Source organism: Oncorhynchus nerka, linkage group LG14 (assembly GCF_034236695.1).
Source record: "Oncorhynchus nerka isolate Pitt River linkage group LG14, Oner_Uvic_2.0, whole genome shotgun sequence".
Lineage (NCBI taxonomy): Eukaryota > Metazoa > Chordata > Actinopteri > Salmoniformes > Salmonidae > Oncorhynchus > Oncorhynchus nerka.
In genome coordinates this window covers 57,415,448-57,487,536 of record NC_088409.1, presented here as the reverse complement: position 1 = coordinate 57,487,536, position 72,089 = coordinate 57,415,448, and the positions used below count along the sequence as shown (strand labels likewise).

General features: G+C 44.1%; 4 protein-coding genes across 5 annotated transcripts in view; 3 read left to right on the top strand and 1 right to left on the bottom strand.

Moving 5' to 3' along the window:
* il10ra (interleukin 10 receptor, alpha) overlaps positions 1–400 on the bottom strand; it is a 4,363-nt gene extending 3,963 nt beyond the window's left edge. The window contains exon 1 of the mRNA XM_029681603.2: positions 135–400. Within this exon, the coding sequence (XP_029537463.1) occupies positions 135–189 (55 nt within the window). The 5' untranslated portion in view covers positions 190–400. The remainder of the gene's footprint in view (positions 1–134) is intronic.
* Positions 401–12,162: 11,762 nt separating this feature from the next.
* LOC115141526 (transmembrane protease serine 13-like) lies at positions 12,163–26,917 on the top strand. The gene is made up of 13 exons (XM_029680471.2): positions 12,163–12,296; positions 17,366–17,540; positions 19,502–19,615; positions 19,957–20,133; positions 20,306–20,432; positions 20,816–20,911; positions 21,173–21,216; positions 21,347–21,509; positions 22,258–22,427; positions 23,207–23,305; positions 23,784–23,926; positions 26,367–26,522; positions 26,650–26,917. Exons 1-13 carry the CDS (start codon positions 12,279–12,281, stop codon positions 26,662–26,664), a joined length of 1,497 nt encoding a protein of 498 aa, XP_029536331.1. The 5' UTR covers positions 12,163–12,278; the 3' UTR covers positions 26,665–26,917.
* A 5,726-nt stretch (positions 26,918–32,643) lies between these two features.
* Positions 32,644–48,671, top strand: LOC115141525 (FXYD domain-containing ion transport regulator 6-like). Of its 2 annotated transcripts, none has more exons than XM_029680469.2 (7): positions 32,644–33,115; positions 42,057–42,110; positions 45,166–45,222; positions 45,341–45,415; positions 45,518–45,560; positions 45,679–45,728; positions 45,947–48,671. In XM_029680469.2, exons 2-7 carry the CDS (start codon positions 42,062–42,064, stop codon positions 45,988–45,990), a joined length of 318 nt encoding a protein of 105 aa, XP_029536329.1. In that variant the 5' UTR covers positions 32,644–33,115; positions 42,057–42,061; the 3' UTR covers positions 45,991–48,671. The 2 variants fall into 2 exon arrangements, with proteins under 2 accessions (XP_029536329.1, XP_029536328.1); XM_029680468.2 differs by having other exon boundaries at positions 45,341–45,433.
* A 466-nt stretch (positions 48,672–49,137) lies between these two features.
* On the top strand, positions 49,138–52,958 carry LOC115141524 (sodium/potassium-transporting ATPase subunit gamma-like; the record flags this gene model as incomplete). Its single annotated transcript, XM_029680467.1, has 6 exons — positions 49,138–49,220; positions 50,553–50,590; positions 51,472–51,507; positions 51,775–51,849; positions 52,120–52,151; positions 52,847–52,958. Coding segments are annotated over 6 exons (297 nt in total), but the record flags the coding sequence as incomplete, so codon positions are not given.
* Between the last annotated feature and the right edge of the window lie 19,131 nt (positions 52,959–72,089).

The following is a 72,089-nucleotide window of genomic DNA, read 5'->3' as shown; positions in this document are numbered from 1 at the left end:
TGCAATATTAAAGTGGAGACATGTTTTTAAATATATAAATGCTGCATGTGTAATGTTCTTACATTTAGAGAGTCTATTAAGAGAACGAGACAGCCTTAACCGGCCATAAAATACCTGGTAAAAGCTTTCATTACCTGACACACAGTCTGAGATGACCAGGAGAATGGAAATCCAAAAGGTCAAATCCATTTCCAAAGTATTTTTGGGTTCTCAGATAACCAGGGTCATAATACTGTAGATGATGTCAGCACACGTCTGGCGTCCCTCATCAGCTCAGCCTTCTCTCTGACTACAGGAGACGGGAAGGCTCAGTTGGACTCCTACGTTATGATCGGAGAGGCTTTACTCAAGCTACAGTTAATAGTTGACATGATCTGTGTGACGGTGTGAGGAGGACGTGTGTTTTATTTCCCCTTATGACCTCCCAGCTCTCTCTCTCGCTCTCGCTCAGCTGACAACGGGCTTCCTGTTCTGACTGTAGCACGGCACTTCCCTCCTCTCGCTCTTCGCCCCCCTTTCTGATTTGTCTCTCCCTTCCTCCTTTCTGACAGCCACCTCTTCTTGTTTAGTAGCATACTGATGCCACATGGCTTGGGGATAGAAGCTGTTCAGGGTCCTGTTGGTTTCACACTTGGTGCACTGGTACCGCTTGCCATGTGGTAGCAGAGAGAATCATCAATGGCTTTTGGGGCCTTCCTCTTACACTGCCTGGTAAAGAGATCCTGGACAGCAGGGAACTCAACCCCAATGATGAACTGCACCGTACACAGCACCTTGTGGTTAGATGCCGAGCAGTCTTAGATTCATTCTTTTAGATTAGTGTGTGTTGTTGTGAATTGTTAGATCCTACTGCACAGTTTTTAAAATAATTTTTATTTATTTAACCTTTATTTAACTAGGCAAGTCAGTTAAAGAACAAATTCTTATGTACAATGACGGCCTACCCCGGCCAAACCCTAACCCGGACGACGCTGGGCCAATTGTGCAGCGCCCTATGGGACTCCCAATCACAGCTAGTTGTGATACAGCCTGGAATCGAACCAGGGTCTGTAGTGACACCTCCAGCACTGAGATGCAGTGCCTTAGGCCACTGCATCACTCGGGAGCTAGGAACACAAGCATTTCACTACACCTGCAACAACATCTGCTAAATACGTGTATGGACCCATCACAAATCTTCTCCAGGATCCAGTTGCAGAAGGTGGTGTTCAGTCCCAGGGTCCGGAGGCTGGTGATGAACTTGGAGGGGACTATTGTATTGAATTCTGCGTTGTAGCCGATGAACAACCTTCTTACATTGTTTTTCTTTTGTTCAGGTGGGAGAGGGCAGTGTGGAGTGCAATAGAGATTGCATCATCTGTGGATCTGTTGCAGTGGTATGTAAATTGGAGTGGGCCACGGTGATTAGGATTATTGTGAGCCATGACTTGAGCCATGACCAGACTTGTAAATCATTTCATGGCTATAGATCTGAGTGCTTTGAGGCGATACTCATTTAGGCAGGTTACCTTGGCGTTCTTGGGCACGGGTACTACGGTGGTCTGCTTGAAACAAGTTTGTGTTACAGACCGGGTCAGGGATAGTTTGAAAATGTCAGTGAAGACACCCACCAGTTGGTCAGCGCATGCTCTGAGTATGCATCCTGGTATTCCGTCTGGACCCGCGGTCTTGCGAATGTTAACCTGTTTAAAGGACTTATTCGCATCTGCTACGGAGAGCGAGATCACACAGGCTATCGTCAGAGAGAGGATGTGAGGTCTGAGTTTTCTGACAATGTACAGAAGAGAGAAACTGCTTTCTCAGAATCAAAAGCATGACTAGAAAACAGAAGTGATAAGGGTGAGCATGTGGAAACTGAAATCCCCTGACGGGCCCAAAGAATTTCCTTGTTCGAAGAAGTAAAACCATAATGGTGTGAAACTAAACATTGTGAGCATTTTGGTGTATGACTCTGCATGCAGCCGTGTTGTTGGGGTGATGAGTGGGTAGGTCTAGGGACAGTTTGGGCCCCTTGAGGGGACACAGCTCCAAGAGCGGACAAATTGTCCAAAAAACCCACACTGATTTTAACATGTTCAAATGCATCAGGTACAGTTTTATTGCATAAGGTCCCCACCATGTGGGCTTAGGGAATACTACACCCCCTGAGAGAGTGTGTAATCAACCCAAGTAGCAACTCTCAAATCGCTTTCAATGGAAATGCACAGAACTGTGGTCCTCAGATAAAGGGCCGGAGAGGGCATGACTGCCCAAACAGGCTTGTTGAGACTCGACGAGACTCATTTGGTGCATAAAGAAACACACTGCTTTCCCAATACAGAAAATACAGAAAAACGTTGTTTTTTATTTAAACCTTTTCTGGTGATCATGTCTGTGGGACCCATTTTCAATGTTTACTACAAGAAAAAAGGATACAATTAACGATGAATTCAACCTGAAACTCATTGGCCTTGCCTAATGTTCTGTGATGAACATGTAAAAGAACACCATTTCGTTGAGTGCACACTGTGCACCCCCTACACATTTATATTACATATGTGGATGTTCGGGTCCACTGGTAACAAAAGTGTGGAAAAGAGTGTGTGTGAAAACAATTCAACATTTCACAAAAATATTTGCTGTGTGCCTTCACTCTGTCTTCCTCCTCCCTGGGCCTGCTGTTTCAACATAGCACCAAGAACCTGTCTGTCTCCCTGCCTGTCTGCCTGTCTCTCACTTTTCTCACACTCTTTACCAACAGCTGCACCATTGAGAGCATCTTGACTGGTTGCATAAAATCAAAATCAATGTATTGGTCACATACACATATTTAGCAGATGTTGTTGCAGGTGTAGTGAAATGCTTGTGCTCCTAGCTCCCGAGTGGCGCAGTGGTCTAAGGCACTGCATCCCAGTGCTCGAGGTGTCACTACAGACCCTGGTTCGATTCCAGGCTGTATCACAACCGGCTGTGATTGGGGGTCCCATGGGGCGCTGCACAATTGGCCCAGCGTCGTTAGGGTTTGGCGGGGCTAAGCTGTCGTTGTACATACAAATGTGTTCTTCATTGACTTGCATTGTTAAATAAAGGTAAAACACTTCTGTAAGCAGGCCATTCTAATCGACCTGGCCCGGGTATCCTGGAAGGACATTGACCTCATCCCGTCAGTTGAGGATGCCTGGTCATTCTTTAAGAGTAACTTCCTCACCATTTTAGATAAGCATGCTCCGTTCCAAAAATGCAGAACTAAGAACAGATACAACCCTTGGTTCACTCCAGACCTGACTGCCCTCGACCAGCACAAAAACATCCTGTGGCGGACTGCAATAGCATCGAACAGTCCCCGCGATATGCAACTGTTCAGGGAAGTCAGGAACCAATACACGCAGTCAGTCAGGAAAGCTAAGGCCAGCTTCTTCAGGCAGAAGTTTGCATCCTGTAGCTCCAACTCCAAAAAGTTCTGGGACACTGTGAAGTCCATGGAGAACAAGAGCACCTCCTCCCAGCTGCCCACTGCACTGAGGCTAGGGAACACGGTCACCACCGACAAATCCATGATTATCGAAAACTTCAACAAGCATTTCTCAACGGCTGGCCATGCCTTCCGCCTGGCTACTCCTACCTCGGCCAACAGCTCCGGCCCCCCGCAGCTCCTCGCCCAAGCCTCTCCAGGTTCTCCTTTACCCAAATCCAGATAGCAGATGTTCTGAAAGAGCTGCAAAACCTGGACCCGTATAAATCAGCTGGGCTTGACAATCTGGACCCTCTATTTCTGAAACTATCCGCCGCCATTGTCGCAACCCCTATTACCAGCCTGTTCAACCTCTCTCTCATATCGTCTGAGATCCCCAAGGATTGAAAGCTGCCGCAGTCATCCCCCTCTTCAAAGGGGGAGACACCCTGGACCCAAACTGTTACAGACCTATATCCATTCTGCCCTGCCTATCTAAGGTCTTCGAAAGCCAAGTCAACAAACAGGTCACTGACCATCTCGAATCCCACCGTACCTTCTCCGCTATGCAATCTGGTTTCGAGCCGGTCACGGGTGCACCTCAGCCACACTCAAGGTACTAAACGACATCATAACCGCCATCGATAAAAGACAGTACTGTGCAGCCGTCTTCATCGACCTTGCCAAGGCTTTCGACTCTGTCAATCACCATATTCTTATCGGCAGACTCAGTAGCCTCGGTTTTCGGATGACTGCCTTGCCTGGTTCACCAATTACTTTGCAGACAGAGTTCAGTGTGTCAAATCGGAGGGCATGTTGTCCGGTCCTCTGGCAGTCTCTATGGGGGTGCCACAGGGTTCAATTCTCGGGCCGACTCTTTTCTCTGTATATATCAATGATGTTGCTCTTGCTGCGGGCGATTCCCTGATCCACCTCTACGCAGACGACACCATTCTATACACTTTCGGCCCGTCATTGGACACTGTGCTATCTAACCTCCAATCGAGCTTCAATGCCATACAACACTCCTTCCGTGGCCTCCAACTGCTCTTAAACGCTAGTAAAACCAAATGCATGCTTTTCAACCGATCGCTGCCTGCACCCGCATGCCCGACTAGCATCATCACACTGGATGGTTCCGACCTTGAATATGTGGACACCTATAAGTACCTAGGTGTCTGGCTAGACTGCAAACTCTCCTTCCAGACCCATATCAAACATCTCCAATCGAAAATCAAATCAAGAGTCGGCTTTCTATTCCGCAACAAAGCCTCCTTCACTCACGCTGCCAAGCTTACCCTAGTAAAACTGACTATCCTACCGATCCTCGACTTCGGCGATGTCATCTACAAAATTGCTTCCAACACTCTTCTCAGCAAACTGGATGCAGTTTATCACAGTGCCATCCGTTTTGTCACTAAAGCACCTTATACTACCCACCACTGCGACTTGTATGCTCTAGTCGGCTGGCCCTCGCTACATATTCGTCGCCAGACCCACTGGCTCCAGGTCATCTACAAGGCCATGCTAGGCAAAGCTCCGCCTTATCTCAGCTCACTGGTCACGATGGCAACACCCATCCGTAGCACGCGCTCCAGCAGGTGTATCTCATTGATCATCCCTAAAGCCAACACCTCATTCGGCCGCCTTTCGTTCCAGTACTCTGCTGCCTGTGACTGGAACGAATTGCAAAAATCGCTGAAGTTGGAGAATTTTATCTCCCTCACCAACTTTAAACATCAGCTATCTGAGCAGCTAACCGATCGCTGCAGCTGTACATAATCTATTGGTAAATAGCCCACCCATTTTCACCTACCTCATCCCCATACTGTTTTTATTTATTTACTTTTCTGCTCTTCTGCACACCAATATCTCTACCTGTACATGATCATCTGATCATTTATCACTCCAGTGTTAATCTGCAATATTGTAATTATTCGCCTACCTCCTCATGCCTTTTGCACACATTGTATATAGACTCCCCTTTTTTTCTCTACTGTGTTATTGACTTGTTAATTGTTTACTCCATGTCTAACTCTGTGTTGTCTGTTCACACTGCTATGCTTTATCTTGGCCAGGTCGCAGTTGCAAATGAGAACCTGTTCTCAACTAGCCTACCTGGTTAAATAAAGGTGTTCTCAACTAGCCTACCTGGTTAAATAAAGGTGAAATAAAATTTAAAAAACAGTGCAGTAGGATGTAACAATTCACAACAAATCTAAAAGGATGGATCTAAGACTGCTCGGCATCTAACCGCAAGGTGCTGTGTACGGTGCAGTTCCTCATTGGGGTTGGCAAGTGGTACCAGTGCACCAAGTGTGAAACCAACAGGACCCTGAACAGCTTCTATCCCCAAGCCATAATGACTACTAAACAAGACTCCTTAATGGCTAAAGAAATGGTTACCCGGACTACCAGCATTGACCCTTTTTTTTCACTAACTCTCTTGCACCGACTATGTTCACACACTGGACTCTACTCACACACACACACACACATACTTACACTGACACCCCAACACACACACACACTACATACACACAAACACACACACACACGCACACGCACACTTTCACAGTCACCATATACGCTGCTGCAACTGCATATTATCTCCAGTAGCAAGTAGCAGTAGCACTAGATACCAGCGCAAGCGGCGAGCGTGCAGTTTTCACCGCCTGAATGGCAGAATGGCCAACGCTACCGAAAATGTTGTGGACGTTTTGCTGAAGAACCACTTTCATTCTCTGGGGTACACAGGACAAAGTGTGAATTAAAAGCGAGGGTGGACCTCTGCCTGAGATCAGTTTCATGAATAAGGGTGAGAAGGTGAGAGCGTTCAAGACCAACTGGTATCAAAAGTATAGGTGGTTAACAGGGAGCCTTTCATCAAGCCGCCTGTATTGCTGGCCTCTCCTGCTTTTTGGAAAGTCTTGAGCTTTGGGTGAAAGGGGTGTACAGTAACCTGAAGAACATCGATCATTCCGCTAAAATGCATAAAAAAGCAGGAAGCATATAAATGCCCACATCAGAATCAAGCTTCTGGGAAAAAGCCGCATTGATCATAAACTCAGCAAAAAAGATACGTCCCTTTTTCAGGACCCTGTCTTTCAAAGATCATTTGTAAAAATCCAAATAACTTCACAGATCTTCATTGTTAAGTCTTTAAACACTGTTTACCATGCTGGTTCAATGAACCATAAACAATTAATGAACATGCACCTGTGGAACGCGGTCATCAAGACACTAACAGCTTACAGACTGTAGGCAATTAAGGTCACAGTTATGAAAACTTAGGACACTAAAGAGGCCTTTCTACTGACTCTGAAAAACTTCAAAAGAAAGATGCCCAGGGTCCCTGCTCATCTGCATGAACGTGCCTTAGGCATGCTGCAAGGAGGCATGAGGACTGCAGATGTGGCCAGGGCAATAAATTGCAATGTCCGTACTTGTGAGACGCTACAGGGAGACAGGACGGACAGCTGATCGTCCTCGCAGTGGTAGACCACGTGTAACAACACCTGCACAGGATCGGTACATCCGAACATCACACCTGAAGGGACAGGTACAGGATGGCAAGAACAACTGCCCAAGTTACACCAGGAACGCAGAATCCCTCCAGCAGTGCTCAGACTGTCCACAATAGGCTGAGAGAGGCTGGACCAAGGGCTTATAGGCCTGTTGCAAGGTCTGTCCTCACCAGACATCAAAAGTACTCTTCACTGACGAGTCGCGGTTTCGTCTCACCAGGGATGATGGTCGGATTTGCGTTTACCATCGAAGGAATGAGCATTACACCGAGGCCTGTACTCTGACCCTCCAGCATGACAATGCCACCAGCCATACTGCTCGTTCTGTGCGTGATTTCCTGCAAGATAGGAATGTCAGTGTTCTGCCATGGCCAGCGAAGAGCCCGGATCTCAATCCCATTGAGCACGTCTGGGACCTGTTTGATCGGAGGTTGAGGGCTATTCCCCCCAGAAATGTCTGGGAACTTGCAGGTGCCTTGTTGGAAGTGGGGTAACATCTCACAACAAGAACTGGCAAATCTGGTGCAGTCCATGAGGAGGATATGCACTGCAGTACATAATGCAGCTGGTGGCCACACCAGATACTGACTTACTTTTGATTTTGACCCCCGTTCAGGGACACATTATTCAATTTCTGTTTGTCACATGTCTGTGGAACTTGGTCAGTTTATGTCTCAGCTGTTGAATCTTGTTATGTTCATACAAATATTTACACATGTTAAGTATGCTGAAATTAAACCCAGTTGAGAGTGAGAGGGATGTTTCTTTTTTTGCTGAGTGTATAATGGATGAAGGTCTGCTCATTCAAAATGCGCAACACAAGGAGAAAGTACGAAGAAACAGGGATGTTCTCAAGCGGTTGATCAACACCGCCGCGTTTTGGGACGTGCAAGAACTGGCTGTTAAAGGACACGACGAGAAGGAAAGACGTTAAGATGCTTTACTTGCTGAACATATGGAACTTTAGACTGGGATTTATGGGGATTGCCCGAAATCAATTCAGAATGATTTGATAGCTTCCATAGCATCATCCATTGAAAGGTGACATTAAAGACAGTGGTTGGCGCAGAGGCATTTTTTCGTGCTCAAGCAGGCTTTCCACTTCCCTTCTGTATTTATTTAGCAAAGATAATAACACATAATCACTCCGGACAGACACAAGAAAAAAACGAATGACGTAAATGTTGCAGCAGCCTAGGCTACAACGAAACATTAGAGATCTGACATGCTGTATGGGATGAAAACGAGAGTATTTGTCAGTCTGATCAACTGTAGTCCACTAAGAACAGCAGCCGCATACAGCCTACGCGCCCAGTACATCTGGTCAGGGTAAACTAATTGGTAACGTTGTGTATTTATAGTCCATTTGTGTGTCAGGAGAAAATGTGAATGTGATCAAATTTGGCTTATATTCAAACTATACGTTTTCAATCCAAAATGATTAACTGGAATGAATCAATCAACATAATAGTGATGACAGACGTGAGTACATTTTTATTAGGCCTACAGTTGCATAGGCCTGCGTGATGCAAACAAGCATAAAGCAATCTCAGCCCAGCTCTATTGTCTATCAATTGTTGTCTCTGTGTCTGGGTAGAGGAAATACCCCTCTTAATATAGTCTAAATATAATGAATATGAACAGATATAAGGTAGCTGCAGTTTGACATGGGTTTCATCCTCCCCTGGGCCAGGGTTTTTTTTTAAACCGTTGTGACCTGATTAGGAAAAACTGCTCCCATCATAGCCCATAAGAAAGCCATTTTGCAATTGATTAATCAATGTCATACCTTTATAGGGTCCAGAGTTTTCCTGGTTAGGTTAACAGATAAGGAAAAACTCTGGGCCCCAGGGCGTAACAATTGCCCCACCACTCTGGGACCTACGTTGCCACCGGTCTGCTTGCAGTTGTCAGTTATCGTCAGATATGTGAATGATCAGGGATTTATTCAGGAATGTTTCTTGGGATACTTTGATCTGTCAAGTTGGCGAGAAGGTGAGGTTAACTTCATGGATAAAGTCGTTGCCCAAACCGACGACGGCGCAGCTGTAATGGAATGTATCTGCCATTTGTATTTACTGCTAAGTCCCCTCCTGTTCCCTGAGTAAGAGGTGATGACTACTCCACTCCACTACCATTGTCATCTTTCTCCTGACATGAACTGAAGCCACGTCTCATGTGTCCGCTCATCCACTGTTACATTTAATGTTTCCTCTCCAAGTACTGTGAGTCCCCCTATCAATTTCGTCTCATTAATGTATGTAGAGTCAATCACACACATGAACACAATCACATTATTACACATCAGTGATTTTACTCCTTGCTTGGACAAACTCCTTTTGTCTAACTGTGTAGTGTGTTGTGTGATTGTTTTTAGTCTTCCCAGTCAAATCCTGTCCTGCCCTCGGTGGAAGAGCTGAGCTCTTCTCTAACACCATCCGTCCACGATGAGCCTGTCTTGCACTGAAGCCTACAGTATGAGCACCTCAACCCCTGTCCAGCACTGAAGCCTACAGTATGAACACCTCAACCCCTGTCCTGCACTGAAGCCTACAGTATGAGCACCTCAACCCCTGTCCTGCACTGAAGCCTACAGTATGAGCACCTCAACCCCTGTCCTGCACTGAAGCCTACAGTATGAGCACCTCAACCCCTGTCCTGCACTGAAGCCTACAGTATGAGCACCTCAACCCCTGTCCAGCACTGAAGCCTACAGTATGAGCACCTCAACCCCTGTCCTGCACTGAAGCCTACAGTGTGAGCACCTCAACCCCTGTCCAGCACCTCAACCCCTGTCCTGCACTGAAGCCTACAGTATGAGCACCTCAACCCCTGTCCAGCACCTCAACCCCTGTCCTGCACTGAAGCCTACAGTATGAGCACCTCAACCCCTGTCCTGCACTGAAGCCTACAGTATGAGCACCTCAACCCCTGTCCTGCACTGAAGCCTACAGTATGAGCACCTCAACCCCTGTCCTGCACTGAAGCCTACAGTATGAGCACCTCAACCCCTGTCCTGCACTGAAGCCTACAGTATGAGCACCTCAACCCCTGTCCTGCACTGAAGCCAACAGTATGAGCACCTCAAACCCTGTCCTGCACTGACGTCAAGCCTCTGAACACCTCAACTCAGGCCTCACACCCTCATTCAACCGCTGCTGTGAACCCTTCCCAACACAGTGTGAGTAGCCCTCTCATTCCCATTCCCCATCATTTTGTACTACAAATGTCTTTATTAAATACCGTGGGTCTCCCATCCTCCTCAATTGTTCAAGTCACCAACCTCCACTGATGTACATACAGTAGCTACCTCAACTTCCTATTACCACCCCCCTGCACATCGTCCTGGTACTCCCTGTGTATAGCATGTTATTTTTAACCCTTATTGTTTTGAGTTATTCAATGTGTATTTATTCCTCGTCAAAATGTATATATTTTTTATTTAATTTTGTATCTTTATCTTTAACTCTGCAGAAAAGGACCCGTGAGGAAGCATTTCACAAATCATGTGACAAATACAATTTCATTTCATTTGATGATTCTAACCTCTACTGTCTCTCACGCTCTGTCAACTCTCCACTTCCCTTTTCTAGTAATTCAACATCGGTACTTTTTCTCGATCGGCCTCTCAATTGGTTTCTCTTCTGAGAATGGACACCACTACACAAATGCAGCTCAGGTGAGTTGAGACAACAGTGGTCTCACCCGTAACAATGAGCTCTCCAGCGGAGAGCAGCAGACTGAGCGATAGCAGAATGGAGGTGCCATGCACTATCACCCTCTAGTGGCGATAAGTCGGTAATGTAAGTTAATTGTCAAGCTGAGGGTCACGTTTGCAATCTTTTGATAGGCTTTTTAAGATGCACTCTCGTGGAATGTCTATGTCTATATGTCTATGTCTTGTGAACAGACACATGTTCACTTTTGATGGCTATTACATTAGCCAACCGTTACCCATCCTCAAGGTCTGTGTTCATTGCCTTGTATTAACATACTGTACTATTAGATCACAAATCAAATCAAATTTATTTGCATAGCCCTTCTTACATCAGCTGATGTCTCAAAGTGCTGTACAGAAACCCCAGCCTCAAACCCCCAAACAGCAAGCAATGCAGGTGTAGAAGCACGGTGGCTAGGAAAAACTCCCTAGAAAGACCAAACACTAGGAAGAAACCTAGAGAGGAACCAGGCTATTACCTCTGTAAATGCTGATTTGAAGTCTGCTTCATATTCTGCTGAAAGGCGTCATCATTTGTTATGGTGAACTTGACCATAGATGACGGTCGGAAGCTCTTCCCTTAGTGGAGACATTCAGAATCGTTTGTTTACTTACCGGCGTCCGTCCTTTTCTGTTTGTTTCTGTTTGGAAAGGTGTAGAAGGAGGGGGTGTTTGATCCAATGAAAATAAGCAACCTTCTCGTCAGAGGATTTCAAGGATGATCCTAAGATCATTTCACTTGGCAAGTTGTGTGTGGGCACGCATGTATGGGTGGGCGTCTGCATGCCTGTGCTTTCTCTAGGAGAAGGAATGCAGTCTGAGCTCATTCGGTACACCTTGACCTCACTAATCAACTGTTTGATGCATAATGAGTAAGATATCGGAAGTTCATGAACTGCGTTGACACGGCGCCATTCTATTTGTTTTCCTGAGCACGGTTAATCTCGTCGACATCCCTGTGTTACTGTACGTGACTATGAAGATTAAGTTTGTGAATGGGCAGCAAGATTTTGCTCTGTACATTTCTTTGAGTTTCATCGATGCTTCAACTCAATATTTCAATATAATGTCGACACACTTGATTGGATCCACTGCTATGTACTTGGAACAAACTCTGCATCGCACGTTGCGACTTTGCTGACTGACAGAATTTTTCAAACTGAAGACATGATAAACATATCAGCCACATCAATGTAATGTGGCTGTCTGAGAGGGCGCCGATTTTTGGTCCCTGGCTCTGATTGCCCAGCTGGTGTCACCTGAGCCGGAATGGAGCAGGCCACACTGTGTGAATCAATCCTTGTCTCTCCCTGGCTACAGTGAAACCGGTCTGGTAGGTGGGAAAGTAGCGCACTGGGACACACCCATTTCTGTGAAGAGGAGATGAGAGAGGGAGGGGTTGGATGGAGGGGGGGTAGTCCCACCTGTGCGGGCTAAGTTGGAGGGGGTTCAGGGACAGACAGTGAGAAGAAAGGAGGAGGGGAGTGTCAAATGTGGCGTCAGCATGCTCTGATCACTGTTCCGGGACTGTTTGAGTGGCCCTGTGAAAAGCCTCTCCGACCAGGTCTCACCTCCACTCTCCTCACTGCTCCCAAAGCATCCGATGGCAAAGCATGACCCGGTAAGTTCTTCCTTTATCCTCTCCTCCTTGTTCTCTGCTTGTCTGGTTCTTTGTCTGTTTCTCCTGGGCTGACTTCTATCACCTGCCTCCAAAAACAACACTATTTTCTTTCTCAAACACACTGAACATACTATACTCGTACTCTCACTGTCAGGCTGTTTTTTTGAAGTAAAAGTTTCCCTCGTGTATGGCTGGTGTTCTCAAAGGTTGTGCTTTTTGCCACATCATGGACAGATTGCAGGGCATGTGAACGAATGCATTGGTATGCTACTAGGAGCTAAGCTAGAGGCACAGGTCAAGCTGGTGTGTAGCTGGAGCCCCATATGATCTCATTGCGGTGGCCTCCTGTCTCCGATCTCTACGTTGCTTCGCACGGTGTGTTGAATGTATGTCGAATCCCCCATGTGGAAAATATTGTGTTGGATGTCGGGGTCCTTCATCTAAATGGTGTGTGGATTTATGTCTCAAACGAGTCTATTCGCCCAGGTTTGTGGAACCAGAATACGGGGGCAGAGAGCAAAATAAGACTCGAGGTGAAAATGGCCCCAATAAGCCCACTCCGCCCTGCTACTGTTGAGTTCCATCTGCAACAGAGGATTTATCTGTCTCGATTAGTGGATCAACAATCAACGTGACCTATTTGTCTACTATTTTAAACTCTAAGGGACTCTTTGGAATTGACGTTCAAAGTTACCGTATTTAACAACGTTATTGTTTATAAGTACAGTCTGCCATTTGAAATGTAACTGGAACCTAAAACCTCATCATTTTACAGTAATTACTGGAAAATGCCAAGGGGGGAACAATGTCTATTGACCTCTGTCGATTCCGTTGGGAATTCAGGCTAACCCGGCTCTTACACTAACTGAACATCCACGTACAAGTACTCTGGTTCATTTGCATTGGCGTTTTGTGCCTATGGTCATGAAACTGGAGCCGTTTACCAGAGAAAAGGTTTAGGTTATAAACCGGTATTATTACTGACTGAGCCAAGGAGTCTACTCTATGTCACCGAGACAGATAGCAGTAAATCCCATCTTTGTTTATTGTTGTGCTTGGGGAGGTATCAGGTATATTGTATACATTTATGGCAATATAGGAGGAATGACCATGACAGCACACAGATGTGTGTTAAACCGTCACATAGTTTGGGGGAACTAAGGATAGAGGTCCATGAGAGGAACCCTTTATGTGCATACTATGGAGTCAGGTCAAATGGCACCTTCCATGGACTTCCTAATCAAATACAGCCGGTGTTTGAAAATTGAGATATAGGAGCTTATAAACCAGACAGTGGGTGTTTTGGGGATTTTCAGATAGAGAAGACACAATATGGTACATGCCAGCCTCTTGGCTTCCTATGGAGCGTGGTGGGTCTGTGTGACGGTTCTTCTGATTCGGGAGGGTGTTTCTGAATTTATTTATAGTGCTTCTGGTCCATTCTCTAGGGTGAGAGAGTTAGTGGGCTTGACCGAGATGCCCTGTAACTGAGTTCTTCTGAAAAAAAACAGTCAAAAATAATATTAGTGTTGACAAGTTACCATGGAAACCCCAATGTAGACACAAGTCATTTTTGGTTAGCACTCTTTATCCTCAACCAGACGAACACTTCAGTATGATCCAGACCTATAGGATGTCATGACCTTTTTGACCCTTGGGATCATCACTACAGCCTAGCCCCTACGAAATCAAAACTCTGACTGAAAATCTTGTAATGTTGTGTAAATGTAGTGTCCCCACCAATCCTCAGCACGTCTAGATGCAGAGCAGAGCACACTACTAATCTGTTGTAGGAATCAGTGTGGAGGTCATGCATGTTGTACCATCAGGAAGCAGATTCTTTCCATGTCGGTCATCGCAAACATAAACATAGCCAATGGCAGATCAGCCAAAGTCCCAACATCCGAACTAGTTAGGGAAGTTAAATGCAATGTCATCCCTCCCAAGTGACACCGCGGTCTGAGGCACTGAATCTCAGTGCTTGAGACGTCACTACAGACACCCTGGTTCGAATCCAGGCTATATCACAACCGGCCGTGATTGGGAGTCCAACAGGGCGGCGCACAATTGGCCCAGCGTCATCAGGGTTTGGCCCAGCGTCATCAGGGTTTGGCCTGTGAAGGCTGTCATTGTAAGTAATACACAATGTAAAGTGAGAAGCCATCAATGAAAAGAGAGACAGAACTCAAAACCAATATTGACACCCTGGCTGTCCGTCGTCCAGCCCCAGGGAGGGAAAGCACACTATCAGACTGACCGACCTGCACCTGTGTGGATGTGGGTTACAAATCACCTGTGTGGATGTGGGTTACAAATCACCTGTGTGGATGTGGGTTACAAATCACCTGTGTGGATGTGGGTTACAAATCACCTGTGTGGATGTGGGTTACAAATCACCTGTGTGGACGTGGGTTACAAATCACCTGTGTGGACGTGGGTTACAAATCACCTGTGTGGATGTGGGTTACAAATCACCTGTGTGGATGTGGGTTACAAATCACCTGTGTGGAAGTGGGTTACAAATCACCTGTGTGGACGTGGGTTACAAATCACCTGTGTGGACGTGGGTTACAAATCACCTGTGTGGACGTGGGTTACAAATCACCTGTGTGGACGTGGGTTACAAATCACCTGTGTGGACGTGGGTTACAAATCACCTGTGTGGATGTGGGTTACAAATCACCTGTGTGGATGTGGGTTACAAATCACCTGTGTGGATGTGGGTTACAAATCACCTGTGTGGATGTGGGTTACAAATCACCTGTGTGGATGTGGGTTACAAATCACCTGTGTGGATGTGGGTCACAAATCACCTGTGTGGATGTGGGTTACAAATCACCTGTGTGGATGTGGGTTACAAATCACCTGTGTGGACGTGGGTTACAAATCACCTGTGTGGATGTGGGTTACAAATCACCTGTGTGGATGTGGGTTACAAATCACCTGTGTGGACGTGGGTTACAAATCACCTGTGTGGACGTGGGTTACAAATCACCTGTGTGGACGTGGGTTACAAATCACCTGTGTGGACGTGGGTTACAAATCACCTGTGTGGACGTGGGTTACAAATCACCTGTGTGGGACGTGGGTTACAAATCACCTGTGTGTGGGTTACAAATCACCTGTGGGTTACAAATCACCTGTGTGGATGTGGGTTACAAATCACCTGTGTGGATGTGGGTTACAAATCACCTGTGTGGATGTGGGTTACAGAACACCTGAGTGGACGTGGGTTACAAATCACCTGTGTGGATGTGGGTTACAAATCACCTGTGTGGAAGTGGGTTACAAATCACCTGTGTGGAAGTGGGTTACAAATCACCTGTGTGGACGTGGGTTACAAATCACCTGTGTGGACGTGGGTTACAAATCACCTGTGTGGACGTCGGTTACAAATCACCTGTGTGGATGTGGGTTACAAATCACCTGTGTGGATGTGGGTTACAAATCACCTGTGTGGATGTGGGTTACAAATCACCTGTGTGGATGTGGGTTACAGAACACCTGAGTGGACGTGGGTTACAAATCACCTGTGTGGATGTGGGTTACAAATCACCTGTGTGGACGTGGGTTACAGATCACCTGTGTGGATGTGGGTTACAAATCACCTGTGTGGATGTGGGTTACAAATCACCTGTGTGGACGTGGGTTACAGAACACCTGAGTGGACGTGGGTTACAAATCACCTGTGTGGATGTGGGTTATAAATCACCTGTGTGGATGTGGGTTACAAATCACCTGTGTGGATGTGGGTTACAAATCACCTGTGTGGATGTGGGTTACAAATCACCTGTGTGGATGTGGGTTACAAATCACCTGTGTGGATGTGGGTTACAAATCACCTGTGTGGATGTGGGTTACAAATCACCTGTGTGGACGTGGGTTGCAAATCACATGTGTATGTGATACAAACAGGGACAGGGGACAATCACAACTTCCTTTTGGAGTTTGCTGTTCCGTTGTCTCCATGGGAGCCACCCTTCTTCTCCGTGGCAACAATAGAGACTCCCGGGGGGGGGGCAATGTGAGCTCGGCTGCGGCCCTGGCGACGATGATTAGCTCTATTGTCTGAGATGCTTGAAAGCGCTATGGGGAGCAGATGAATATAAAGCAGAAATGAGAGCATGTTAAAGAGAGGAGGAAATGAATAAGGGGCCCTTTGGGAATCTTAGCACATTGTTGCCCAGAGACATGGGCACTTCTATTGTGCTTGAGTTGGTTATTCAAGTCTTGGGATCTCACACTTGCTCGATAAGGACGATATTATTATGGCCGACAATGAGTTACATCTAACCTGAAGATACTAGAATGCCTTTTTCACCAATTATCAACCATGTGTAAGCCCATTTCGCAATCAACGTGTATGCTCTAGGCAGCACCACATACACAATATCGTTCATGGAAGAATCAGGAGATCCCTGCATGGGAGTTTTTACAGGGGATTTTCATCTCAATATCAAATCATTTCTGGGGAACATTTTAGTGTCTGAATGTAATCGTTTTTCCTTAAAATTGTCGAAAAATGAGCGAAAAAAGATTTATCCCGAAATATATTTGCTAGGACTCTCTGGGAGTGGTCTGAGTGGGGAGGGGAAAAGCTGTTATTGCCAGAAAGGTTTGGAAAACTATTTCTTGTTGGTCTATTAACGAATTTACCACATGGTGATGTCACCAGGCAGGCCAAAACACCATCCCACCAAAAACAATGACATTTCAGACGCTCTTTTCCAACAGCTCTTACATTAAAAGGGCATTATCATCTTTTTCACAATGTCAAAGTATTATTTTATAAAACACAGGAAAATCACGTTTTTGACTGCACTGGGACTTTAAAACCTATACCGCCTGGTGATGTCACTTTGAAGGTCCTGTGTAGATTGTATTATCAACCAGCAACCATCAGGAAATAAAACATCACTTTTTTTTCACACATTTATAGTGTTCATTTCATCCTTTTTTTTGTACAATATGATACAAAACACTGGGCCTTTAAGTTGGGTGTTTGATCCGAATATTCTTGAATGACTGACTTCTTAACATTCTGTTTTTCTCTGTGTTCTCCCCTCCAGAACGAGCTCCCTCCTCCATACTACTCTGTTGAGGTGCACACCCTCCCTCCCCTCCAGTCCTATGAAGAGCTAGTCTATGGAGCGGGTCCAAGGCACACTCCTCCCAACCAGCTATACTACATCCCCCAGCATCCCCCACCAGTGGCTGCACAGCATGTCTGCCAGCCCAGTATATGTGAGTAGTACTCTCTATATTCTGCAGTTCTGTCCCAGTCCAGTTTTCTCCACTTCTTGTTTGCTTTCAGGGGACTACAAACCATCAGTGAAAGTCGTGTAAAATAACACAAGTTGAAACAGATGTGTTTTATAAAAACATCCTTGTGAAGTGTGATTTTAACTCCCTCATTATGTCTCTCAGCATTATGTGGTGGCTATACACTGAGTGTAAAGAACATGTTTTTATTTATTTTACCTTTATTTAACTAGGCAAGTTACGAACAAATTCTTATTTTCAGTGACGGCCTAGAAACAGTGGGTTAACTGCCTGTTCAGGGGCAGAACGACAGATTTTTACCTTGACAGATCGGGGATTCGATCTCGCAACCTTTACGGTTACTAGTCCAACTCTCTAACCACTAGAGGCTACCCTGCCGCCCCAGGGTAGTAACATTAGGAACACCTGCTCTTTCCGTGACACAGATTGACCAGGCGAATCCAGGTGGAAGCTATGATCCCTTTATTGACCTCAAATATCAGGTGGGAGTTCTGCTGGAATACCTTCCACTTCCTCACATTCTGTTTTCCTCTTCACGTTCCTATTCCCCCCTCCACCTGAGATCTGTCCATCAGACCTAGGACAGATGTAGATGATAGTTGACATGTAAAATAGGAGACTGATTTTATCATTACGGATCCAACACCTTTTTTCTGTTTTTGTTGTTGCCTGGAATGACATACCAAGATCAAACTGCCTGTAGCTCAGGACCTGAAGCAAGGATATACATTTGCTTGATACCAATTGAAAGGAAACACTTTGAGGTTTGTGGAAATGAGAAATGAATGTAGGAGAATATAACACATTAGATCTTGTAGAATATATCTGGTAAAAGATAATACCGTCATCTTTGAAATGCAAGAGAAAGGCCATAATGTAATATTCCAGCCCAGGTGCAATTTAGATTTTGGCCACTAAATCAAATCAAATCAAATGTATTTATATAGCCCTTCGTACATCAGCTGATATCTCAAAGTGCTGCACAGAAACCCAGCCTAAAACCCCCAAACAGCAAGTAATTCAGGTGTAGAAGCACGGTGGCAGCAGTATATGTGCAAAGTTTAGTTCCAATGAACGCATATCTGTACAAAATGTTGTACCAAGCCGGCCCAAATGTGCCTAATAGGTTTATTAATACATTTTCAAGTTCATAATAGTGCACTCTCCTCAAACAATTAGCATGGCAAGCTTTCTGCCCGTATCAGCTATGTCTATGTCCTGGGATTTCGTTTGTTGCTTACAATCTCATGCTAATCACATTAGCCTACGTTAGCTCAACCATCCAGTGGGGGGACACCGATCCCGTAGAGGTTTTAAGCGGTTGCGTGTGGTACACTGAGTGTACAAGACATTATGAACACATGCTCTTTCCATGACATAGATTGACCAGGTGAAAGCTATGATCCCTTATTGATGTCACTTCTTAAATCCACTTCAGTCAGTGTAGATGAAGGTGGGGAAACAGGTTTAAAGAAGGATTTTTAAGCCTTAAGACAATTGAGACATGGATTGTGTGTGTGTGTTCCATTCGGAGGGTGAATTGGCAAGACAAATTATTAAAGTGCCCTTGAACGGGGTCTGGTTTAAGTGTGTAAAGAACTGCAATGCTGCTAGGGATTTCACGCTCTACAGTTTCCCGTGTGTTTCAAGAATGGTCCACCACCCAAAGGACATCCAGCCAACTTGACACAACTGCAGGAAGCATTGGAGTCAAAATGGGCCAGCATCCCTGTGGAACGCTTTCGACACCTTGTAGAGTCCATGCCCCAACGCATTGAGGCTGTTCTGAAGGCAAAAGGGGCTGCAACTCAATATTAGGAAGGTGTTCCTAATGTTTTGTACACTCAGTGTATGGTCTCCTGAGTAAGATATATCTATTTGACGTGTTTGCTGTGTGTGTTGTGCTGTGTGTGTTGTTCCAGCTCTTTCTAACAAGAAGAAGAAAGGCAAATGCTGCCACAATAGTGCCAAGTGCTTTGGTGGGTCAGGAGGCATCGTTCTGCTGCTCCTCCTGGGCATTGCCATCTGGCTCGGAGGTAAGGCCAGGGTTGTCTTTATATTTATTCATATGTTGTTACTCATGTACATGAATGCCTGTTTATTCATTTATTCATAAGCTATTCTCTGATTTGACAGGGGTTAAATGACACATTTTGGTTGAATGAATTCAGTTGTGCGACAGACTAGGTTTACCCTTTCCCTACTGTATTTGTACAGGCATTGACAGTCTTCCTCTTCTATCTCTTCCTCCATCTCTCCTCTTTCCCCCCACCCTTACCTGTTCTCTGTGCCGCCCAAACTAGCCCATCCAACCCTTCCATCGTCTCTCTGCTCTTGGTCTATTTCATTTCATGTCTTTCTCTCTCTCTCTGGGTAGTGCGTTACGGTACCAGATTGGCAACTGCGGCTGTCACCCTTAACCACCATGACAGTGAGGATGAGGGGCACTATGAGAAGCAGTTGAGCGTGCCCGTTCATGACACCTGCTCCAACTCCACGGTCCAATGTGACGGTCTGCGAGACTGCCGACTGGGCACCGACGAGTCTAACTGTGGTAAGCACACACACACACACACACAGACATAAAGACAAACATGCGTGCAGGTAGATGCGCAGAAAAGAAAGCCAGGCGGGCAGGTGGACGTACACTCGACGTCTGCCGAGCGGACAAACATAACCCTTTCTTGTATCTTAGTATTCCATCCCTCCTCTCCTTCTCTCTCCAGTGAGGTTTGGGGCGGACGGTGCTCTACGGGTCAGAACTTCTCAGGACGACCGTTTCCTCCCAGTGTGTTACCAGGGATGGGACCAGAGCTACGCCAACCGAACCTGTGCCCAACTGGGCTTCAGAAAGTAAGATCACCTCGTTTCACAGCAGACATTTTCTGAGCTACAAATTTTCTGAGCTACAAAGTAACTACTTTACCTCACAGCAGCCATGCTATACGCTGCATTTAGAGAGTAACCACTTTCACTCACGACAGCCATTTGTGTACGCTACCTCTCACGTGAACCACTTTCTCGCACCGACATTTGCTCAGTGGCGTCTCATTTAGCTGCTGCCATTTTCAGTATTTACTCTCAGATTGAATCTCTGCGCTCCTCTCTCTCTCCGGGGTTGGTGTGCCTGTGGCAAATTGGGTTTCTGGGAATGCTTCATGGGTGGGGAATTTATTCTAGTATCGCTTTGGCAGACAGATTGTAAATGTGTTTGTGTGTGTGTGTCGACCATGCAGGTCCTTTGCAACCAAGGCCGTGAAATCCCAGCAGTCCATTGGTCTAACCCTGAACAACAGATCGTCTTTACCCATCCAGGGCCAGGTCAGCGTCGGGTAAGAGAGCTCAACTCCTCGACAAATCTTAGCACTTTTGTATTTACTCATTTGAGTCCCAGTAATGTTGAGGGAATGGTGGTGTTAAGTCATTCCCTGTCATGACTGGTTGGGACGTAATGCTACGTCATTATCATACACCGCATTATAAGCCTCGCGAAGGAGGTTTCAAATCAACTGTAACCATGCTGCCTGTTTTCCAACGTGGTTTAATGTTAGATCCTGAGTTGCTGACATGATTCATATTGTGTTGCTGTGTAGCTCTTCCTGCCCTGACCAGAATACGGTCTCTCTGAAGTGTATTGGTAAGTATCGCTCATCGGTTCACATTTCACATATTGCACTCAGGCAGGCCTATATCAACCTTCTGTTTGAAATATGACTTCTAGTTCAATTAGATACAAACTTTTTGACCACTTCTCCCCCTTTTCCCAGATTGTGGGCGTCAGCAGTTGACCTCCCGGATCATAGGGGGCACTGTTGCCAAGCTGGGCCAATGGCCCTGGCAACTGTCTCTACACTTTGGTAGATCACATATCTGTGGAGGGGTCCTGGTGTCCCCTGACTTTGTGGTGACAGCTGCCCACTGCTTCCCCAGGTCAGTGACTAGAGGACAACAATGCTCAGTTCCAAACGGATCCCTTGGCTCTAATTCTAGACACGCTATGTAATTCCTTGGTAATAGCTCCACCTTACCCTCTCTGCTGCGTTCATGACAAGTCGGAGTGGCATCCGACTCGTTTTGAACTCATTGAGAATGCCAATTGACTAACGGCAAGCTAGCTACTCTAACCATGAACAGAAAGTACAACTATAACGCTTGTAAACAGTGTAAAGAAACAACAACATATAGATTGTTTTTTGATGAAATTACTTTTGGTTGTTGCATTTAACTGCCAAAAAATTTGTTGTCAAAGTCATTTCCTTAGTCAGAGTTCAGCATGTCGGGACACGCACAAGGACAGGTGAAAGAGATCGGGGTGTGACACTCAGATGATGCGAGGGTCCCTAATTTTGAATTACTAGTCAGAGGACCGATCAAATAGATTTCAAGCTTGTATTTCAGAGTTTGCGACATGTGGTTGACGCGTCATTAGCCATAAGTATAACGTCAAGTCCTTTAACTTACACATTCCCATGTAAAACACAGACTAGTAGTGGATCTGTGCAGCAACTTGCTCAGTGTGACTCATCACCTCAACAACCCTCACCTGGACAACCAATCTCCATAACTCAATTAAACACCGTATTACCATAATAATGATACCATATATGTCACACGCTACAGCCTTGGTTTGAGACGTGAATGAACATCTATTTTATTTTTTCCCCCTCGCCAATTGCAGGTTGTTTCTTGACGCCAGTAAGTGGCTTGTGTACGGAGGAGTGGTGTCTCAAGACCAGCTTCCTTCTCCCTACCTCGTAGAGAAGATCATCGTGAATGAGAACTACAACAACGTAACCAACGACCAGGACATCACCATTCTGAAGCTGGCCTCACCAGTGGTCTTCACTGGTGAGTCCAGGTCTATTCCTTGTATGTCAGAGAAACGCTAGGGAAACACTAGCATCAATGTTGGGACAGCACTGTAAAAACATTTGCCCTTTGCCTCTACATGTCTGTGATGAATCCACTGTCCGAATGGTAATCTCATTTGCAGGGGTGTAAAGTACTTTAAGTACAAATACTTTAAAGTACTACTTAAGTCATTTTTTGAGGTATCTGTACTTTAATATTTATATTTTTGCCAACTTTTACTTTTACTACATTCCTAAAGAAAATAATGTACTTTTTACTCTATACATTTTCCCTGACACCCAAAAGTACTCCTACATTTTGACAGGAAAATGGTCCAATTCACACACTTATCAAGAGAACATCCCTGGTCATCCCTACTGCCTCTGGTCTTGATGGACTCACTAAACACAAATACTTTGTTTGTAAATTATGTCTGAGTGTTGGAGTGTGCCCTTGACTAACCATAAAAATAGATTTAAATGGTGCCATCTGGTTTGCTTAATATAAGGAATTTGAAATGGTTTATACTTTTACTTTTGACAATTAAGTACATTTTAGCAATTCCATTTACTTTTGATACTTAAGTATATTTAAAAACCAAATACTTTTAGACTTTTACTCAAGTAGTATGACAATTGAGTACTTTTCCCCACCACCGCTCATTTGTGTGTGTGTGTGTGCACACGTGTGTCATTTTTGTCACTGTGTGTTCTCATGTCTGAAGCCTGTATGCCGCTCTGTTTGTCTAACTTCCTGCGGGTATGTTTGTTATTCAGATGCAGTTCAGCCTGCCTGTTTGCCAGCCTTTGACCAGACATTCCCCCGTGGAACCAAATGCTGGATCTCGGGCTTCGGAACAATAGATGCGGGATCAGGTAGGAAGAGAGAGACAAGGGAGTGGAGAGAGGGAGAGATGGACTACACTAAAGGAAAGTGCATACAGAATGCTTATCTAGAGTGAGACAACAGGGACGGACTGGGAACAGAATTCGACCCCGGCCATTTCTAACACACTTCTATCCTCGAGGCCCCCACACCAGCCCTTTTTTAAATTATTATCAGCCAAATAATGATCATTTTCCACAAGAAACAACAACAATTTAGACAGGCCCACTAGGCTATAAAATGAACCTGCCCGTCTGGTATTTTCCAGAATTGCTCAATGGCCTGTCCGACGTGGAGAAACGAGGCTACACATGCATCATTCATCCTATCTCAATGTCTTCTCACTGCAGGAATCTATGCTATATCCAGTAGAGCAACGGTTTGCCTAGAGCAACTAAGTATTGTGTCCCTAGCTGAAGTGTGTGTGTGTTTGGAGAATGACTGTGTATTGTATGTGTCCCTTCACAGCGAAACTCTCCAAAGCCCTGATGCAGGTGACCGTTGACATCATCGACGTGCGTGTGTGTAACAGCTCCAAGGTATACTCTGGCAGTGTGTCCAACAACATGCTGTGTGCCGGTGATCTCAATGGGGTCAGGGACTCCTGTCAGGTACATGTCCACCTGCTGTAGTTCAGTTCACCCTCTATTTACAGGCCTGGGGACTCCTTTATTAACCTCGTGTACGTACAAAATATACCCCAAAACATGAGTGTGGCAGTTTTGCCGCAAAAGTTGGCATTTATAAAAAGAAGAACATGAGAACATGCTCAAATTTGCAATTGCTCTTTCTTTCCAGGTTATACAGCAAATGAAAGGCGTTATTGTCACCATAAAAGAATGAACGGAGGGTTTTTGTTCACACGCAGTTTTACGACAGGTCGGATTTAGAGAGCGAGAGTTGCACCCCTTCTGAAAAAACCTACACTCGATCCCTCCGATGTCAACAACTACAGACCAGTATCCCTTCTTTCTTTTCTCTCCAAAACTCTTGAACGTGCCGTCCTTGGCCAGCTCTCCCGCTATCTCTCTCAGAATGACCTTCTTGATCCAAATCAGTCAGGTTTCAAGACTAGTCATTCAACTGAGACTGCTCTTCTCTGTATCACGGAGGCGCTCCGCACTGCTAAAGCTAACTCTCTCTCCTCTGCTCTCATCCTTCTAGACCTATCGGCTGCCTTCGATACTGTGAACCATCAGATCCTCCTCTCCACCCTCTCCGAGTTGGGCATCTCCGGCGCGGCCCACGCTTGATTGCGTCCTACCTGACAGGTCGCTCCTACCAGGTGGCGTGGCGAGAATCTGTCTCCTCACCACGCGCTCTCACCACTGGCGTCCCCCAGGGCTCTGTTCTAGGCCCTCTCCTATTCTCGCTATACACCAAGTCACTTGGCTCTGTCATAACCTCACATGGTCTCTCCTATCATTGCTATGCAGACGACACACAATTAATCTTCTCCTTTCCCCTTCTGATGACCAGGTGGCGAATCGCATCTCTGCATGTCTGGCAGACATATCAGTGTGGATGACGGATCACCACCTCAAGCTGAACCTCGGCAAGACGGAGCTGCTCTTCCTCCCGGGAAGGACTGCCCATTCCATGATCTCGCCATCACGGTTGACAACTCCATTGTGTCCTCCTCCCAGAGCGCTAAGAACCTTGGCGTGATCCTGGACAACACCCTGTCGTTCTCAACTAACATCAAGGCGGTGGCCCGTTCCTGTAGGTTCATGCTCTACAACATCCGCAGAGTACGACCCTGCCTCACACAGGAAGCGGCGCAGGTCCTAATCCAGGCACTTGTCATCTCCCGTCTGGATTACTGCAACTCGCTGTTGGCTGGGCTCCCTGCCTGTGCCATTAAACCCCTACAACTCATCCAGAACGCCGCAGCCCGTCTGGTGTTCAACCTTCCCAAGTTCTCTCACGTCACCCCGCTCCTCCGCTCCCTCCACTGGCTTCCAGTTGAAGCTCGCATCCGCTACAAGACCATGGTGCTTGCCTACGGAGCTGTGAGGGGAACGGCACCTCAGTACCTCCAGGCTCTGATCAGGCCCTACACCCAAACAAGGGCGCTGCGTTCATCCACCTCTGGCCTGCTCGCCTCCCTACCACTGAGGAAGTACAGTTCCCGCTCAGCCCAGTCAAAACTGTTCGCTGCTCTGGCCCCCCAATGGTGGAACAAACTCCCTCACGACGCCAGGACAGCGGAGTCAATCACCACCTTCCGGAGACACCTGAAACCCCACCTCTTTAAGGAATACCTAGGATAGGATAAAGTAATCATTCTCACCCCCCTTAAAAGATTTAGATGCACTATTGTAAAGTGGCTGTTCCACTAGATGTCATAAGGTGAACGCACCAATTTGTAAGTCGCTCTGGATAAGAGCGTCTGCTAAATGACTTAAATGTAAATGTAATGTATAACGGAAAACAAGTGTATGTACGTACGGCGCGCACCAAGTTAATAAATCTCAATTCACGTAACGGTTATTTACGCATCGGTTTAAGATGTGGCACCCGTGGTGCTACAATGTGCCGCTGGCAGCATGGGTTCAATTTTGGCCCACTACTCGTTCAACGCTCTTTCTCCTACCTTTCACCGCTATTAAATTTAAAAAATATATATCTCTCTCTCTATACCATTAACATACAAAATATTTTGAAAATATATATATACTGTACTTTTTCTTTTACAGCCATAGATGCAGAGATTGGCAAACTGTCCTCCCTATGGACACCAGATGTTCTACGACAGGAACATTCTGTATTCTTCCCAGAGTCTAACTAACTCACTGTCTTAGAACATTTAGTGCCAACATTATTCATGATATTTCTGAACTTCGATAGTCCAGAGCTGTCCTCTCCTGCACAAACGCTTGTCGTCATCTTAGCTGCCTTGGGGCTGATGAAAATTGCCTCTCCCACGACTCAAATGACCTTCTACCTCATCTGCTATCCACCACTTTAAAACATACAGTGATATTGTATCAGGTGCTTTCCACACCTCGGCCCCTGTTCACTCATCCCTCCTCTCCATTCCTCTCAAAGGGAGACAGTGGTGGTCCTCTGGTGTGCCAGACCAGTGACAACCTTTGGCAGCTGGTGGGCGTGACCAGCTGGGGCAGTGGCTGTGGGCAGAGTAACAGGCCGGGAGTCTACACCAAGGTGTCCAGCCTACTGCCATGGATCTACAGCAAGATGCAGGTGAGATGAAGAGAAACTACCTTGATTGCCTGTGTTCTATCAAACCACACCATGCAATACACACCTAATACCCAGCTCACCCTCCCTTGACTTACATGTATGTGAATTCTCATTGTTCCCTCTGCAGCTGGAGAATCCGTGATGTCACTTCATTTCCATTGACCTCAGCACATGCTCTCTAAAGACCGCTCGCAGCCTGCTTTCTCGTTCCTCTCGGAACATCACACCATGAAGTCCTATACCAGGCAGACAGGCAGACGGACGGACGGACAGACGTTCTTCTTGTTCCTTTACCGTACCTTCTAAAATCACAAAATGCATTACTGTATTTATGCCCGACGGCTGCTACACTGTGTATAATATGTGAATCTACACCAATACATTCTGTTCCCTGATTCCAGTTTTGTGTTTGAATGATTTTAATTCCCACAGCATTTTTTTTTACTACCTTACAGTAAGTATGTTTATGATATTTACCTGAGAAAGGCGGTTCTACGATGGCTGGCTTCTCTTTTCTAAGTCTATGCAACCCGCATATCCACTAACGCCTCCCATATCTCCAATGTTGGAAAAAAAAATAATACTAATATTTTTGAGGGGAGACTGCATGCTTATTTCTGTTGCATCTATACGGAATTTAGCGGTGCAATGTGATTTGTGATTCATCTCCAGAAATTGTTTCGTGTGAATTACGCGAAACTCATTGGAAAGAAAGGAGTTGAACTAATGTAATAATCTGTCCCTACTCACAACTGTGCAGGAGTCCTTTCAAGTCTCTTTCTTATTGTTGACTAATGTGGATATCACCTCTTAGTGCCATAGTCAAATATAGTTTTACCCTACCGTCCCTGAACGCATGAAAAAGAAAACAAGTGACCCTCCCCTATATCCAAAATAACAATGAAAGCGTAAAGTGGATAGCAGAGAACATGCCTACCACATATCCTCACTAATAGGACAGCGCAGAGCCTTAGATATGCGGTTTTATCAATTGTTCTTCGTGGATTCGCAGACCACCCCGGATAAGGGTATCCATTATAATAAACGCATTACGTGCAATTCATTTTACATGACTGGAGACAAGCAGATACTTTTTTTAATACCACAGCAGAGCATGACAACGAATGAGTACATGCTGCAGCACAGGAGACGTTTTGATGTCTATACAGGATATTGTTTTTAAAAAGAGGATAGTCTAAGTTTAGAACAGTGCTGAAGTTGTCAATCAATTGTAAAAAAATAAAAATATATTTAAAAAATGTAGCGCAACAGAACCAGTTACAACTGAAGTATGTGATCATCAATGAATTCAAGGGGAAAAAAACACTTGTTGTTTATTAACACAGCAGCCGCATATCATCAGTTATGGCCTACAAGCACTTCGAACTGTTTTTCATGTGGGAAACTATCATTTTCAAACGTATTCTATTTTATTCCATGATATTGTTGTCACAAAATAGATTCGTGTTGACTGTGGCATGGGAATATATGAGCATCTGCTAGGCTAAATGAATGAACTAGAAACGCATAGCTCACCGCATAATCCTCAAACCAAAGACGAGCTAAACTTGTGTTTCTAAAAGTGAATTCAAAGGTACTTTAGAATGAGTGTAACGCCTAATAAGGCATTTTTCGTTTCATTATTATTATTTAATTCTGAGTATGTTTTTTTTTATCTTAAACTAACAAGGGGTAAGCCTATGTTTTTAGCCATATTCTTTAACAAAAGCCATAATACCCTCACATACCTCCTCAATTCGAGCCCAGGTTATAACTCAAGGAGTGCGTGGTAACTGAAGGAGTTGGCCGACAAAAACCTACATCTTTGGATAGTAGACTATAATTTTGTCTGTCTTGAATGGGAAGAAATAGGCTCCAACACAAAGCCCTCTTGTTATTAGTCTAAAGTCAAAATTAAAATGAAGACTTTTTGAATGAATTAGGCCTTCTCGAATTAGCCTACTTTCAGCACCCATGCGCTGTCGATTTCCATGGCTGCCGCTTCATAGTAATGTAAATTATGTAAATTGCTCAAATAGTGCTTATTGTGAGGTCAATAACTGATAAATGGCATCATTATTGGCAACGGAACATATTGTTTTTACTATAATCAATTATAGCTGGAAACTTACCGCCGGTCCTCCTTCTCTTTTTTACGCTCTCCCTCTCAAACGGAACAGGACATCAGTAGGCCTAGTCTGCGTGGCCAAATATTGCTTTTTTCTTTTTTACAAATCAAAACATTTCTCTGGAAAGAAGCCTTTGACTCACCTTCTGAAGTGCCACCATACATAGCACAGTCATTGGTTAGGCAACACAAAAGGGTTTTACATCCAGCCAAGTCACCCGTGATTACAAGTCAGTATTCGACATCCATCCATGTCTGAGGATGTCGGGAGATGACATGGAAACCGGACACTAGAGGCAACAGTGAGTGCTGTTACCTTCAAGTATGTGAGCATCTGGCTCTGGTGCCAACTGTTGCATGTTCAAATCCAGCGATAGAAAGTTGTTTTTGAGACCGTAACCATTCCTAGTTAATGCCTAACCTTAAGATTCGGGAGTTGATGCCGAAGCTTAACCCTAACATTAAAATGGTGAGTTAATGCCTAAATTTAACCTCAATCACTTTCAAATGTCACGTTTTAAACAACTTCAAAATTTGAAGTTTGAGAAACATGGATGAACATTAATTCTGACGTGAAACTGTGAGAGCTAGTTGTTACATCAGCAAAATCAGGGCAGCCTGGCCCTCACATCGCCTTCCTAGGAAACTACGTGTTATTTCTTACATTGTTACCCCAGGAAATCTTAGGTTTTATTACATACAGTCGGGAGGAACAATTGGATATAAGAGCAACATCAACTCACCGACATTACGACCAGGAATACGACTTTCCGGAAGCGGATCCTCTGTTTGGTCCATCACCCAGGACAATGGATCGGATCCCAGCCAGCGACCCAAAACAATGGCGCTGCAGAAGGGGCAGACGGAGCGGGCTCCGTAGACAGGCACATCGCGCATCGCTCCCAAGCATACTACTCGCCAATGTCCAGTCTCTTGACAACAAGGTAGACGAAATCCGAGCAAGGGTTGCCTTCCAGAGAGACATCAGAGATTGTAATGTTCTTTGTTTCACGGAAACATGGCTCACTTGGGATACGTCACCAGAGTCGGTACAGCCACCTGGTTTCTTCACGCATCGCGCCAACAGAAACAAACATCTCTCTGGTAAGAAGAAGGGCAGGGGTGTATGTCTTATGATTAACGAGACGTGGTGTGATCATAACAACAAACAGGAACTCAAGTCCTTTTGTTCACGTGACCATGAATTCCCTACAATCAAATGCCAACCGCATTATCTACCAAGAGAATTCTCTTCGATCATAGTCACAGTCGTGTATATCCCACCCCAATCAGACACATCGACGGCCCTGAAAGAACTTCACTTAACTCGATGTAAACTGGAAACCACATATCCTGAGGCTGTATTTATTGTAGCTGGGGATTTTAACAAGGCTAATCTGAAAACAAGGCTCCCTAAATTTTATCAGCATATCGAATGTGCGACCCGGGCTGGCAAAACCCTGGATCATTGTTATTCTAACAAAGCCCTTCCCCGCCCTCCTTTCGGTAAATCTGACCACGACTCCATTTTCTTGCTCCCAGTTTATAGACAGAAACTAAAACAGGAAGTGCCCGTGCTCACATCTGTTCAACGCTGGTCCGACCAATCAGATTCCACGCTTCAAGATTGCTTCGATCACGTGGACTCGGATATGTTCCGCATAGCGTCGGACAATAACATTGATGAATAACGCTGATTCGGTGAGCAAGTTTATTAGCAAGTGCATCGGTGATGTTGTACCCACAGCGTCTATTAAAACCTTCCCCAACCAGAAACCGTGGATTGACGGCAGCATTCGCGCAAAACTGAAAGCACGAACCACTGCTTTTAATCAGGGCAAGGTGACCGGAAACATGACCGAATACAAACAGTGTAGCTATTCCCTACGCAAGGTAATCAAATAAGCTAAGCATCAGTATAGAGACAAAGTAGAGTCACAATTAAACGGCTCAGACACAAGAGGTATGTGGCAGGGTCTACAGTCAATCGCGGACTACAAAAGGAAAACCAGCCACGTCGCGGACCACGATGTCTTGCTCCCAGACAAACTAAACAACTTCTTTGCTCGCTTTGAGGACAATACAGTGCCACTGACATGGCCCGCTACCAAAACATGCGGGCTCTCCTTCACTGCAGCTAATGTGAGTAAAACATTTAAAAGTGTTAACCCTCCCAAGGCTGCCGGCCCAGACGTCATCCCCAGCCACGTCCTCAGAGCATGCGCAGACCAGCTGGCTGGTGTGTTTACGGACATATTCAATCAATCCTTATCTCAGTCTGCTGTCCCCACATGCTTCAAGAGGGCCATCATTGTTCCTGTTCCCAAGAAAGCTAAGGTAACTTAGCTAAATGACTATCGCCCTGCAGCACTCAATTCCGTCATCATGAAATGCTTTAAGAGACTAGTCAAGGACCATGTCACCTCCACCCTACCTGACACCCTAGACCCACTCCAATTTGCTTACCGTTCCAATAGGTCCACAGACGACGCAATCGCAATCACACTGCACACTGCCCTAACCTATCTGGACAAGAGGAATACCTATGTAAGAATGCTGTTCATCGACTACAGCTCAGCATTTAACACCATAGTACCCTCCAAACTCGTCATTAAGTTTGAGACCCTGGGTCTCGACCCCGCCCTGTGCAACTGGGCCCTAAACTTCCTGACGGGCCTCCCCCAGGTGGTGAGGGTAGGAAACAACATCTCCACCCCGCTGATCCTCAACACTGGGGCCCCACAAGGGTGCATTCTCAGCCCTCTCCTGTACTCCCTGTTCACCCATGACTGCGTGGCCATGCACACCTCCAACTCAATCATCAAGTTTGCAGACGACACTACAGTGGTAGGTTTGATTACCAACAACGACGAGACGGCCTACAGGGAGGTGGTGAGGGCCCTCGGAGTGTGGTGTCAGGAAAATAACCTCACACTCAATGTCAACAAAACAAAGGAGATGATCGTGGACTTCAGGAAACAGCAGAGGGTGCAACCCCCTATCCACATCGACGGGACAGTAGTGGAGGAGGTGGACAGTTTTAAGTTCCTTGGCGTACACATCACGGACAAACTGAAATGGTCCACCCACACAGACTGCGTGGTGAAGGCGCAGCAGCGCCTCTTCAACCTCAGGAGGCTGAAGAAATTCGGCTTGTCACCAAAAACACTCACAGACTTTTACAGATGCACAATCAAGAGCATCCTGTCGGGCTGTATCACCGCCTGGTACGGCAACTGCTCCGCCCACAACTGTAAGGCTCTCCAGAGGGTAGTGAGGTCTGCACAACGCATCACCGGGGGCAAACTACCTGCCCTCCAGGACACCTACACCACCCAATGTCACAGGAAGGCCAAAAAGATCATCAAGGACAACAACCACCCGAGCCACTGCCTGTTCACCCTGCTATTATCCAGAAGGTGAGGTCAGTACAGGTGCATCAAAGCGGGGACCGGGAGACTGAAAAACAGCTCCTATCTCTCTATTTTGCTACACTCGCATTTACATCGGCTAACCATGTGTATGTGACAAATCACATTTGATTTGGGAAGGCCTATCCAATACAGTGTGTAATGCAGTGTAGCCTAGTGTTTATATACACTATTCCAAGTGCGCAAAAACTCAGGAAGTACATTTTCTTAGAAATATAACTTGGCCCTGTGCTCCTCCGAGCATGCTCTTCGTATAGCCCATAGTATAGGCTATGGGTCATTTCATTGAGACCACACTAGGCGCACTTGATATTCCACGCCCAGCAGAGAAACAGGGACGAGGGTCATCATCAGGCACTCATCGAGATACTATAATAAGCAACTAATTCTCAAATCCTGAGCAATACAACATTTGATCAATTACAAATCACATAACCCTCCCCTGGACTAAATTTTAAAAAAGACTAAACCCTCCCCCTGACTGAAATTGAAAAATCATGACCCTCCCCCATTTTTCCTCCAGGTAACAATTGTGTACTTTTCTACTGCTCCCTAATGTCAATATCTCTCTCTCTCCAGTCTCCCAATACTGATGGTTTAACACAGACTACACTGTAGTTTACATCAAAAACACAATCAGTGTATATTTGTAACCGGTTGGCGCGCCGAAAGCTACGGGTAGATGGCTAGACGCTCACGAACATCAACAGTGGGTCGTGTGTGTGAGGTAGAGAGAGTGGGAGACAGACAGACAGAAAGAACGTGATAGACATCAAGAGACCGTTTGTAATCAATACAAACAGAAGAAACATTGAGATTCTCCAACAAAGATATTGGCAAACTATTTTTACGTTTTGCATTCTAAGTGCGAGAGACGATCAAGAACCCTTCGTGGGACTGCAATTGAACAGTGAGAAGGCACAGATTATAAAAATTGAAACAATAATTACGCTTTGCGAGAAGAAGCTGATCATTGTAGTGGATTGGATTGGGGTCAATCAATTTGTAGCTCAACGTCAAGATAATAGAAAGAGGTAAGAAGATTATTTGGGCATGTTTGTTTTTGACATAATTCAAAAGGGGCGTGTGCGTTCTCATGTCTACAGTGTGTTATTGTCTGCCTAGTTGGAGCTAAATATATGGAATCTGGTATCTGGTCAAATGAGTGGGATGTATTGGCGAATAAATAATATAGGCAACATTTAATTTCCTGATATATTGATGTGAATAATGTATTGAGAACTTGTCTCAATGTGTATAGGCCTATGCATGCATAATATAAATTGCATGATGGATATAATATATATATATATTCACTCATTGCATTTTATTTAGCAAAATTAACGTCTGTAAGAGCATTATTATTTTTTCAAATAGGCCTAAACTATAAAGGTCTCGACTTGTTTTTGTATGCAATAGATTCTAGTGCCGTGAGGGTGTGTCCTTTTCATAGTATGATGTTAGTTCAGCCAAGTCGTCTCGTGCAGGGCAGACACACAATATTCAACCGTTTGTATAATTAGTCCTAGGCCAAATAGGTCTAAATGGTATGTAGAACGAATTATTTGAAGCGCCTGAATACTCCCCTGTCCACAATACTGGCAAGTATAGTGGTAAAGCCACAGGTTAGGATCGGTGAAAGTGGCAGACTCGCGGAGCTCGCGCCAGGCACGGTGTCCATGATCAGCTAGCTAGACTATCTCGCCTTTGCAAATTCTAAAACACACTCATGCACAGTTACGCAAACTACGGCTATGTCGTAATGTAGGTAACACCAGAAACACACTATAAGCAATGCTATAATATACCAACTGATACAATTATTCGTGAGTTAGTGTCCCTCCCAGTCTCCATTTTGGGCAGTGGTCGGGTGCGCGAAATGTGGTCTGTATTAATTAAAGGGAGCTTAATATAATAGATTTTTTAAATTAAATATTGGCGCACAATTTCTACTTCAAATATGAAAAGGCACGCTTCTACTGGAACGACCCCATTGTATAAAGGTTTATGTTGAGCGTGAACAAGGATGAATTAACGCTTGAATCTCATCACTGTGTCCCACCCCTTTCTTCTCTTCTCACGTACTAAAGTTTTTCATGACAATACCATCTAGAGCCCACCTCCCTCCACTCCGCACACATCCCTCAGTATTTAGTACTTCCAATAGTAGTCAGCTGATGGAAACAGTTGCCATAGCAATACCATGGCAGTAGGCACGTCCAATGTCTTGTTGTCATGGAGATTTACAATCACGGCGATGGCAAAGATGCTAAGCCATAAGGCATGGGTCTTGCTCCAGAAAGGATCTTGATGCCCTGTGTTTTGTGCTAATTCATCATTTGCTTGTTCAATTTGGGTTGTATTATAATACGTCTGGAACACATCATGAGAATGAGAAAGTTGTAGTAAAGCGACAGATGTGGCACGCACACACACGCCTGAGAGCTAATCAGCGGCAGCGGCATTGTGGAGAGCTATAGGTAACTGCCAAAATAAAGGAAACACTTGAGTAAATGAGAGTTCTGGAAGCTCTGGTGTGGGTTGCTTTTTCCTGGCATGGTAAACGGCAATCAAATCATAGCCATTCTGGTGAACCATTTCTATCCATCTCTTCCAGGATGATTACGGCTATGCCTCCATAGGATGACGATGCCCCCCCATCCACAGGGCACGAGTGGTCACTGAATGGCTTGATGAGCATGAAAACAATGTAAACCATATGCCATGGCCTTCTCAGTCACCAGATCTCAACCTAATTTAACACGTATGGGAGACTCTGGAGTGGCGCCTGAGACAAAACACCAAAAGATATAATTTCTCGTGGAAGAATAGTGTCGCATCCCTCCAATAGAGTTCCAGACACTTGTAGAATCTATACCAAGGTGCATTGTTCCAGAGATGCATTGTATACCAAGGTGCATTGTTCCAGAGATGCATTGTATACCAAGGTGCATTGTTCCAGAGATGCATTGTATACCAAGGTGCATTGTTCCAGAGATGCATTGTATACCAAGGTGCATTGTTCCAGAGATGCATTGTATACCAAGGTGCATTGTTCCAGAGATGCATTGTATACCAAGGTGCATTGTTCCAGAGATGCATTGTATACCAAGGTGCATTGTTCCAGAGATGCATTGTATACCAAGGTGCATTGTTCCAGAGATTTCTGTAAGTCTTTAGCTGACACTAGGCTTCTTTTTAACCTCATTGAGCATTCTGCGCTGTGCTCTTGCAGTCATCTTTGCAGGACGGCCACTCCTCGGGAGAGTAGCAACAGTGCTGAACTTTCTCAATTTATAGACAATTTGTCTTACCATGGACTGATGAACATCAAGGCTTTTAGAGATACTTTTGTAACCCTTTCCAGCTTAATGCAAGTCAACAATTCTTAATCTGAGGTCTTCTGCGATCTCTTTTGTTCGAGGCATGGTTCAAATCAGGCAATGCTTCTTGTGAATAGCAAACTCAAATTTTGTGAGTGTTTTTTATAGGGCTAGGCAGCTCTAACCAACATCTCCAATCTCGTCTCATTGATTGGGACTCCAGGTTAGCTGACTCCTGGCTCCAATTAGCTTTTGGAGAAGTCATTAGCCTAGGGCTTCACATACTTTTCCCCAACCTACACTGTGAGTGTTTGATTCAATATAGACAAGAAAGATTCAATCATTTGTGTGTTATTAGTTTAAGCGCACTGTGTTTTGTCTACTGTTGTGACTTAGATGGAGATCAGATGAAATTTGATGACCAATTTATGCAGAAATCCAGGTAATTCCAAAGGGTTCACATACTTTGTTTTGCCACTGTAGATATGGGAGCTTTTACATGAGTCTGGGTGTCCCAGAGAAATAGCGATCAGTGCCAAATTGACGTAGAAATAACAATAATGGGTAAGATCCATAGAGGAATCATGCTCCAGCAGTTAGATCACAATGCTCCCAAATATCATTTCACACAACCATACACTCTAAACACTTATAAAAAAAGTGCCATCTAGGATTTAAACAGGTTCTTTAGCTGTCCTCATAGGAGTACCCGTTGAAGAAACCTTTTTGGTAACAAGTAGAACCCTCTCGAGTCCCATGTACAACCCTTAACAGTTTGAGCTCCATGTAGAACCCTGGAACCAACAAGTGATCTACATGGAACCCTTTTGGAACCATTTTGACCACCAAGATCATGGCCTAGACACTTGCAAACAAAGGCGCGAGCGTTGAGGTGTGAAAAGATTCACACTCACACAGAGAAGGAAGATAAACAACGGGTCACAACACACCACAGCATTTCCACTATGACGTTCATTCCGATGTCTTCTTCCACATGCATAATTCATTATTCATGGTCTTGGGCTCGAGTCATAGCTCCCTCCCTGGGGATTGTTGTTTCTGTAGATGTCCACACCGACGTCACCCCAGGATGCCGCTGCTTCTGCCTCCGTTTCTGCCTGCCCTTCCCCCCTATGCTCTACCCTTCCTCCTTCTAGCTCAGACAAAGCGAGGTCCTGGCAGCACCATGGGACTGAAAGGTGACACATACAAACAATGGCGTGACAAAAGTGGGTTAAGGAGAGGCATAGAGGCCAGTGAATCGGGTGGCACTTCTCATTTCTAGCGAGGGAGTTGAACTCGAGTGTCTGTGTCACTAGCGCTGGCCTGGCTGGCGGTGCCACACCCCAACAGCAGCTTTCCCACGGGATTCTGAGAGATATGGCCAAATTGTCAACCTCTGATCTGAGAGGTAGAACTGGTTGAATTGCACTTTCCCACTGGGTGGAATTTCAGACTATTGACATTATGTTTTTCTTGCCCTCTGGTCCTGATCGTTAGACAGTGGACAGCAGGTCATTCCTCACTGTCAGTTAGGGCTAGGTGACGTATAGTATTAACTCAATTATTTAGAATGCATGTTTTAGTGCGATTCCAAATGCCTGTATGGCAAGATTCACATTTTTACATTTGTTCTGTTTTCATGAGCGTTTATGTCCGCTTGTTCTTACGTTGTCTTTTTGGTCTCGTCTCCTTCGCTCCTTCTGTGCTGTGTGCACCTTCCTATGTCCACACCCACACACCAAGTCCCTCCCCTTGCCACTCACAAAAAACAAAGATGAGAGATCACTTCTTCCTCTCTGACAAGCGGTTTCAACTCGCTATTTGCATTTGAGGTTTGTTCCAACAGAATCGGTCCTACGGACACCGCAACACATGGGCACATTATTTTACTGTAATAGAGGAGACGTTAACCTTTCTAACCATAACCTTGTAATGTCTCACCTCTTCAAATTGCGCGCAGAGCAGACACTACTAAAATAGGAGTATCAATGAAGGTTGATTCTGGAAAATGTTGCCTAAGTATAATTTTAAAAGCCATTAATTCAATTAGATTATTGCTGACTGTTTGAAATGCAGTGCATTTGACCGTGAATTGTGCAACAACGTTTATTTAGAGGTACAGTATAGATTGTGAATCGGCCATTAAAATAATTGGAAATATGATTTTTAGGCCATATTGCAGAGCCATAATATTCAACTCTGAGGTAAACACTACTGAATGGACCTCAGTGGCTTGTATTTGCTATCATGCCCCAGCCTCCTCCCTCGCCCCATTCGCTGTCATCCTTTTCCTATCCCTCCTTATCAGCTTGTTGAAAAGGTTAAAAGGGTTTTGAATATAAATACTTAGTTCTGGTTGGACTAATAGCTTGTACTGTACTGCTCAGTCCTGTGTTTTGATTGTGTCTAACATAGTGTAGACTAGTAGTAGAAGTCTGGAGCTTTGATAAGGGTGCCTAATCCCCTAAATGTCATCCAAGGTGTCACTTCGCCTTTACCTTCGCTATGTTAACGCGCTATCAGTACCATTAGCAAGGTAGCTTATGTGTAAGAGTTCTAAGTGGGGTCCTCTATGCCTCCCTCTCTCTACATACATACATGCATGCATACATACATACATACATACACACACACACACACACACACACACACACACATACATACATACATACATACATACATACATACAGTTGAAGTCGGAAGTTTACATACACTTAGGTTTTTTATTTTTTTATTTCACCTTTATTTAACCAGGTAGGCTAGTTGAGAACAAGTTCTCATTTGCAACTGCGACCTGGCCAAGATAAAGCATAGCAGTGTGAACAGACAACACAGAGTTACACATGGAGTAAACAATTAACAAGTCAATAATACAGTAGAAAAAAGGAGAGTCTATATACATTGTGTGCAAAAGGCATGAGGAGGTAGGCGAATAATTACAATTTTGCAGATTAACACTGGAGTGATAAATGATCAGATGGTCATGTACAGGTAGATATATTGGTGTGCAGAAGAGCAGAAAAGAAAAGAAATAAAACAGTATGGGGATGAGGTAGGTAAAAATGGGTGGGCTATTTACCGATAGACTATGTACAGCGGCAGCGATCGGTTAGCTGCTCAGATAGCAGATGTTTGAAGTTGGTGAGGGAGATAAAAGTCTCCAACTTCAGCGATTTTTGCAATCCGGTCCAGTCACAGGCAGCAGAGAACTGGAACGAAAGGCGGCCAAATGAGGTGTTGGCTTTAGGGATGATCAGTGAGATACACCTGCTGGAGCGCGTGTTACGGGTGGGTGTTGCCATCGTGACCAGTGAACTGAGATAAGGCGGAGCTTTACCTAGCATGGACTTGTAGATGACCTGGAGCCAGTGGGTCTGGCGACGAATATGTAGCGAGGGCCAGCCGACTAGAGCATACAGGTCGCAGTGGTGGGTGGTATAAGGTGCTTTAGTGACAAAACGGATGGCACTGTGTTAAACTGCATCCAGTTTGCTGAGTAGAGTGTTGGAAGCAATTTTGTAGATGACATCGCCGAAGTCGAGGATCGGTAGGATAGTCAGTTTTACTAGGGTAAGTTTGGCGGCGTGAGTGAAGGAGGCTTTGTTGCGGAATAGAAAGCCGACTCTTGATTTGATTTTGTTGGAGGTTGGAGTCATTAAAACTCATTTTCAACCACTCCACACATTTCTTGTTAACAAACTATAGTTTTGGTAAGTCCGTTAGGAAATCTACTCTGTACATGATACAAGTCATTTTTCCAACAATTGTTTACAGACAGATAATTTCACTTATAATTCACTGTATCACACTAAGTTGACTGCCTTTAAACAGCTTGGAAAATTCAAGAAAATTATGTCATGGCTTTAGAAGCTTCTGATGGGCTAATTGACATAATTTAAGTCAATTTGAGGTGTACCTGTGGATGTATTTCAAGGCCTACCTTCGAACTCAGTGCCTCTTTTCTTGACATCATGGGAAAATCAAAAGAAATCAGCCAAGACCTCAGAAACAAAATTGTAGACCTCCACAAGTTTGGTTCATCCTTGGGAGCAATTTCCAAACGCCTGAAAGTACCACATTCATCTGTGCAAACAATAGTATGCAAGTATAAACACCATGGGACCACACAGCCGTCATACCGCTCAGGATGGAGAAGCGTTCTATCACCTAGAGATGAACGTACTTTGATCTGATTAAACAAAAATACAACTGTTTGACCATAATGACCATCGTTATGTTTGGAGGAAAAAGCCGAAGAACACCATCCCAATCATGAAGCAAGGGGGTGGCAGCATCATGTTGTGGGGGTGCTTTGCTGCAGGAGGGACCGTTACACATCACAAAATAGATGGCATCACGAGGTAGGAAAATTATGTGGATATTTTGAAGCAACATGTCAAGACATCAGTCAGGAAGTTAAAGCTTGGTCGCATATGGGTCTTCCAAATGGACAATGACGCCAAGCATACTTTCAAAGTTGTGGCAAAATGTCTTAAGGACAACAATGTCAAGGTATTCGACTGGCCATCACAAAGCCCTGACCTCAATCTTATAAAACATTTGTGGGCAGAACTGAAAAAGAGTGTGCGAGCAAGGAGGCCTACAAACCTGACTCAGTTACACCAGCTCTGTCAGGAGGAATGGGCCAAAATTCACCCAACTTATTGTGGGAAGCTTGTGGAAGGCTACCCGGAACGTTTGACCCAAGTTAAACAATTTAAAGGCAATGCTACCAAATACTAATTGAGTGTATGTAAACTTCTGACCCACTGGGAATGTGATGAAAGAAATTAAAGCTGAAATAAATCATTCTCTCTCTATTATTCTGACATTTCACATTTTTTTAAAGAAAGTGGTCATCCTAACTGACCTTCAGACAGGGAATTTTTACTCAAATTAAATGTCAGGAATTGTGAAAAACTGAGTTTAAATGCATTTGGCTAAGGTGTACGTAAACCTCTGACTTCAAATGAACATACTGTATATTTTTATATATATATATATATATATATTTTATCTATATATCTATCAGATGGGTAAAAAGGACAGGATGTGATGACTGAATAAGGAAGAGGATAGGAATGCTGTGTTGAACAACGAGAGGGTGTATAGTCAAAAGTTACAACGGCGTTTGACGGTGTTGAGGTTGTAGCAGCTGTTAAGCCTCAATCACCACTCAGATGAACCCTGTTGATGTCTATCACCCTTCACAACACATCCTCATCCACTCTGTAGACTTCCTCCTGCCTGTGTATCCCCTGCTTCTGAGTAGCCCAGGGTTATAGGGCCTGGGATGGGTGGTGACTGACTGAATGAGAGGATCATGATTGCAACATTGTCCTATTTAGTGCAGCTAGGGAGGGTGGTGGGAGTAGACGCAACATCACAGAGCCAGACATAACAACCCACTAATGTTTGCTCTGTGGTGACTGGTGGTTGAGTGCTAGGGTCCCAGTCATAAACCAGAACCTGTCTGGATATAGAAAACAGCAGGCATATTAAGCACACATACTGTTACCGGGTAGAATTGTGATAACATGCAACCAGGTAAAACATGCAGCCAGTTTACGGACTAAAATGAATCCACGTAACTGTGTGTCGAGACTTACTGTACTCGACTGAGAAGTCAGTTTGGCTTTTGCATGCGTTGCTCTTAATGCCATGAATGACAAATATGCAAAAAGTGTAGATCAGTGAATAATTGCCTGCATTCAACATGACCAACATAATGTGTGCTCTGAAGCCACTCTCCACCAGTTCATTAAGCCATTTGTTACCCAATTACTAAGTGCCCTATCATTAAGGAAATGACCTGCGTCCAGAACATGATTCCTCCCAGAAAAAAACGTCAAACCTGTGACCATGGGGCTGGGCTCGCCACTTAAAGCTGTTTCAAGGGCAAGGTCTTTAAGGGAGTTTGGAGGTGAACAGTGGACAAGCAGCATCTGGACTGTGATGCTATGCTAATGGCTTGGGTCCTGTTTAGCCGAATGTGTTCTCTCCCCCGCAATCTTCATGGTGGTATCAATAAAGAATACGCTCCATGGGAAGTGGGGCACAGAACATGAAGAACATAGATGGAAAGAGAGACGGGAATGGAGAGGAGAGGAGAGGAAAAACAATGGAGGGTTGGTGTCATCTCTTTGCCTGGAGGGCAAGTTTCTTTCCATAAAAAGCCTGAATCTACTGTGGTATTGTAACCATCTTGTCTTTTGTCTGTAGTGGGCCCATCTTCAACCCATTACTCTCATAACTCCGGCAGCTTGGCAACTTTTACATCTAGTTTCTATTCCCGCCAAGATGTCTGTGTACTACTGGTTTGAGAATGTATCTGAAAAATAGACACTTAATTGGTAAAAAAATGAATGGACCAATACCAATCTGTCTGCAGGCATTGGGGCTCACAGCTGCCTGATTTAGTATCATTATCTATCTACCAGTGTATGTTTCATTAAATGTTATGTCATAAGAATAAAGTTTAGTGGGTTACACAACAGGTTGGTTCAATACACGGGTGATGTGGGGGCCGTTTTCCATCCTTGCATATGTGTCTGTGTGAGCATGTGTGTCTTGGTGTGTATGTGCGTGGCATGCAACCAACTAACACAGTTCTCTCTCGCTCTATTTCTTTCTCTCTCTCTTTCTGCAGTTACCATGGAAACTGTTCTGTTCTTCCTCTTTTCACTCCTGGTGTATGTGGCTGGTAAGTGCCCCCTCCACCACCAACAACACCATATGTATATCCCAAGTATAATGTAATATACTGTATATCCCAAGTTTAATGTACTATACTGTATATCCCAAGTATAATGTACTATACTCTATATCCCAAGTATAATGTACTATACTCTATATCCCAAGTATAATGTACTATACTGTATATTCCAAGTATAATGTACTATACTGTAAATTCCAAGTACTATGTAATATACTCCATATCACAAGTATATTTAGGCCATGACACACACACACACGCATTAACTGTAACTCTGCCACACACACATATTATTATGCCATTAAGATTCTAAGTGTGAAGTCATGGGTTCAGTACATCACTGGAGAGAGCAACTGAGCCATCCATGTCATCTGGTGTTATCCAGACTCTTGCTTGTCCGCCAATCGGACGAACCTTCCACATTCTATTGCTTTGGCGTTTTCCCACCTGTCTTCAGTTCACATTATTTTCCACCTCCCTCTTTTCCTGCCCTCCTTTCTTCTCCCTGTATCCCCTCCATCCTTTCATCTGTGTTTTGTTCACACCGTCTGTTCTGGTTTCTCTTCCTTTCCTCCTTTCTTCTTTTGTCTCTCGTCTCCGTCTCCAGACTATACATCTCTCCTTTTCCCTCTTCCCTTTCTCCATCTCCAGATGTAGATTTTCCTCCATTAATCTCCCTCCCACTATAATTCCTTGTTTTTCGTGCACTCACTCCCCATTCAGTGTGACTCTCTGTATGTTGATATGAGTATACATGCTGAGTAGAGTGCGCACACACACACACACACACACACACACACACACACACACACACACACACACACACACAACATGGGGTTGTGGAGCAGATATAAAGTCTGGGGTTTGTGCACTGGGCCAGACAGTGTTTGTCCACTGGGGAATTTAGGAAATGAATTGACACAGGGAGCGAGGGTTGGACGAATAGAGTAGGGGAGGAGGAGGAGGACGGGGAGGTAACTGAGGTAGTCCATTCAACAAATCATCCACAAGGCCAGTGCCATTGCACAACCGGATGTGAATATCGTAACCTGTCAAGATCCCTATCCAAGCTCTGGATGTGAATACCGTAACCTGTCAAGATCCCTATCCAAGCTCTGGATGTGAATACCGTAACCTGTCAAGATCCCTATCCAAGCTCTGGATGTGAATACCGTAACCTGTCAAGATCCCTATCCAAACTCTGGATGTGAATACCGTAACCTGTCAAGAACCCTATCCAATCTCTGGATGTGAATACCATAACATGTCAAGATCCTTATCCAATCTCTAGATGTGAATACTGTAACCTGTCAAGATCCCTATCCAAGCTCTGGATGTGAATACCGTAACCTGTCAAGATCCCTATCCAAGCTCTGGATGTGAATACAATAACCTCTCAAGATCCCTATCCAATCTCTGGATGTGAATACCGTAACATGTCAAGATCCTTATCCAATCTCCAGATGTGAATACCGTAACCTGTCAAGATCCCTATCCAAGCTCTGGATGTGAATACCGTAACCTGTCAAGAACCCTATCCAATCTCTGGATGTGAATACCATAACCTGTCAAGATCCCTATCCAAGCTCTGGATGTGAATACTGTAACCTGTCAAGATCCCTATCCAAGCTCTGGATGTGAATACCGTAACCTGTCAAGATCCCTATCCAAGTTCTGGATGTGAATACCGTAACCTGTCAAGATCCCTATCCAAGCTCTGGATGTGAATACCATAACCTGTCAAGAACCCTATCCAAGTTCTGGATGTGAATACCGTAACCTGTCAAGATCCCTATCCAAGCTCTGGATGTGAATACTGTAACCTGTCAAGATCCCTATCCAAGCTCTGGATTTGAATACCGTAACCTGTCAAGATCCCTATCCAAGTTCTGGATGTGAATACCGTAACCTGTCAAGATCCCTTTCCAAGCTCTGGATGTGAATACCGTAACCTGTCAAGATCCCTATCCAAGCTCTGGATGTGAATACCGTAACCTGTCAAGATCCCTATCCAAGCTCTGGATGTGAATACCGTAACCTGTCAAGATCCCTATCCAATCTCTGGATGTGAATACCGTAACCTGTCAAGAACCCTATCCAATCTCTGGATGTGAATACCATAACATGTCAAGATCCTTATCCAATCTCTAGATGTGAATACCGTAACCTGTCAAGATCCCTATCCAAGCTCTGGATGTGAATACCGTAACCTGTCAAGATCCCTATCCAAGCTCTGGATGTGAATACAATAACCTCTCAAGATCCCTATCCAATCTCTGGATGTGAATACCGTAACCTGTCAAGATCCCTATCCAATCTCCAGATGTGAATACCGTAACCTGTCAAGATCCCTATCCAAGCTCTGGATGTGAATACCGTAACCTGTCAAGAACCCTATCCAATCTCTGGATGTGAATACCGTAACCTGTCAAGATCCCTATCCAAGCTCTGGATGTGAATACTGTAACCTGTCAAGATCCCTATCCAAGCTCTGGGTGTGAATACCGTAACCTGTCAAGATCCCTATCCAAGCTCTGGATGTGAATACCGTAACCTGTCAAGAACCCTATCCAAGTTCTGGATGTGAATACCGTAACCTGTCAAGATCCCTATCCAAGCTCTGGATGTGAATACCGTAACCTGTCAAGATCCCTATCCAAGCTCTGGATTTGAATACCGTAACCTGTCAAGATCCCTATCCAAGTTCTGGATGTGAATACCGTAACCTGTCAAGATCCCTTTCCAAGCTCTGGATGTGAATACCGTGACCTGTCAAGATCCCTATCCAAGCTCTGGATGTGAATACCGTAACCTGTCAAGATCCCTATCCAAGCTCTCTCTCTTGCTCTCTTTCTCTCGCTCTCTCGCTCTCTCTCAGCAGTCGCAGACCCATGTGCCGAGGGTGAGTAGCCTGTCTGTAATCAATGTGTTTAACCATGTTAACCCCAGCCCCATTATACTTCTAGGTATGTACAGCATTGAAAACTGCCACGATCGTTAGATGTTCTATATGGCTAGTATCTAATTTCCTTGCCTTTCTCAGTGCCTGTATTTTCAGATGGTGAAAAGGAGAAGAAAGAGGTGGACCCATTTGTCTATGGTAAGTAGACCCCTGTTAGTGGGTCTTGATGCTCTTCCCCATCAACTGACAATGTTGCAATAGCCATGAAAGAAGACTTTCATAAGTAGCCCTCTCTCCTCTCTGTGTGTCTGTGTAGACTATCATAGCCTGCGGATCTGTGGACTGGTCTTTGGTGTGGTACTCTTCGCCCTGGGCATCCTCCTCATCCTCAGTAAGTCTTCATACTTCAGTAAGTCTAACTACGTCACACATACTTATTGGCTCTTTGATTGTTGATTTTAAGATCATGATCATGACTTGTTGTCCGTTCTAGGCCGAAAATGTCGCTGCTGTCCCAATCAGGAGAAGAAGCTCAAGTAAGTCAGCAATTGTGCCTGATTGGTCGATTACATTTCTGCTCTGTTGTTATGGGGCTGTGTTCTCCATCTCTGGTCACCATGACAACCAATGTCTGTCCTCTTGGTTCTATCGCAGGGCCCCTGGAGACGAAGAGGCTACGGCAGAGACCCTGATCGTGTCCAAAGGTGAGAGATTTGTCTCTACCCACTCACCCCTCACACACCCACTGGAACAACCTTGACACCAATCCATAGTTGTGTTCAACCATTGGGAATGATTCTTCGTAGTCGATGCCTAGGTTCCCCCTATGTTTCGGCCACTTTGAAATTACTACTCCAACCTCGATGACTTTTCATGAGGTCATATGAGTTTCCTTGATTCCCCCTCTTCTGTCCGAACACAGCTAAGGAGCCAGAGCCAGAGCCTGAAGCTAAGGCTGAGAACTGAGTCAGCCCAACCAGACTGCCTCCCCACCTGACTGACGATCAACCATATCTGCCACTGAACAACCAGTGGTGGAAAAAGTACCCAATTGTCATATTTGAGTAAAAGTAAAGATTCCTTAATAGTGAAAGTCGCCCAGTAAAATACTACTTGAGTAAAAGTCCAAAAGTATTTGATTTTAGATATACTTAAGTATCAAAAGTAAATGTAATCTCAAAAATATATCAAAGTATAAATCATTTCAAATTCCTTATATTAGGCAAACCAGGATGGTCATGGGCACACTTCAACACTCAGACATCATTTACAAACAAAGCATTTGTGTTTAGTGAGACCGCCAGATCAGAGGCAGTAGGGATGACCAGGGATGTTCTCTTAAAATGTGTGAATTGGACAATTGTACTGTTCTGTTAAGCATTCAAAATGTAACGAGTACTTTTGGTTGTCAGGGAAAATGTATGGAGTAAAAAGTACATTATTTTCTTTAGCTGTAAATGTAAAAGTTGTCAAAAATATAAATAGTAAAGTACTTAAGTGGTACTTTAAAGTATTTTTACTTAAATACTTTACACCACTGTGAACCACTACCTAAGGACCAACACAATAATGATGATGACGATGGCAACAAAGATGATGACGCTGACAAAGATGATGCAGAAGAATTATGAAGAATGAAGACGATGTAACAGGAATACTGTGCAACCACAGGACAAGGGATAGGAGGGTGTAGAGGTGGGTGGGGGGGATAATGCAGATGTAAATAAACCTTGAACCTATTGTTCCGTGCTCTGTGCCCATGTACGTGTCTCAGTGATCTCGTGTGTACCTGTGCCTTTCTGCGACAGTCTGTCTCCAGTTTGTCGTCTTAGCCAGTGACACCTTTTTGCAGATCGCCTTTACCACAGTTCTTAATAATTGGAGATGTGTCAAGAAATGTTGTTCGTGTTTGTGTTTAGCTTATATTCTGTATTTCTATCGTCTTTAGGTTCTAGACGTTACTGTTTGCTACATTTTTTCAGAGTTGTTATTATCACTTTCACTCTTGTAACAATTGTCCTTAATGACGTTTATCACGTGGTAGATTATATACAATATATACACTACCGTTCAAAAGTTTGGGGTCACTTAGAAATGTCCTTGTTTTTTTTTAAAGAAAAGTGCATTTTATGTCCAGTAAAATAACATCAAATTGATCAGAAATACAGTGTAGACATTGTTAATGTTGTTAATGAATACTGTTGCTGGAAACTGCATTTTTTTTATGAATATCTACATAGGAGTGCAGAGGCCCATTATCAGCAACCATCACTCCTGTGTTCCAATGGCACGTTGTGTTAGCTATTCCAAGTTAAGCATTTTAAAAGGCTAATTGATCGTTAGAAAACCCTTTTGCAATGATGTTAGCACAGCTGAAAACTGTTGATCTGATTAAAGAAGCAATAAAACTGGCCTTCTTCTTTGAGCCTGTAATCGAACCCACAAATGCTGATTCTCCAGATACTCAACTAGTTTAAAGAAGACCAGTCTGAGCTTTTAGCAGTTTTCAGCTGTGCTCACATAATTGCAAAATGGGTTTATAATGATCAATTAGCCTTTTAAAATGATAAACTTGGATTAGCTAACACTATGTGCCATTGGAACACAGGAGTGATGGTTGCTGAAAATGGGCTCTGCACTCCTATGTAGATATTTCATTAAAAATCTGCCGTTTCCAGCTACAATAGTCATTTACAACATTAACATCTACACTGTATTTCTGATCAATTTGAGGTTGTTTTAATGGACATTTTTTATATATATATTTTTTTTTTAAACAAGGACATTTCTAAGTGACCCAAAACCTTTGAACTGTAGTGTACATTTCATATATACCAGTATAAATACCCTATACACAGTATACAGTTCTAGCTATATATATTTCAATATATGTGTGCATGTGTGGGTACATGAGTTTGGGTGGTTTGTATGTGTGTCTGAGAGGTTGTGTGTATTTGGCTGTGTTGCGTCTCACACACACGAGAATGCAACTGCCACAGTTTGCTGACCAAGCACAAGAATGCATCAGAGTTAACTAGGGAGCTCCCCAACAGTAGTCACTGTAGTGAAGTGAGCTCCTACATCAGCTGTATCACTGCCTTGTCCTAGACAACCGTCCAATCTAGTCTCCTGCTCTGTCATTGGCCGAGCCGGGGCGATTACCGCCCTCAGAGGCAAGCTACGATTGGACGGTTCCCACACCCACACCAGTGCGGCAAATCTGTGTCCTCTTATTGTTTCGTTGAGAGGTTACGGTAGCCGGTCTCAACCCATGGTGTCTCTCTGTTTAGCGTTTGTGTGATCGACCATTGCGTTTAGTTAGTGAGAGATCGGGTCTGACGTGTGACTGAGAGAGTGTGTGTAGATGCTAAGTGTGCCGGAGTCATAGTTTTAGCCGCCAGAATTAGGTGAAGGAAATCAAAGAAAAATATAATTTGCTCTGTGTCAGACGTCAGGTAAAGCTTACGGTCACGCGGTCAGATGCATGGAGTCTTATGCAGAGTGTCATTGTTACAACCAACAACAACAACAAAACACACTGTCACGACAATAAGTAACTAACTCTGTTCACTCTGTGCATGAGGTTGTACTGTATAGCTGTATTTTGTGCTTTTGACATCGAAATAAAAGAGTCTTATCGCCAATAACCTTCCCCTATTTGTTTACTTATACAGTTTTAGTTGTAATGTTATGGTTTACATGTATAGTTGACTTATTTGGAGAAAAATAGCCACCACCCACTGCTCTCACCAGTGATTCTGGTCATAATTGTGGTAAGCTACAAAGTCACATTACCAAGAACTACAACACAATGACAATGCAATAAACCTGCCCATTTCTAACTCAAAGTCAATCAAGGTTGCGGGAGTGCTACTTCAAAAGTAGAGTACAAAGTGGCGTGCATTTCCTCCTAGGTTAGTCACAGTAATGTGAACACTGCGCCTCAAATGATTCCAAAGGTTACCATCTCACACTATATATCGGCTCTGAAGGCCACGCTTTATAGGCCTATAAACCTGTAAATGGTTGGCTGGTGGGGTAGGGAAGGCCGTAAGGCCGGACAGGCTGAATTATGAGAGGGGGGGGGGGGGGGGTAGACAAGGAAGGAGGTGACTGGACTGCAGCTGGCTACAGAGGCAGAAGGAGGCACAACTGAGAGGATCTCACATAGCCAGAGGAGCCTTCCAACACCACAGGTGAGTCCCAACCTGGATCTCCCGAATGCTATGGCTAGAGATAGTACATAATACTTGGTGATACCGAGGAGTACTTGTTGGATAAGTGTATACCTACTCGTTGAATTATTGTTTATTTAACTCATAAGCAATCACTGCTCGCTAGTTTGGAAACACTGTGGAGTTGGGGAAAGGGACAGCTTTTCATGCATCATCTGCTTTTGATTCCAAACTTGATCATATCAATAACATGGTGTATTACTCTTCTATACATTTATATTGATCAGTGGAAAGGGAAAACTGTACTGGTCTAAAATGACACTGTATAATATTATCGGACAAGCGACAAGCTTTTATCGATGTTGACTTTTGTCAGGTTGCTCTACAAATCACACCAAATGTTATTTGTCACATGCGCCGAACGCAACGGTTGTAAACTTTAGCGCAAAAAATGCTTGCTTCATGAGCCCTTCCCAACGACGCAGAGTAAAAGAATTATAACAATCCCATATTGAGGACAGGTGAAGCAGAAATATTCTTGTCCCACATGAATGAATGCCTTTCAGAGGGTGATTGTAGGGGGTGTCAAGGTTAATGAGTTGAGTTGACGTTTAGGCAGTTGCTAAGGTATGTCACGCATGCATCGAAAAACCACACACACAGAATACTTGAACACGTACATTTACACACAGGCACATACACTCTCACATATTTCACAACTACTACTTACACACATGTGAGACTGTCTGGAGAAAATGGACTCAGGGATATTTGGATCTTACAATCCATGTAAGTTAATGATTAAAGGCACAGAGATTTCAATCAAAAGAACAGAACAGTGTACTGTGTACTGTGTACTGTGTGCGTGTGCGTGTGTGTGTGTGTGTGTAAATCAATATCTTTACTACCCTCTCTAGCAATTAGTCAGATATCAAGGCTAAATATGAAGAACCAGCGAAACCAATTTGTTTGGACTTCTAGAGTTCCTTAACCTGTCAACAGACTTTCATATAAGCTGGATAAAACACTTAAAAAACATTCCCCAGATTTATTAAAAACAGATTATCCAATTGTAATCTGTCTGAATCCATAACCACGAGACAGTGGGTTTCAGAACTAACAGAATTCCTGTCTTCATTGGTAATGCTACTGACATAAATTATTTGCTAACTAGACAAACCAAAATATGTTACATATTGACTAATTTTACCCCGTCAGCGATGCCGGTGTCAAACCAAAACAGATTTTCTAAGCATACCATACTACAATGAATGACTAGGGACCCAGCAAATGTTATTGTAGACATGGATATAACTTTTGTATATCTCATACTCATTTCCTTCATCCTAACAGCCACTCACACAGACCAGCCATCATGTCTGCCGCCGGAGGTACGTTTTACATCACTGAATTTCAATTACCGGTACTAGATACAAATAGCCCGTTTTGTCCCCCGAGAAGTTTAACGTTTTGACTCTCCTTGTTATATTATAGTTCATGATGATTTTCCATTATAAATTTAATTTGTCCTATATACACACAACAAAAGAGTTACAACCTGGAGATCATGCACATAGATGTCCCCTCTAGTCTTAGTTCTCTGTTATACCATGGGTTTATCAGGCAATAGCCACAACCTGTGGCCTGATCATGTTTCATGTACATCATTAGCCAGTCAGGTAACGGGCAGAACGCCACAGGGAATCATGTTCTAGCTCATTGTTCTAGCCACATAGTAAACATTCATTTACGATGCTGTGGCTACAGAGACCGACACAAGCTGTCTAGCTCCACAGTGCACTGCAGTACATATCCCAAAGCACCTTCACAAACTCAAACAAACCACTCTGTCACTACTGCCTCCCGTTGACCGAGTGAGAAAACAACATATTGGTGTGATCTGCTCTGGGAGATTTACCTTGACTTTCTGTGGGCCAGGTTTACTTTTGAGTCGGTCTTATAATGTTAGAAACCGGGTCGTGCGAACCCTGGATGCTGATTGGCTGAAAACCATGGTACTGAATATGAGACAATATACCACGGGTATGACGCAAAACCACTTGTTTACTGTTCATATTATGTTGGTAACCTGTTTATAATAGCAATACGGTACCTCAGGGGTTTGTGGTAGCCCCCAAACCTTGGCCCCCCAGATGGCAATAACAGCCACAGGGCTGGGACAATAGTACGTTTCTCTGTCTATTCTATTTCTGTCACTCCTCTGAGTGTACCGGCTTGTAGAGTTATCTTGTGTTCTCTGCTCTCTCCTCAGCTCCCGAGTACGACCCTGATGCAGAATTTGTGTATGGTAAGAGACAACAAAATGATACTGCACAAAAATGGTTTTCTGATAAAGATAGTAATTTGGTCATTTCATAATGCCTAATGGCACGGAGAGAATGAGTGACAGACAGACAGACAGACAGACAGACAGACAGACAGACAGACAGACAGACAGACAGACAGACAGACAGACAGACAGACAGACAGACAGACAGACAGACAGACAGACAGACAGACAGAGAGATATGTTACCATAGGTGAGCTTATGATGAGTGTGTCCTCTGTGTTGTAGACTACCAGACTCTTCGTATTGGAGGTCTGACCTTCGTTGCAGTCATCATGATCCTGTCGGTTCTCCTGCTGGCCAGTGAGTCTCCAGGCCAGACTGTGTGTGTGTGTGTGTGTGTGTGTGTGTGTGTGTGTGTGTGTGTGTGTGTGTGTGTGTGTGTGTGTGTGTGTGTGTGTGTGTGTGTGTGCACTCTCTCCAACCTGACTGACTTAAAGCGATTAAACAACCCCACCTTAAACCAATTTATTGATAGTGTTCTCTATTACCTTGCTGTCTGGGGGCATGGGGAGTGCTGTAATAGGCTGTATCATCATTACTCACTGATTGGTTTTCTCTCTCATCCCCTAGGCAACAAAATCCGCAGGTGTGGAAAGCCCAGGGTGAGTGTCCTCATATCAGACAATGGAATACAAATAAGATGAGATATAGGCTACATCTTGAGTATGAGAGGCAGTCCACATCCCTCCTCCACCGGTCAATCAATGAATATGTGGTGTTGTAGAAACCGTAGGGATCCATTGAGCAAATTGCTCTCAGAGAAAGCAGTTGTGACGCAGTATTTAAGTGACATCTGCTGGTCATTTTGAGACATAGAGTAAGGCGTCTGGAAGACAAAATTGGCTGAAGCGCTTGGCTCCTATAAGGAGCGTAGGCCGTTGATGAATGCCCTCCATCTCACTCGGTTTGGGACACAATTTTTCCAGGTCACACCAGTTGTGGCAGCTCTCAGTCATTTCTGCCTTGACTTCTCTCCTCCAAGTGTTTCTTGGGTACTGGGAGAATACGAGATTATTCATGAATGAGGAATCATGGTCCACAATGTACTGTACAATACCGTACTCCTAATGAATCAGTTATACATATTACTATATGTAATAGTACCAGTAATTCAGGCATTCATTTACAGTCGTACCAACATCCACGAGTTAAATACTTGTCTATGTTAGATCTACTACACCTGAGAGGAGGAATATAAATGGCATCGTAACAGTCACTATTTCCACAAGAGAATATCCAGTGAAGATCCAGTGAGTTCTGTTGTTAACGTCTTGTCCCTCTGCTATGTGTTTTCCAGGAAAGAAAGGTCGAAGAGAAACCCCTAGCGTAGGACGGCTGGGCGCTTGTATGTTGTTGACTGTAATGTGTGAGACTGCATTCCTTTTTGTATTGATAAACTGTGGACCCACTGTCGCTGTCCTGTGTTTTACTACAAAGCACATTTGAAAATCAACCCGTGTACATGTGTTAGGGTGTTCTACCGGGACGGCCAGGTAGCCTATCCGTGAAGAGCGTTTGAAAAATCTGTCCACGCGCCATTGAATGGCCACCCGAATGGCTCCTGTAAGTTACTATGGATAAGAGCATCTGCTAAAATGCAAAGTAGTCACTGGGATTGTAACTCTATGGTGTTAGGCATATACTGACTGGCCAACTAGTTCTATAGCCTCCGTGTTAGCAGAAGCCTACAATGAACCACTGCCAAGTGGTCTCGATATTAAATGGCTCAGAAAGTTAAGTGCCCAGTAACCATAAAATGTGATGGTTCAAACCCTGCTGTCGCCTCTCAATTGTTTCGGTAATGAATGAAGTTGGAGACCGTCCCATCCCTACATGTAACATATGTGGCCACGAGATGGCAGCAAAACATATTATTTGGCCATGGCCATAGACTTGTCTTGCGCTATTTATCACACCTGAAAAACTACCGGGGGGGGGTTCATTAGCCGGATTCCGTTGCAAAACGTTTCATCTGTTTAATCCGAAAGCTGTTGAGTTCCGAAATTGTAGTTCAGTCGTGTCCTTCTTCTTTTTTTTAAACACAAAAAAAGCGGGTGGAAGAAGTTGGATGGAACTTACTTCCGCTTTGGAGCGTGGAAGAATTGTTCATTTAGAGATGTGTGCAGCTTGTGCCAAACACGTCGTGCACTATTCGGATTAGAAAGGCAATGAGCGGAAACCATAAAATTCAAATGAACTACAACTTCCGTTTTTTTTAAGAACCCAACAGCTTTTACGAAACGTTGTGCGAGCGTTTGGAGTAAAACGGTTTCTGTTGCGCATTTTAATAGACCAGTAGGCTTAGCAGTGTCCTTCTGTAAACACCATCCTCCACCCTCACAACAGCCACACTGTGTTAGGGCGTACAAACACACACATACAAACACATACCCACTAATTTAGCTGTCATCATTATATTGTGAACATAATCTTTCGCTCTCTTTCAACGTGTTCTTGATCACCCTCTCCCTCTCTCTCTCTCACACACACACACACACACACACACGCACATGCTCATGCATGCACGCAGGCAGGAACACACACACCTACCCTGTAGGCTAAATGGGTGAATATCTTATGGACATTTAACAAAACAGCCAAAATTGTGGCTTAGAGTCTCAGCTATTACAAATCATCCCATCTTTTTATGTGCTATCCTTTCCATGAATTCCCATGATCTTGCAATCTGTCATAGGCAGGCCTAAAATAGCCTAGATAGTGACTATCTCTACCAATTGTTTTATTTGACCTATTTTATAGTCACATCATTATTAGCCTATGTAGTCTAAGATAGAGTAATGGATGTTATTGTACAGTTTCCAATGTAACTGACCGTAGACCATGCCTAGTGTAACGATTTTCGTCATCGGATGAGGAAGAGTAGTCGGCCCAAAGTGTTCATGGTTGTTTATTAATACAAAATACAAAATAACAAAATAACAAGAGAATAAATGAAACCGAAACAGTCCTGTAAGGTACAAACACTAAACAGAAAATAACTACCTACAAAACCCATGTGGGAAAAAGCTACCTAAGTATGGTTCCCAATCAGAGACAACGATAGACAGCTGTCCCTGATTGAGAACCATACCCGGCCAAAACAAAGAAATACAAAACATAGAAAAAAGACATAGAATGCCCACCCAAATCACACCCTGACCAAACCAAAATAGAGACATAAAAAGCTCTCTACGGTCAGGGCGTGACACCTAGGCTAAAGAATAGGCCTAGACGACGTGAAATGTGTTGCACCCAATGACTTCGGAAGGTATTCAGACGCCTAGACTTTTTCCACATTTTGTTAGGTTACAGCCTTATTCTAAAATTGATGAAATTGTTTTTTTCCCTTCATCAATCTACACACAATACCCCATTAAAAAAACTGAAATATGACATTTGCATAACTATTTACCTCGAGTCTTCTTGGGTATGACGCTACAAGCTTGGAACACCTGTATTTGGGATTCTCTCCCATTTTTCTCTGCAGATGCTCTCAAGCTCTGTCAGGTTCGATGGGGAGAGTTGCTGCACAGCAAGTTTCAGGTCTCTCCTGGGATGTTCAATCGGGTTCAAGTCCAAGCTCTGGCTGAGCCTCTCAAGTACATTCAAAGACTTGTCCCGAAGCCACTCCTGCGTTGTCTCTGGAGCTCTGTCAGAGTGACCATTGGGTTCTTGTTCACCTCCCTGTAAAGGCCTTTCTCCCCCAATTGCTCAGTTTGGCCAGGCGGCCAGCTCTAGGAAGAGTCTTGGTGGTTCCAAACTTCTTCCATTTCAAACTTCTTCAGGATTGGTGGGTCCCCTGCGGGACGGTTGAGCAGATGTAGGCTAATGTGATAAGCATGAGGTTGTAAGTAACAAGAACATTTCCCAGGACATAGACATATCTGATATTGGCAGAAAGCTTAAATTCCTGTGCATCTAACTTCACTGTCCAATTTACAGTAGCTATTACAGTAAAATAATACCCTGCTATTGTTTGAGGAGAGTGCACAGTTTTGATCATAAAAAGTTATTAATAAACAAATTAGGCACATTTGGGCAGTCTTGATTTTTAAAAAATAACAGAAATGTAATGGTTCAGTGAATCAGACCAACATTTTTGCAATACACTGTGGCCTCTGGTGGACAATACCTAAATTGCACTTGGGCTGGAATAATAAATTATGGCCTTTCTCTTGCATTTGAAGATGATGGTACAATTTTTTTAGTTATTTTTTTATTTGTATTATCTTTTACCAGATCTAATGTGTTATATTCTCCTACATTCCTTTCACATTTATACAAACTTCGAAGTGTTTCCTTTAAAATTGTGCCAGGAAAATGCCTGTCTTTGCTTTAGGGCCTGATCTACAGGCCGTTAGATTTGTGTATGTCGTTTTAGGCAAACATTTAAAAAGGGTCCGATCCTTAGAATGATGTAGGCCACTGTGTTCTTGGGGACCTTCAATGCGAGTATCATAGGGAAGGGTCTTAATTCTTATGTAAATAAGGTATCTGTTGTTTTTTTTTACAAATTTGAAAAAAAATCAAAAAAACATGTTTTTGCTTTGTCATTAAGGGGTATTGTGTGTAGATTGATGAGGGAAAAAAGATTTGATCAACTTTAGAATAAGGCTGTAATGTAACAAAATTTGGAAAAACTGAAGGGGTCTGAATACTTTCCAAATGCACTGTATAGGCCACTGCACATATACAGCTGAAGTCAGAAGTTTGCATACATTTAGGTTGGAGTCATTAAAACTCGTTTTTCAACCACTCCACAAATGTATTGTTAACAAGCTATGGTTTTGGCAAGTCGGTTAGGACATCTACTTTGTGCATGGCGCAAGTAATTTTCCCAACAATTGTTTACAGACAGATTATTTCACTTATAATTCACTGTATCACAATTCCAGTGGGTCAGAAGTTTACACACACTAAGTTGACTGTGCCTTTAAACAGCTTGGAAAATTCCAGAAAATGATGTCATGGCTTTAGAAGCTTCTGATAGGCTAATTTACATAATTTGAGTCAATTTGAGGTGTACCTGTGGATGTATTTCAAGGCCTACCTTCAAACTCAGTGCCTCTTTGCTTGACATCATGGGGAAATCAAAAGAAATCAGCCAAGACCTCAGAAAAAAAGGAAGGAGACGTGTTCTGTCTCCTAGAGATGAACGTTGTTTGGTGTGAGAAGTGCAAATCAATCCCAGAACAACAGCAAAGGACCTTGTGAAGATGATGGAGGAAACAGATACAAAAGTATCTATATCCACAGTAAAATGAGTCCTATATTGACATAACCTGAATTTTGTGGTCAGATCTGAAAAAGTGTGTGCCAGTGTTGCACCAGCTCTGTCAGGAGGAATGGGCCAAAATTCACATAACCTATTGTGGGAAGCTTGTGGTAGGCTACCCGAAATGTTTGACCCAAGTTAAACTATTTAAAGGCAATGCTACCAAATACTAATTGAGAATATGTAAACTTCGGACCCACTGGGAATGTGATGAAAGAAATAAAAGCTGAAATAAATAATTCTCTCTAGTATTATTCTGACATAAAGTGGTGATCCCAACTGACCTAAGACAGGGAATTTTTACTAGGATTAAATGTCAGGAATTGTGAAAACTGAGTTTAAATGTATTTATCTAAGGTGTATGTAAACTTCAGACTTCAACTTTGTATATGACAAAACACACATCACAACAAGAGAGACAACACAACACCACATAAAGAGAGACCTAAGACAACAACATAGTAAGGCATCAACACATGACAACACAGCATGGTAGCAACACAACATGACAACATGGTAGCAACAACACAAGACAACATGGCAGCAGCACAAAACATGGTACAAACATTATTGGACACAGACAACAGCGCAAAGGGCAAGAAGGTAGAGACAACAATACATCACGCATAGAAGCCACAACTGCCAGTAAGAGTGTCCGTGATTGAGTCTTTGAACGAAGAGATAAAACTGTCCAGTTTGAGTGTTTGTTGCAGCTCGTTCCAGTCTCTAGCTGCAGCGAACTGAAAAGACGAGGGACCCAGGGTTGTGTGTGCTCTGGGGACCTTTAACAGAATGTGACTGGCAGAACGTGTGTTGTATGTGGAGGGATGAGGGCTGCAGTAGATATCTCAGATAGACGGGAGTGAGGCCCAAGTGGGTTTTATAAATAAGCATCAACCAGCGGGTCTTGCGATGGGTATACAGAGATGACCAGTTTATAGAGGAGTATAGAGTGCAGTGATATGTCCTAAAATGAGCATTGGTGGCAAATATGATGGCCGAATGGTAAAGAACATATAGCCGCTCGAGAGCACCTCTCTCCGTAATCTAGCATGGGTAGAATGGTCATCTGAATGAATTTGGCGGTGGGGTGAAAGAGGAGCGATTTTGATAGAGGAAACCAAGTCTAGATTTAACTTTAGCCTGCAGCTTTGATATGTGCTGAGAGAATGACAGTGTACTGTCTAGCCATACTCCCAAGTACTTGTATGAAGTGACTACCTCAAGCTCTAAATCCCCAGAGGTAGAAATCACACCTGTGGGGAGAGGGGCAGTCTTCTTACCAAACCACATGACCTTTGTTTTGGAGGTGTTCAGAACAAGGTTAAGGGCAGAGAAAGCTTGTTGGACACTAAGAAAGCTTTGTTGTAGAGCATGTAACACAAAATCAGAGGGGGCAGCTGAGTATAAGACTGTATCATCCGCAAATAAATGGGTAAGAGAGCTTCCTACTGCCTGAGCTATGTTGTTGATGTAAATTGAGAAGAGCGTGGGGCCTGGGATCAAGCCTTGGGGTACATCCTTGGTGGCAGGCAGTGACTGAGACAGCAAGACAGCATATGTATTGACTTTATACACTGCACTCTTTGAGAGACGTAGTTAGCAAACCAGCCCAAAGACCACTCAGAAACACCAATACTCCTTAGCCAGCCCACAAGAATGGAATGGTCTACTGTATTAAAAGCTTTGGCCAAGTCCCAAAAAAATAGCAGCACAACATTGCTTAGAATCAAGGACAATGCTGACATCATTGAGGACCTTTGAGGTTGCAGTGACACATCCATAACCTGAGCGGAAATCAGATTGCACGATATAGACATCAAGATAGCCAGTCAGTTGATTATTGTCAAGTTTTCCAACACTTTTAATAAACGTGGCAAAATAGAAATAGGTCTAAAACAGTTAGGATCAGCTTGATCTCCCCTTTTAAATAAAGGATGAACCGTGGCTTCATTCCAAGCAATGGGAACCTCCCCAGAGAGGAGAGACAGGTTAAAGAGGTCAGAGATAGGCTTGGCGATGATAGGGGCAGCACTTTAAAGAAGAAAGGGCTTAAACCATCTGAACCAGATGGTTTTAAGGGGTCAAGTTTAAGGAGCTCCTTTAGCACCTCGACTCAACTTTGTAGCGGGGCAGGGGAAAAAGAGGGAGGAGCATCGGGATTGTCACATTAGAAGGAATGGGAGATGAGGAAAATGTTGGACGCGCATGGAGTCATGCCTGAGTCAAATAGGAATCCTGACTTAATGAAGTGGTGATTAAAGAGCTCAGCCATGTGCTTCTTGTCAGTAACAACCACATCATCAACATTAAGGGACATGGACAGCTGTGAGGAGGAAGGTTTATTCTCCAGATCTTTAAACGTTTTCCAGAACTTCTTGGGGTTAGACCCACAGAGAGAGAACTGCTCCTTAAAGTAACTAACTTTGGCCTTCCGGATAGCCTGAGTGCACTTATTTCTCATTTGCTTGAACGAGAGCCAGTCAGCCTGAGTATGCGTGTGCCAAGCCTTTCGCCAAATGCAATTATTGAGGTGGAGTAACTCTGCAAGATCACAGTCGAACCAGGGGCTGAACCTGTTTTTATTTCTCATTTTCTTTATGGGGGCGTGTTTGTTAACAATACCACTGAAAATATTAAAAAAGAAGGTCCAAGCGTCTTCAACAGAGGGGATCAAGCTGATTCTATACCATTTCACAGAGGCCAGTTCATGAGGGAAGGCTTGCTCATTAAAGTTTTTTAGCAAGCATCTATGACAAATCAGGACAGGGAGTTTCACTGAGCAGCCATTACGAACATAGGCTGTATAACTGTGATCACTAAGGACATTACAGAAAACACCAGACTGATACCTAATCAGGATTAATTTGTGAGGATAACATCAAGGAGAGTAGCCTTTTCTGGGTGTTTGGAGTCATACTTTATGGGATTAGTAATAATCTGAGAAAGATTTAGGGAGTCCCATTGCTTTAGCACTTGGTCAGGTGGTTTAAGCATGTCCTAGTTTAGGTCACCGAGCAGGACAAACTCAGACTTAGTGTAAGTGGCCAGGAGAGAGCTTATGGCAGGTAGGATACAGACCGGTGCTGATGGAGGACGATAGCAACCAGCAACAGTCAATGAAGAGCTTTTTGAAAGTTGAATGCTTAGAACCAGCCATTCAAATTGTTTGGGGACAGACTTGATGGAGACAACCGAGCACTGAAGGTGATCCTTGGTAAAGATTGCCACTCCCCCACCTTTGGAAGATCTGTCTTGCCGAAAAAGATTATAACCAGAAAGGTTAACATCAGTATTAAAAACACTCTTCCTTAACCCCGTCTCAGTAATGACCAACACATCTGGATTGGAGCTGTGAACTCACACTTTCAATTTATCCATTTAGGTAATAAGCGTCTAGTGTTAACGTGCAGACAACCCAGGCTTTTACGAGAGCAGAATGTACATGCACATTTCCAGATATCATCAACAGTAATACAATCAAGGCACGGCAGAGGACAGGGAGAGCTTTGCAGTGCTGATTTATGACATTTGAATGTGCATTAGATGGCAACAAGATCATGTTGTACAGCAATTTCATCAGGTAACATGAATACAAAGCCGGCGAGAGGTAGTTAGAGTAGGATGGAAGGCCTAAAGACTATATAGCCAATAGAGAGTCAGAGTCGAGTGTGGGAACAAACATAGTCTGTCCCACTGTTGGGTAAACAAGAAAGTTCATAGTCAACAAAGCATGCAGGAGTCATGAGGCAAATAGCAAAACAGCTGAAATGCCATTGTAAATCACTCACCCCAACAGTGAGTGTGTGCTACAGACGAGCAAGAGCTCGGGAGAGAGGTGGTGGGCGGGGGGGCAGGAGGAGACAGGCCATGGCAGACGATGAACAGAACGCCAGGTGGAATCCAAGCAGCAGCTCAGCAGGCAACGGGAGTAGGTGTCACACCCACTTGGGAGAAGCTATTATTTCTGGAGGCAGATTTCTTGTAGAAAATGCCAGTGAATGGTCTCTGAACAACGGGGAGGGGGCTTCAAAGGCCTCTGGATATTGGTGGGGTTAGCTGTGAGAGACTCCTGCCATTTGTTGGGCTCAAAGGCTTTGACACCTCTCAGTTCACACCTCAGTGCTAGTTGTAGTTGTATCTGGTCTGTCACCAGTTTGAATGGTGTCCTCAGGTCTCTGCGGTTTGTTTGACAGAGCACCCTCTGGATAGCGTGGAAAAAGGAATCCTTGGTAGTTGTAATCCATCCAGGTAATTTTGTCCAAAGTTAGGTTGTAGGTTTTGATTTTTGATCTGGAGTGAAGGTTATGCTGTGGAGGGTAGAATCCTGTATATGTCCCTGCCGAAAAATTGAAGTTTATCTAACTCCATATCTATAATTTTGTTTAAAAAAACATGTCTCTCTTATTATGCATAACCCACCATTCATTAGCTAAATATAAGGCTAATACTGCTATGATGTCTATATGTGGACCTATATATCAATCTTGAACAAATCAAAGTTTATTTGTGCGCTGAATACAACAGGTGTAGTAGACCTTACAGTGAAATGCTTACTTACAGGCTCTAACCAATAGGGCAAAAAAGGTATTAGCTGAACAATTATTAGGTAAAGAAAAGAAAACTGTAAAAATACAGGCTATATACAGTAGCGAGGCTACATACAGACACCGGTTAGTCAGGCTGATTGAGGCAGTATGTACATGTAGATATGGTTAAAGTGACTATGCATATATGATGAACAGAGAGTAGCAGAAGCGTAAAAGAGGGGTTGGCGGGTGGTGGGTGGGACACAATGCAGATAACCCAGTTAGCCACTGTGCGGGAGCACTGGTTGGTCGACCCAATTGAGGTAGCATGTACATGAATATATAGTTAAAGTGACTATGCATATATGATAAACAGAGAGTAGCAGCAGCGTAAAAAGAGGGGTTGGGGGGTTTTAGGAGTTTTATGGCTTGGGGGTAAAAACTGTTGAGAAGCCTTTTTGACCTAGACTTGGCACTCCGGTAGCGCTTGCAATGCGGTAGTAGAGAGAACGGTCTATGACTGAGGTGTCTGGGGTCTTTGACAGTTTTTAGGGCATTCCTCTGACACCGCCTGGTGTAGAAGTCCTGGATGGCAGGCAGCTTAGCCCCAGTGATGTACTGGGCCGTACGCACTACCCTCTGTAGTGCCTTGCTGTCAGAGGCCGAACAGTTGCCGTACCAGGCAGTGATGCAATCAGCTCTCGATGTTGCAGCTGTAGAATCTTTCGAGGATCTCAGGACCCATGCCAAATCTTGTAAGTTTCCTGAGGGGAATAGGCTTTGTCATGCCCTCTTCATGACTGTCTTGGTGTGTTTGGACCATTCTAGTTTGTTGTTGATGTGGACACCAAGGAATTTGAAGCTCTCAACCTGCTCCACTACAGCCCAATGAGAATGGGGGCATGCTCAGTCCTCATTTTCCTGTAGTCCACAATAATCTCCTTAGTCTTGGTTACGTTGAGGGATAGGTTGTTTTTCTAGCACCACTCGGCCAGGTCTCTGATTTCTTCCCTATAGGCTGTCTCGTCGTTGTCGGTGATCAGGCCTACCACTGTTGTGTCTTCTGCAAACTTAATGATGGTGTTGGAGTCGTGCCTGGCCATGCAGTCGTGGGTGAACAGGGAGTACAGGAGGGGACTGAGCACGCACCCCTGGGTAGTTCCAGTGTTGCGGATCAGCGTGACAGATGTGTTGCTACCTACCCTCACCACCTGAGGCGGCCCGTCAGGAAGTCCAAGATCCAGTTGCAGAGGGAGGTGTTTAGTCCCAGGATCCTTAGCTTAGTGATGAGCTTTGAGGGTACTATAGTGTTGAACGTTGAGCTGTAGTCAATGAATAGCATTCTCACGTAAGTGTTCCTTTTGTTCAGGTGGGAAATGGCTGTGTGGAGTGGAATAGAGATTGTATCATCTCCGGATCTGTTTGGATGTATGCAAATTGGAGTGGGTCTCGGGTTTCTGGGATAATGGTGTTGATGTGAGCCATTACCAACCTTTCAAAGCACTTCATGGCTACATACGTGAGTGCTACGGGTCTGTAGTCATTTGGCAGGTTGCCTTTGTGTTCTTGGGTACAGGGACTATGGTGGTCTGCTTGAAGCATGTTGGTATTACACACAGTGAAGACACCTGCCAGTTGGTCAGCACATGCACACGTCCTGGTAATCCGTATGGTCCCGCAGCCTTGTGTATGTTGACCTGTTTAAAGGTCTTACTCACATCGGCTACGGAGAGCGTGATCACACAGTCGTCCGGAACATCTGATGCTCTCATGCATGCCTCAGTGTTGCTTGCCTCGATGCGAGCATAGAAGTGATTTAGCTCGTCTGGTAAACTCGTGTCACTGGGCAGCTCGTGGCTGTGCTTCCCTTTGTAGTCTGTAATAGTTTGCAAGCCCTGCCACATAGGACGAGCGTCGGAGCCGGTGTAGTATGATTAAATCTTAGCCCTGTATTGATATGCTTTGCTTGTTTGATGGTTTGTCGCAGGGCATAGCAGGATTTAGAGTCCCGCACCTTGAAAGTGGAAGCTCTATCCTTTAGCTCAGTGCGAATGTTGCCTGTAATCCATGGCTTCTGGTTGGGGTATGTAAGTACAGTCAATGTGAGGACGATGTCCTCGATGCACGTATTGATAAAGCCAGCGACTGATGTGGTGTACTCCTCAATGCCATAGGAAGAATCTCGAAACATGTTCCAGTCTGTGATACCAAAACAGTCCTGTAGTTTAGCATCTGCTTTATCTCACTTCATTTGTAGTGTGTGAAACCTGCACAATGTGGGAACCTGCACAATGTTATTACAATACATTATTTTGATACATTATTTTGATAAATCGTACAAAATTCTGTTTTTTTTCCGCACTCTACCCCAGCCAGGTGCAAATTGGGAGAGGGACACAACAAACAAATAGCTTTGCATGTGTGGCTCCTTACCACAGACAATCAGTATGGCAAAAATAATCTCTGCTCAGAGGGCTTTAGGAATATTTTTTTGCAGAGAGCGAAGCTAGTATGGAAGAAGTGTCTTCCACTTTGGAAGATACAGAATTTTCCAAATATGAGGATCATGTCTCTGTCAATTTGTAACTTTGTGACTTGGAAATAGAGTATGAGATAAACCTCAGCCAGCCACAGGACCAGCCCATCAGCAGCCAATCCCAGGACCAGCCCATCAGCAGCCAATCCCAGGACCAGCCCATCAGCAGCCAGCCCCAGGACCAGTCCATCAGCAGCCAATCCCAGGACCAGCCCATCAGCAGCCAATCCCAGGACCAGCCCATCAGCAGCCAATCCCAGGACCAGCCCATCAGCAGCCAATCCCAGGACCAGCCCGTCACCAACCAGCTAGCAGCTTGAAGGAGGAGAAATAGGGTTTCAAAAAATTGTGAAATTGAATCAAATCAAATCAAATTTATTTATATAGCCCTTCATATATCAGCTGATATCTCAAAGTGCTGTACAGAAACCCAGCCTAAAACCCCAAACAGCAAGCAATGCAGGTGTAGAAGCACGCTGCCTAGGAAAAACTCCCTAGAAAGGCCAAAACCTAGGAAGAAACCTAGAGAGGAACCAGGCTATGTGGGGTGGCCAGTCCTCTTCTGGCTGTGCCGGGTGGAGATTATAACAGAACATGGCCTAGAGGTTCAAATGTTCATAAATGACCAGCATGGTCAAATAATAATAATCACAGGCAGAACAGTTGAAACTGGAGCAGCAGCACAGCCAGGTGGACTGGGGACAGCAAGGAGTCATCATGCCAGGTCCTAGGGCTCAGGTCTTCTGATAGAGAGAAAGAAAGAGAGAAAGAGAGAATTAGAGAGAACACACTTAAATTCACACAGGACACCGGATAGGACAGGAGAAGTACTCCAGATATAACAAACTGACCCTAGTCCCCCGACACATAAACTACTGCAGCATAAATACTGGAGGCTGAGACAGGAGGGGTGTGGCCCCATCCGATGATACTGTGGCCCCATCCGATGATACCCCCTGACAGGGCCAAACAGGAAGGATATAACCCCACCCACTTTGCCAAAGCACAGCCCTCACACCACTAGAGGGATATCTTCAACCACCAACTTACCATCCTGAGACAAGGCCGAGTATAGCCCACAAAGATCTCCGTCAATGGTCTTCTTGCCCAAGGAATGAGCCACGCCTCATGGCTGCCAATTGGATAAGGATGCAACCAGGGCCGACGTGGATGGCGGTGACTCATGTGCAGGACATAAAGTCGTCTTTTGAACTGTTCTTCCCAGACACCATCCAGAAAATCATTCTGGACTGCAGTAATTTGGAGGGGAGGTGTGTTTTTGGAGAGAGATGGAAGGAGATGGACCAAATCATGTACATGCATATTTTGGGGTTCTTATTCTTGCTGATGTTTTTAGAGCCAATGGGGAATTCACAGAATCCCTCTGGGATGCAGGAAAAACTGTCAGGAAACATTTCCGTGCAACAATGTCGTTGGACAATGATCACATTATTTCCAGGATTATCCGCTTCGATAACCGAGACACCAGACCAGCTCTGCGTCAGAGAGACAAGCTAGCTGCAATCAGGTCAGTGTAGGACAAGTGGGTGACCCGCCGTACCCTGTTTTACAACCCTGGGCCCAATGTTACTGTTGATGAGCAGCTTATGCCATTTATGCTGCCCCTTCAGGCAGTACATACCGTCTAAACCTGCAAAATATGGAATCAAAATCGAATCAAACTATATTTGTTACATGCGCTGAGAATACAACAGGTATTACATTGAAATGCTTAGTTACAAGCCCTTAACCAACAATGCAATTTTAAGAACGAAAAAAATGTTAAGAAAGTATCTAAAATAAAATGAAGCAAAAAAAGATATTAAAAAATAAAATAAAAAATAATTAAGGATTAACCTGTTGCGACGAGCCATCCCGGATCCGGGATCGTGAATACAGCCTCAAGCTCATTACCATAACGCAACGTTAGCTATTCATGAAAATCGCAAATGAAATGAAGTCAATATGCTAGCTCTCAAGCTTAGCCTTTTGTAAACTGGGATTTTTGCTCACCGTTCTTGTGATCATTTTGACCCCACGGGGTGAGATCTTGGGTGGAGCCCCAGATCGAGGGAGATTATCAGTGGTCTTGTATGTCTTCCATTTCCTAATAATTGCTTCCACAGTTGATTTCTTCAAACCAAGCTGCTTACCTATTGCAGATTCAGTCTTCCCAGCCTGGTGCAGGTCTACAAGTTTATTTCTGGTGTCCTTTGACAGCTCTTTGGTCTTGGCCATAGTGGAGTTTGGAGTGTGACTGTTTGAGGTTGTGGACAGGTGTCTTTTATACTGATAACAAGTTCAAATATGTGCCATTAATACAGGTCACGAGTGGAGGACAGAGAAGCCTCTTAAAGAAGAAGTCACAGGTCTGTGAGAGACAGAAATCTTGCTTGTTTGTAGGTGACCAAATACTTATTTTCCACCATAATTTGCAAATAAATTCATTAAAAATCCTACAATGTGTTTTTCTGGATTTTTTCTCTCTCATTTTTCTGTCATAGTTGAAGTGTACCAATGATGAAAATTACAGGCCTCTCTCAATTTTTAAGTGGGAGAACTTGCACAATTGGTGGCTGACTAAATACTTTTTTGCCCCACTGTATATGGGGGAAGCCAGATGGAGGAGCCCGTGAGAAGAACCAAGGAATGCGGGTTGTCCTCGACGTGACACAAGGACTCCGTGACCACAACATCACATGCGATAACTTTTTTACTTCGCACAAGCTGGGACAGGAGCTCCTTAAGAGGAAGCTGACGATGGTAGGAACAGTACGAAAAAACAAGCCAGAGCTCCCACCTCAGCTGTTGAATACACGGAAAAGGCCTATCAATTACTCTAAAATTGTGTTCACGGCCAACACGTCCCTAGTGTCCTAAGTGCCAAAGAAAGGCAAAAATATGGTTCTCATGAATACGCTGCATAGGGATGGGAGAATCTGTGGCCAGGATTATCAAAAAACATAAATCATAGTGGATTACAATGCCACAAAATGAGGGTTGGACAATTTAGACAAGCTGGTGACTGGCTACAGCTGCAAAAGAAGAACCCTACGCTGGCCACTGATATTCTTCAACATCTTGGCGTTTGTCATCTGGATGGCGTTGAACCCAGATTGGAGTCTCCAGAGGAGACTGCTCTTTCTCGAGGAGCTGGGCAAGGCATTGGTAAGACCTCAAATCCAGAGGAGGCAACATATCCCAAGGATCCCAGCTTCTGCAGCCATCGTGAGGAGGATTCAGGAGGAGGATGCTGGTGTCCCATCTGCCCGAACCACAGAACCAACAACTCCAATACCGGAAGTAAGTGTGAGTGATGCGTGTGTCTGACTCTCTTACCTTGGCCTGCTGTCACTATATTTGTGAGTGAGTGAGTGAGTGAGTGAGTGAGTGAGTGAGTGAGTGAGTGAGTGAGTGAGTGAGTGAGTGAGTGAGTGAGTGAGTGAGTGAGAGTGAGTGAGTGAGTGAGTGAGTGAGTGAGATGTTAGTAAAATTCCTGAACAAAGTGTTTTCATCATTATATACTGAAGCATGTAGCAACAAGAAGAACCACTGCAATGTGTGTGGACCCAAAAAGGACACAAAGACACAATGCACATGCATCAAGTGCATGAAAAACATTTGCAACACAAAAATATAGTAAAACTCTGTCCCTCATGTGGTGTGTAGACCGGCCTTAATTTGTGTTCAATGGGGCTCATTTACAATTTCCGTAAATTACTGTATGTAAAATTGTCCTTCCAATTTGTTCAGTTCAAAACAAAAAACATCAATAGTGATGAAGACCTTATTTCATTTATATTTGTTCAAGATCAACATGATTTATTCCACTCATTATTTTTATTTGCAAAATCACATTTTATTTAAAAAAGAATAGTGCTTTTATTGATAAATGTGATCTAATAGAGGTAAATGTGAAATATTAACCATGTATGCTGTTTCAATTGCTTGTAATTTATATGTCAACATCTAAGTATTAAGCATTTATACGTAAATATTTATGGCTGTATTGTTTTAAATACCCAATAATGTTGTGGGTCCATCAGATCCGCGACCATTGGGTGAATAACAAAAACATGAACACCACACAAGTGTTAAGAGTAGAATAACCTAGCCTCTAATTGTATTTAGTAGCACCAACCTCAGTGGTAAAACACAATAGGGGAAAGGGGAAGTGGCAAGAGAAAGTTAGGTAATGCTAGCTAGGGAAACAGACACTGCATGCAGATAGCTAGCAAAACAGACTCATTAACAGAATACAAAAATAACTTGGCTGACTAGCAAGCCTAGATTGAACAGAAGACAACTATCTACATTTTTCATCAAATGTTAAAATGTCTCACCTCCAAACGAGTTGGGAAGGACTGTTTTCTCCTGCCAAGCCAATGCTACGGAGTGAAAAGGAAACAGGTGCCCGCTTTAGCCCCCTTAAAACACATAGGAAAACAAATACAGGTGAACATATTGATAAAAGTCACCTTGTCCTAGAGAGATTTACACGGTCATCAAAACATCTCAACAGGGTAAACCTACACGAAACACAGCCCCCCTTATTTGCAGTGTTTCTAAAATCCCCTATGGGAAAAATGAATGGTGGAAAAACAATTAGATCCATTTCCCTGTTTGACCACTAGGTTTTATGGGTAATAGTCTTTCAATATATGTTTTGCCTCTGGTTGGTATTTTAAACTCAACGACTTGTGACTTTTTTGACAGACTAAGGGCAATTTATTATGCAAAAATCTGCATAGTATAAATGAATTATTTCCTCATTTACCACAGAAAATCTGTTGCAATTTACCCAAAACTTTGTATGAATGGAAACTAATGTTAGTGTAGCTGACTTATTATTGTATTAAATTCCTATTTATGTTATTAAGAACTGTCTGGTATGGTCATTTCTTATCAAGATTGGGGGTAAAACTCCAGAATGTCCATATTTGAAATTTGTAAGTACATTAAAGCAATGAGGGGGGTTTAGTTATTTGTGCCAGAAGGGAATGGGCCTGAATCAATCCCACGCCTATGTGTACACGCTGAAGGAAGCAGCCCTAACCGCCAGACCACCCCAGGCCAAGAGTTCATTTGTATATTAGGATTCACGAGACACTTACATGTTGTAGCCTAATGAGACCCATATCTATCTTGTGTTATTAAGCTATGTAAAACAACAGTTGTTGATGTGTATGCCTGCATTTTAGATACATTTTTGTACTTTTGAATGTTGCAGTAATAGAACCTAGGCTCATAGCAGCTTACGTTTTCACACCAGGCTGTTTACATATTAGATATCAGCAGGCCATTGGCTGCCTTCATAGCAAGGGATATGTATGGGAATTCTGATTGGTTACAAGTTAAGCATTTCAGCAAATTTGCCTGAGCAGACAGTGTTGAAATCAGTGGAGGCTCCTCAGAGGAGGAAGGAGAGGACAATCATCCTCAATGATTTTCAAAAAAAAATTAAATTGTGAAACATTTAAATACTTATCCCTTTTAGATAAAACTATACTAAATATAATCACGTAACCAAATAATTGATTGAAACATACTATTTTGCAATGAAGATCTACAACAGCCTCAACAGCACTCTGTAGGGTAGCACAATGGTGTAGCCAGAGGACAGCTAGCTTCCGTCCTCCTCTGGGTACATTGATTTCAATACAAAACCTAGGAGGCTCATGGCTCTCACCCTTTCCTTAGACTTCCGGAAGACATCCGGAAGACATCCTCCAACCTATCAGAGCTCTTACAGCTTGAACTGACATGTTGTCCACCCAATCAAAGGATCAGAGACTGAAAGCGTAAGATACAGCTAGCTAGCACTGCAGTGCATAAATACTATGTTAGCTAGCTGGCTATGACTATACAAAACTGGATCTCCTTCAAGTCAAGGTAAGCTTTTGGTTTAACTAATTTATTGCCATCGGGGCCGCCGGTGTAAGTGCTAATCTGCTTACTGACTGTACACTTTAACGTTACTGCTAGATTGCAGTAGGTTTACTAACACGTTAGTTTTATTAGCTATGTTGACTATGACAGGCCCAGACGGCATCCCCAGCCGCGCCCTCAGAGCATGCGCAGACCAGCTGGCCGGTGTGTTTACGGACATATTCAATCAATCCCTATACCAGTCTGCTGTTCCCACATGCTTCAAGAGGGCCACCATTGTTCCTGTTCCCAAGAAAGCTAAGGTAACTGAGCTAAACGACTACCGCCCCGTAGCACTCACTTCCGTCATCATGAAGTGCTTTGAGAGACTAGTCAAGGACCATATCACCTCCACCCTACCTGACACCCTAGACCCACTCCAATTTGAGACCCTGGGTCTCGACCCCGCCCTGTGCAACTGGGTACTGGACTTCCTGACGGGCCGCCCCCAGGTGGTGAGGGTAGGCAACAACATCTCCTCCCCGCTGATCCTCAACACGGGGGCCCCACAAGGGTGCGTTCTGAGCCCTCTCCTGTACTCCCTGTTCACCCACGACTGCGTGGCCACGCACGCCTCCAACTCAATCATCAAGTTTGCGGACGACACAACAGTGGTAGGCTTGATTACCAACAACGACGAGACGGCCTACAGGGAGGAGGTGAGGGCCCTCGGAGTGTGGTGTCAGGAAAATAACCTCACACTCAACGTCAACAAAACTAAGGAGATGATTGTGGACTTCAGGAAACAGCAGAGGGAACACCCCCCTATCCACATCGATGGAACAGTAGTGGAGAGGGTAGCAAGTTTTAAGTTCCTCGGCATACACATCACAGACAAACTGAATTGGTCCACTCACACTGACAGCGTCGTGAAGAAGGCGCAGCAGCGCCTCTTCAACCTCAGGAGGCTGAAGAAATTCGGCTTGTCACCAAAAGCACTCACAATCGAGAGCATCCTGGCGGGCTGTATCACCGCCTGGTACTGCAACTGCTCCGCCCTCAACCGTAAGGCTCTCCAGAGGGTAGTGAGGTCCGCACAACGCATCACCGGGGGCAAACTACCTGCCCTCCAGGACACCTACACCACCCGATGTTACAGGAAGGCCATAAAGATCATCAAGGACATCAACCACCCGAACCACTGCCTGTTCACCCCGCTATCATCCAGAAGGCGAGGTCAGTACAGGTGCATCAAAGCTGGGACCGAGAGACTGAAAAACAGCTTCTATCTCAAGGCCATCAGACTGTTAAACAGCCACCACTAACATTGAGTGGCTGCTGCCAACACACTGTCATTGACACTGACCCAACTCCAGCCACTTTAATAATGGGAATTGATGGGAAATGATGTAAATATATCACTAGCCACTTTAAACAATGCTACCTTATATAATGTTACTTACCCTACATTATTCATCTCATATGCATACGTATATACTGTACTCTAGATCATCGACTGCATCCTTATGTCACTAGCCACTTTAACTATGCCACTTTGTTTACTTTGTCTACATACTCATCTCATATGTATATACTGTACTCGATACCATCTACTGTATGCTGCTCTGTACCATCACTCATTCATATATCCTTATGTACATATTCCTTATCCCCTTACCCTGTGTATAAGACAGTAGTTTTGGAATTGTTAGTCAGATTACTTGTTGGTTATCACTGCATTGTCGGAACTAGAAGCACAAGCATTTCGCTACACTCGCATTAACATCTGCTAACCATGTGTATGTGACAAATAAAATTTGATTTGATTTGATTTGATTTGACGTTACTTTAACTAATATGGTGACAATGATGTAGGCTGTGTGTAGCAGTTATGATATGGTTTGGCTTGGAATGTTGTTTTTTTGCCTGGTCATATACAGCTGATGTGTTGTGCATTGTCCACAATCTACAAAGGGAAAAGGTGAGAGGAGGAGAGCGCATAGATGCGAGAAGGAATACAACGTGGCTGTTATGAAAGTGAACTATGTTTATGCGTGATCAGCGGTGTATTCATTCTGACAAATCTGTTGAAAAACATTTCTTAAAAGGAACAAAACGGGGATAAACATACCTGTATTTGTCCAATTTGAAACTCTCGTTTTCAACTGTTGGACTAGTGATTACAACCTCTATCAGTTAGATGCAGGCAAGAGTGTGCAAGGCGGAATTGAATGTGTCACTGTCTGTCCATGTGTCACTGTCACCTCTAATTTTTGTCTTGCCCTGTGTGAACCTACGTTGTAAACTTTCATTCATAGGCTAGGTTGTAGCA

Excerpts from the sequence above, each read along its gene's own strand:
- LOC115141526 (XM_029680471.2), top strand. Across the intron at positions 19,616-19,956 it reads CATTGCCATCTGGCTCGGAG|TGCGTTACGGTACCAGATTG; the intron begins GTAAGGCCAGGG and ends CTCTCTGGGTAG. Across the intron at positions 23,306-23,783 it reads AACAATAGATGCGGGATCAG|CGAAACTCTCCAAAGCCCTG; the intron begins GTAGGAAGAGAG and ends GTCCCTTCACAG.
- LOC115141525 (XM_029680468.2), top strand. The coding sequence starts at position 42,062 with ATGGAAACTGTTCTGTTCTTCCTCTTTTCACTCCTGGTGTATGTGGCT. Across the intron at positions 45,434-45,517 it reads CAGTAAGTCTTCATACTTCA|GCCGAAAATGTCGCTGCTGT; the intron begins GTAAGTCTAACT and ends TGTCCGTTCTAG. Across the intron at positions 45,729-45,946 it reads GACCCTGATCGTGTCCAAAG|CTAAGGAGCCAGAGCCAGAG; the intron begins GTGAGAGATTTG and ends GTCCGAACACAG.